A 67,506-nucleotide genomic window follows, 5' to 3' on the forward strand; every position below is an offset into this window, starting at 1 on the left:
GACGTAGTGCCCGCACCCTTATCGGATCACTCCATGGTTCAATGTTTCATAGGTGCAAAAAAGCGAAGCAGCTGTTTTCAGTGGGGTCTTTGGAAGTTAAACAACAAACTGCTCAATGATCAAGAATTCGGTAAGGGAGCGGAGGAAGAAATTAGTAAAGTCACTGGAGGGGGAATACATGAATTGGGCCAGGAATGGGAACTGTGCAAGCAACAGATCCAAATAAAAGGAATTTAAAGGGTGAGCTGCATACGGTACCAAGAAAAACTAAATGAAACGCAGCTAACGTCTATGCTAGAAAAATTATTAGCTCTGCAGTGCAAGGCACCGGGGTTATACATGGACGTCGTTAGGAAAATAAAAGAAAAACTAGAAATTAATGAAGAACGCTATCGTGGAGCGCTTGTGCGCGCGAGAGCTGAACATCTTGCCGTGGCGGAGACGCCCACAAGACGGGCGCTAGGCATGGAAAAAGCGCACGCAAGAAGGAACCATGTCCCTGAGGTACAACGGGCGGGTCGCACCGCAACAGATAATAGAGAAATCGGGCAAGCTTTCTTTGAGTATTACCAGGCATTGTTCGATTTGCGTTATGTCGACCTGGACCGGTTTAAAGAATCGTATCGGCGGGCTATGCCACGACTAGACGAGGAACAAAAAGCAAGACTGGACACGGCCATTAGCGAGCAGGAAGTAGAGCGTGCAATAGATAATTTAAACCCTGGTAAATCGCCTGGGCCTGATGGCTTAAGTGCAGCGTTCTACAAAGCTTTCAAGCAACAACTAGCTCCATTGCTGACTGCGGTATTCAATGAGGCATATGAAATAAATGTTTTACCTGTGTCGTTTGGAACGTCACATACTGCACTTAATCCGAAAACCGACAAAGTAGATAAATTTAAGCAGGTATCGTCATACAGACCTACCGCTCTAACAAACGTAAGCTACAAAATTTACATGAAGGTTCTTGCCAGCAGATTACAGAGTGTTTGTTATAGGCGAAATAGTTGGCCCTCATCAAACATGTGGAATCAAAGGCCGTTCCATCGTTTACGACATTCACAAGGCTAGGTGTGTACTTGAATGCTGTGACGCCACATATGCACGTGTCGCACTACTACAATTAGATTTGGAAAAGGCATTTGATTATGTGCCACATTTTATGTTGTTTTGTATCCTGGACTGCATCAATATAGGTTCGGTCATCCGGGAGGGAGTGAGCTTGGCGTACCGTAACTGCACTACGAGGCTACTTGTTAATAAGTTGCTGGGGCGCCCATAAACGTACGACGTTCGGTGCGCCAAGGTTGCTCCCTCAGCCCTCTGTTGTTTGATATATATATTGAGGCCCTCTGTCTGAACGTAATGCAAAGCGATGAAATTCATGGATTTAGACTACAAGCAACCGAAGTGAAATTGCTTGCGTATGCAGACAATGTTGCAGTTCTTTGCAGGGACAAGGAAAGTGTTAGTAAAACAGTTGAAAGGCTGCAGTGCTTCAGTGAGCTTACCGGAAGTCGGGTGAATTGGGATAAGTGCCTGGGAATTTGGCACGGAGAATGGCCTTCAACCCCAGAAACTTTTGCCAATGTGGCTTGGGTGACAACGCCTCCGAAGTACTTGGGGGTGCCGCTGCAATTTTATAGAGACACTGATCCGTACTGGCGAGCGCAGCTGCAAGAGACGCGAGAAAAAGCGGACAAATCAACAAGCGCTCATCTATCAGTGTTCGCAAGAGCTACGGTGTGCAATATTTTTTTTATTAGTAAGTTGTGGTATGCAATGCAAGTGCTACATTGTTCCCGAGTAAACGTGCAGAAGCTGCACCGTGTAGTTGCTGTCTTTGTTTGGGCGTCCACATGGGAGAGGTGCAGCCGCACGAACTTGTTTCGGCAGGTGAAGGCCGGTGGTTTAGAACTGGGACATTTGTTTGTGCGACAGATTGTAAACAGGTTTCTATTTTTCCGTGACGTTAGAGACCCATTCCTGCGCACCGTCTGTCAACAAACATTCGGGGCAGTTTTGCCTGAGTATGTTGATACAACGCAATGTATTTCAAGAAATGTTTGTGGTTTCTTTAGAGAAATTGTTCAAAGTGTCAAATTTCTAAGTGTGCGTTTTTCGATGCAGTATTTGAGTAGCGTTAAAAGAAAAACATTGTATAGGGGTGTTTGTGACGTGCTCTTTCCAGTGCCTTTGTACAGGATCATACACTCTGGAGGCCCAGATTGCAGTGTTCTAAAAAGAGTTAAAAAATGCAGGTGTCACCGGCAGCCAAATCTTTCTTTTTCAAGTTACACACTGGAACTTTAACTGTTAAGTCCTTTCTAGAGCAAAGGGGTTTACTTCTACCGTGGGGTTCCCACTGCCTTATATGCAAGCAGCTTGAGACAATAGACCACGTTTTTCTTCATTGCTGGCAAGCGGTATTTTTCTGGGACGTGCTCCAAAGAACCATTAAAAAAGAATTACCGCTAGACTCTCACGGGATCCGGTACCTGCCAACCAATAATGAGGATGGCGTTCCCTTTGACCAGATCATGCTGATGGGTCTCCACAGTATATGGCGCTCCCGAATGGCTGGCTATTTATGTGATCCGGACGCGCGACAAACACGTATGTATTTTCGCGAAGGCGTACACAGATTCCTGGAGACTTTGAAAGTGCAAACAGATGTTCCTGAGTCGCTGTCAAGGCTAGAGCCTTTGGTAGAGCTCCGGGAATTTTAAAGATGACAACGCCAGGCCTCAGTGGTCGTTAGGCCGCTTGTGCTTTCTGGCGCACTATATATTTTGTGCACTTCTGTCGTATACTGTGTCGTAGACCGGCAATAAAAAAAAGTGGCGCAATTGGTTAGCGCACGGTACTTATACGACAGTTCTCGTGAGCCATGCCGGAGTTGTGAGTTCAAGCCTCACCTGGTGAATGTTCTTTTATATTCGACATTCGAGAAAAAAAGTCCTCGTACGCACGCCAATTTATCATTCCATTGTTACCCGTTATACGCTCACTTAGGTTTTTGCTGCACTCAATCCACAGTGGCGCAATTGGTTAGCGCACGGTACTTATACGACAGTTCTCGGGACCCATGCCGGGGTTGTGAGTTCCAGCCTCACCTGGGAAATGTTCTTTTATATTCGACATTCGAGAAAAAAGTCCTCGTACGCACGCCAATTTATTATTCCATTGTTACCCAATATATGCTCACTTAGGTTTCTGCTGCACTCAATCCCCAGAGGCGCAATTGGTTAGCGCACGGTACTTATACGCCAGTTCTCGTGAGTCATGCCGGGGTTGTGAGTTCGAGCCTCGCCTGGGGAATGATCTTTTATATTCGACGTTCGAGAAAAAAGTCCGCGTACGCACGCCAATTTATCATTCCATTGTTACCCGATATATGCTCACTTAGGTTTCTGCAGCACTCAATCCCCTGTGCCGCAAATGGTTAGCGCACGCTACTTATACGACAGTTCTCGTGAGCCATACCGGGGTTGTTAGTTCGAGCCTCACCTGTGGAATGTTCTTTTATATTCCGCATTCGAGAAAAAAGTCCTCGTACGCACGCTAATTTACATGCCATTGTTACCCGATATATGCTCCCCCACTTAGGTTTCTGCAGCGCTCAATCCCCAGTGTCGCAATCCGTCTCATTCCACTTCCGGCCACCGTTGTGTTCGGACGTGGGTAACATGGGCTCCCAAGGAGCGGATTCAGCGTCCCTTTGAAGCCGCGGAAACAGGTCTTTTGCTTATGTCAACCAGGACTACCAAGTTGTATTGCCTCAACTGCAAACTGGTCAGGTTGTTACGGATACCATTTTTCTTCATGCGGATTTACGTGCGCGCCCATACCGAGTGGAAGATTTTCGCAATGCCTTGGAAAATCTTGGAGCACTTCCCGGCGTTATCGCTTTGGGGGCGTACAGGATGAATCACGTTTGGGCCGTGCCATTCAAGAGCGCTGAAGCAACGAAGAAAATGTTGTCAAAAGGGGAATTCCGAGTGAAGAGTCGCCTGTGCCTGGTAGTTAACCCCAACGACCAAGGCTTACGAATGAAACTGCACTGGCTTCTTTACGGGGTCAGCGATGATGATGTGCGTGCGGCATTGGCTCCGTATGGAAAGGTTACGGAAGTAACGAAGGAAAAATGGCGCGTACATGGTATCACGGAAAGAGCATCGACAACCCGCCTTGTGGCCATGTAACTGGGAGCCGGAGTCACTATCGACGACCTTGCGTGTAAAAAGCGAACTCGCCCTAGTTGTGGTGCCAAACCGAGCACCATTATGCCTCCGTTGCAACACCACTGGCCACATTCCACGTGACTGCCGTGTGCCTCGCTGTTCCCACTGTAGGCGCTTCGGCCACACCGACCTAGACTGCGTGACCACATATGCGAGCATCACCGGAAAAGCAACGAAGGACGCAGATACAGAGCTCATAATGGATGAAGCAGAGGGCGAAGAAACCGTTGGTGCGCGAAAGCAGGCCGACACAAAGAACGCAAATCAAAAAGTTGCTCTACCGACGCGTGGAAAGGCGTTTTTGTGGATACGACCCCACCCCAGACAAACGGAGTTTCTGTGGTGGGAGAAACACAAGAGGCGGACAAAGTCAAACCCGTTGAAGCAGCGTTGGTTGAGGCAGCCGAAGCCGACGCGCAGCCCATGGAACTTGAGCCTGGTGCTTCTACTGAGCGACGATGCAGGCAGCGAAATGGGAGTCCCAGTACAAGTAGCGGAGAAGAACCGCCCACCAAGACAGTCGTGAAGACTGGCCTTCAATTCGGCAGACGACCCAGCTTCAAACCGAAACCCAGCCTCCCTCCTGAGCGGAACACTGAGGCAAATAAGCCCTCGTAACAACGAGGGTCAACGCATAGAGCAGCGATTCCACCACTCACGAACACCGAGCACCTACCGTGGCGTCAAGTCACCTAGCAACAGAGCCACAGCGGCATCGACCCGAGAACTGCTAGCTGGACGCGACGTTGCCTCTCGCCAGAAAGAATCGACCGTGTGCCAACATAAAAGATCGAGGCAAACTCCATGCGGTCCACCAGTTTCGGATTAACCAAGACACTTAACCTTAAGAAGCGCCTTCGTCTAGGCATTTTAAATGGTCGCGGTTTGGCGAGCAGGAGACGCCAGTACCAATTAAGCCGGCTTTTTCAAGAAAATGATTTAGATATTGTCGCCCTGCAAGAGACAAAGGTGGAAGGCCAGGAACAGACGGACCGCATGGTGCAACCATTTAGAGCAATGTATAACCTCTGCGTGCGCCATGCCGTTGGAACTTCCGCAGGCTGCGCACTCTTTATTCGTAACAGTGCTGGTATTGTAGAGGAACAAGTTATTATATGTGGAACTGACCGATTTGTCATACTTGATTGTTCTTTTTCAGGCTTTAAGTAGCGCATTTTGTGCGTGTATGCTCCAAATGATAAATGTGCACGTAGAATCTTTTTTCAACAGCTAGAAGAATACCTGAAGTGCGAGCGATACCTTATATTGATGGGGGATTTCAACTGTGTGTGCAGAGCACAAGACCGAGCTAAACAAATGAAACGAAGGGATACGAGCGCACAGTTTTTAAACATACTTGTGAATGATTATGAATTGGAAGATGTCGGTATTCTGTTATCGACTGGCAAAGCTTCCGTTTATACGCACTATCAAGGTGAAAGTCATGCGCGATTATACCGAGCTTACATTGCAATGCAGCTCGTACCATTGTGTCAAACCTACGAGATTAAACATGTATCATTTTCTGATCATAGTCTAGTGACGTTTGATTTAGGGAAAAACGAAAAGAAACGAAATTTAATTGGGATCATTGGAAGTTTAATACCAAACTGCTCGATGATGAAAGCTTTATCAGAGATATAAGTGAAATGATTATTTCCTCTATGACAGCGCAAACTAATCACTGTTTTGAAACATGGGAAACTCTCAAAACTGATGTTAAGGTAAAAGCTATAGAAAAAGCAACTGCGCTGCTCCGCAAGGAAAAACAAGAAGAAAAAGAATTAACTAGGGAAGTAGAATTTCTCATGTCTACAGAATGTCAGAACGCTGGATCTTGCATGAAGCAGATAAAGGAAACAAAAAGTAGGCTCGAACTTATCGACCAAGAACGATACAAGGGAGCCATGGTACGAGCGCGAGCGGAACGATTGTGGAATGGGGAAACGCCTACTAAACGGGCGCTAAGTGACGAAAAGAGATACGCGACAAAAAATGAAATACAAGCAATAATATATCGAAACGAGGAAACGTCCGAACCCACAATGATAGAGCGAGCATTCGTAGATTATTATCGTGAACTGCTTGGTAGCAAGAAAAAATAATAGAAGGGTATGAGCGAGATTTTCTTCATCTTATGCCACGTCTAGAAGATGACATTAAAGCAAGCCTGGAATTTCCAATCACATTGCGAGAAATTGAAGACGCTATAGATGGACTAGGTGTAGGAAAGGCTCCCGGGCCAGATGGTTTAGATGCGCCCTTTTACAATCCTTTCAAATGTCAGCACAGCCAATTATTGCATAATGTGTTCAAGGAAATGTTTGCAACACAGCGAATGCCGCCATCGTTCCGAACCGCTCATACAGTGCTAATCCCTAAGTGCGAGGATCCGGTTAAACTGTTGTCAGTAAAGTCTTATCGACCAATAAGTCTCCCGAACTGCGATTACAAGATATTCACGAAAGTGTTAGCAAAGAGACTTCAAAGAGTTGTAACGCGACTAGTGGGACCGCATCAAACATGTGGAATCACGGGCAGAACAATTTCCACCAATACACATGTACCTCGCTGTGTTCTTGAGTGCTGTGATACTCTCTCATGTCGGGTTGCAGTGTTGCAACTAGATTTGGAGAAAGCGTTTGACAATGTGTCACATGAAGTACTATTTTCAATATTAGAATATGTTAATGTCGGCGGACTGATATTAGAAGAAGTAAAAATAGCCTACTCAGAGTGCAGCACACGCATCATTATAAACAAGAAGTTAAGTGAACCAGTCCAGCTTCTCTCCAGTGTGAGGCAGGGATGTGATATTTCATCATTACTTTTTGATATTTACTTAGAACCTTTCTGCTTGAGTTTAATTTTAGTCAAAGTGTACGTGGTTTTATGCCTGAAACAACGGAGGTCAAGGTCCTCGCATACGCTGATAGCATTGCGGTCTTTTGCAAAGATGCCGCAAGCATCAGACAGGTGGTTAGGTTGACTGGCAAGTTTTGCAAGGAATCTGGCTGCAAGATCAATTGGGAGAAGACCGTAGATTTCCGGCATGGAGAGTGGAGCGAGAAGCCTGAATTATTTGCTGGCATTCAATGGACAGCAATGTCAACAACGTACTTAGGTGTTCCATTACAATGTTACGAAGACACCGAACTGTATTGCAACGAGGAAACAGAACGCTTGAAAGAGAAGACGCAGGGATGGCAAGGTCGAAATTTGTCAATGTTTGCCGGTGCAACTACTTGCAATCTATTCTCAGTTGCGAAGTTATAGTATGTTATGCAATTATTGTTTATGTCGCGTACTAACCTACAAAAATTAATAGAGTCTTTGCAGTGTATATTTGCGGAGGAAGTTGGGAACGAACCAGTCGAACTAATCTGTTTTTGTCCGTCAGAAAAGGTGGTCTTGGTCTGTCGCACCTGTTTATCAGACAGATTGTGTCGCGTTTTATATTTTTAAGAGATCAGTGTGACCCATTTCTGCGCACAGTTATGCAAGTTTGTTTACACAATGCACTACCTGAATTCATCGTCTCTACAAAAAAGACTGCGATGCACCGTCTAAAAGGTCATCGGCGCGAGGTTGTTGTAGCCTTTCGCTTGCTTAAAGTAAGGTTTTCCATAGAATACTTGAGCACGGTAAAAAAGAAAAAGCTCTACAAGGATTTGCTGGATGTTATGTTACCTCTGCCAGTGTACAGAAGCATATACACTGGAGGCTGTGGACAAGACGTCTTAAAACGGGTTAAAGGAATACCGATACGGCCGCATGTAAAATCCTTTTTCTTCAAGCTCCATACAAACACTGTACCTGTAAAAACGTGGCTACAAGATAAAGGAATGATTGTAATGTGGACAGTCAACTGCATACTATGCCAAAAACCAGAGACAATAGAACATGTATTTATTGAATGCTGGGATCCCATATTGCACTGGGACATCCTTCCCCGAATTATCAAAAAGGACTTACCTATTACACCACATGGAATCCGATATTTACCAGTTGAGAATCACGGCGACATTCCCTACGACATGATAATGATACTCAGCCTCCATAGTATATGGAAAACCCAATGTCGGTAAGACATGCCCACACTAACGCTCGGCCTGTAAGGGAAAATTTTATTGAACATGTAGCGTATACGCGAGAGCTTTACCGAGCCCAGCCAGAAACACCTGATTGGGTTACACTATTTGATCTGTTGATCAAATCTCAAAAGTTTTTGAGATCCTTGTGTTGTTTTCTGTATTATGTAAACAATGTCGCAATGTCGCAATCGGTTAGCGCACGGTACTTATACGACAGTTCTCTTGAGCCATGCCGGGGTTGTGAGTTCGAGCCTCACCTGGGGAATGTTCTTTTATTTTCGACATTCGAGAAAAAAGTCCTCATACGCACGCCAATTTATCATTCCATTGTTACCCGATATATGCTCACTTAGGTTTCTGCTGCACTCAATCCCCAGTTGCGCAATTGGTTAGCGCACGGTACTTATACGACAGTTCTCGTGAGCCATGCCGGGGTTTTGAGTTCGAGCCTCACCTGGGTAATGTTCTTTTATATTCGAGAAAAAAGTCCTCATACGCACGCAAATTTATCATTCCATTGTTACCCGATATATGCTCACTTTCGTTTCTGCTGCACTCAATCCCCAGTGGCGCAATTGGTTAGCGCACGGTACTTATACAACAGTTCTCGTGAGCCAAGCCGGGGTTGTGAGTTCGAGCCTCACCTGGGGAATGTTCTTTTATATTCGAAATTCGAGAAATAGTCCTCATACGCACGCCAATTTATCATTCCATTGTTACCCGATATATGCTCACTTAGGTTTCTGCTGCACTCCATCCCCAGTGCCGCAATTGGTTAGCGCACGGTACTTATACGACAGTTCTCGTGAGCCATGCCGCGGTTGTGAGTTCGAGCCTCACCTGGGGAATGTTCTTTTATATTTGACATTCGAGAAAAAAGTCCTCATACGCACGCCAATTTATCATTCCATTGTTAACCGATATATGCTCCCCCACTTAGCTTTCTGCAGCACTCAATCCCCAGTGACACAAGATTCCACTTCCGGACACCGCAGCGAACGAACGCGGGATGCCTTGCTCCGTAGGGGCGGTTACAGCAGCCCTCGGCCGTGGCACCAGGTGTACGGATAAACCTTACCCGGATTATCAAGTTGTTTTGCCTCATCTGCCTTGAGGTACATCAGTTTTGTACACAGTATTTTTGCACGCGGATGTTAAAACCAGGCCGTATCGGGTCGAGCACTTTCGAGATGCGCTCGCGGGTCTTGCACTGCTGCCGGAAGTGGTGGCCCTTGGCGCCTTCCAAATGAACCATGTATGGGCGGTGACCTTCCGCGATGAAGCTTCGAAGAAAAAGATGCTTGCGGCAGACACATTTAACGTGAAAGACCAGCCCTGCGTCGTTTATGATGCCTGCAACCAAGGAATCAGACTGAAGCTTTATTGGCTGTTGCATTTCGTTCACGACGACGAAGTTCGAGCAGCGTTAACCCCTTAAGGAAAGGTTACAGATATCACCCGAGAGAAGTGGCGAGTACAGGGATGTAATAACAAAGGGTCCTCCACCCGTTTGGGGACACTCTTGCCAAAGCCTGGAATTACAGTTGGAGACTTGCCTCATCAGGTGCGTGTCGCGGAAAACTTAGCGTGAGGCTCCCGTGATGCCTCCGGTGCAATGGAACTGGACATATCAGGCGCGAGTGTCGCATACCACGCTGTGCACTCTGCCGACGATTCGGCCACAAAGAACAAGACTGCGTGCGATACTATGCAGCGGTAACAAGCCCAGTTAAAGGCGACGATATGGCTGAACACATAATGGACCATGCTGATGCCGATGCAGCATCGCGAACAACGACCGAAGAACCGGCGGCCTAGAGCACACCCTCTGAGGCGTCTTCACTTCCGGAAAACTCCACTGGGCCCGGCGGCAGCCAATCTGGCGAGGCAAAGAGCGTGCTGGTTGGGAAGCCGACTAACGACCAAAACGTCAATGAGAGAAAGGACGCGATTTTAGTAAGCACATTAGCGACGACTGCGAAAGACGAGACCGAAGGCATTGAGGATTTTGAAATGACAGCAGCCGCTAAAGCAGCTGCAAAGAGGCTTCGTGAGGCCACCGACGAATCTCAAGGTTCACCCGAACCATCGAGCAGCAGCGAGCCGTCGCCGAAGACGGCTACAACGAGGCGACTGGGCCTCAAACCGAAGCCGAAGATACCGCCTGATAGGCGGACGACTTCAACATCGTCCCAGCCTTAGCGGGGCGAGAAGTGTGTTCAGCCAGCCTGTCCTCAGTATGAGACGTTACCTAACTGTCAAGTAGAATGCGACCTGCGCTGGTTTTTGCTATTACTGCCTGTCCAGATGTGAGTATCATTCCGGCTGTTTGCTAATCCGAAAATGGCTGTTAATCTGACAGTTACCCTTTGGGTAGCGACTTTGAATGTGAGAGGTTTGGCATCCCGTAGGAGGCAGTGCCAGTTAAGCCGTCTCTTGTTGGAAAATCACATTTACATAATGGCAGTGCAGGAAACTGAGGTAGAAAGTGAAGAGCAAACGGACAGAATGCTCGAACCTTTCAGGGATAGGTATAATGTATGTGTGTCTCATGCTAGAGGCACTTCAGCGGGTTGCATGATACTTGTTCGAAAATGCACCGATATTGTAGCGCAATCTGTAAATTCCAGTGATGATGGCACGCTACACCCGCCGTGGTTGCTCAGTGGCTATGGTGTTAGGCTGCTCAGCACGAGGTCGCGGGATCGAATCCTGTCCACGGCGGCCGCATTTCGATGGGGGCGAAATGCGACAACACCCGTGTACTTTGATTTAGGTGCACGTTAAAGAACCCCAGGTGGTCGAAATTTCCGGAGTCCTCCACTACGGCGTGCCTCATAATCAGAAAGTGGTTTTGGCACGTAAAACCCCATAATTAAATTAATTATGGCAGGCTACTATTCATTGACTTTGGCTTTTGTGGCCTCCTTTGGTGTGCAATATCTGTGTATGCTCCGAATAACATTAACGAACGTGTAGAATACTTAGAGAACATGCATGACGTACGAAAGAAACATAATTTTATTTGGAGACCTTGTGTGTGCAGGCCGCAAGACAGAGTAAACAGATTGACTTACCGCGATAGAATTGCGACGCTGTTAAACGCGCTTGTAAACGAACTTGAAATAGACGGCGTAGGTTGCATTTTTGACGGCGATGAGCACGTACAGTATACGCACTACCAAGGTGTAAGTCATGCTAGACTATATCGCGCATATGTTCCGGCAATTGTAAAACCACACATTACTACATACAAAGTAAAGAACGTCACAGTTAGTGATCACTGCTTGGTGATAGCGACACTAGGAACCAAGACAAAAGTGTCCAAGTTCAGTTGCAACTTGTGGAAATAAACCATACACTGTTGTATGATGAAATTTTTGTTAACAAGGTAAAGGAAAAGATAGATGAAATATGTTTGGTTGAATCTTCCAATTTCACAGCGCTTTGGGAGCAATTTAAGAATGAAAGTAAGATTGCAGCGAATAAACGAGCTTGCGTGAGGCGCAGAATTGAAAAACAGCAAGAGAAAGAACTTAGGAGCACGTTAGATTATATGATTGCGGTTGAGAGTGCTAACCCTGGACACTTTAGCAAGGAACTACGTCACCTTAAAAGTAAGCTTGAAGTGATAGATGAAAAGAAATATCGTGGAGCGATCGTCAGAGCACGAGCTGAAAGACTATGGCTAGGGCAAACGCCTACTAAGCGGGCACTCGGTGAAGAAAAAAGGCAAGCAGTAAAAAAGATATTAAAAAATAAGATATAGAAACTAAGTGACACGTGACAAGGAATCGATAGAGAAAGCGTTTGTTGAATGCTATCAAAAACTGCTACGCCCAAAAATAAAAGATACAGAAGCCTTTCGAAACGAATTTCTGTCGCTCATGCCAAAGCCAGGCGATGAAGTAAGACAAACGCTTGAACTGCCAATTAGTGTACATGAAATAAAACAGGCCATTGATGAACTAAGCACCGGCAAAGCACCTGGGCCTGATGGACTAGGGGCTGCCATTTACAAATGCTTCAAGGAAGAACTGGCACAAGCGTTACATCGCGTGATAAATGAGTGCTACGATCAAAAAAAGAGCACCTTCATCGTTTAGAAAAAGCCATGTAGCACTTATTCCAAAATTGAATGATCCCAGGAAATTGTTGGCTGTTGAGGCCTATCGACCTATAGGTCTCACGAATGTAGTCTATAAAATATTTACGAAGGTGCTAGCCAGGAGATTGCAGACCGTTATCACACACCTCGTATTACCTCACCAGACATGTGGTATCAAAGGAAGGACAATTTACACAAACATACACACCGCTAGAACTATTCTGGAATGCGCTGACATGACTCACGACAACATAGCTATGATAGAACTGGATCTTCAGAAACCATTTGATAGAGTTAATCATGACATATTACAGTTATTATTAGAACATTGTAATGTAGGTAGTGTTATCACTGAAGGCATCAAGATGGTGTATGAAGGGTGTGCAGTAAACCTTATAATCAACAACACCTTAAGTGAAAACATTCCAGTACTGTCAGGTATAAAACAAGGGTGTGCGTGTTCGTCTCTTCTTTTTGCACTTTATTTGGAACCCTTATGTTTAAAAACTCGCATAAATACAAGCGTGCATGGTTATTCCTTTTATGCCACTGAAGTAAAGATACTGGCATATGCGGATGACATAGCCACATTCTGCAAAGACAAGGACAGTATTAAAGAAGCTGTTAAGGAAGCTACATCATTCTGCAGTGCTACCGGAAGTGCCATCAGCTGGGATAAATCTCTCGGCATTTGGCATGGAAATTGGGGGCAAGCGCCGGAAGCGTATGCAAACATGCGATGGACAAGTATTCCTGCTAGATACTTGGGGGTTCCTCTTCAGCATTATCGAAGTACTGCATAATACTGGGCAGGAGAGACAGAAAGGCTCAAGGATCAGTCTGAAAAATGGGGAGGGCATAACTTTTCTATGTTTTCCCGCGCCACAGTCTGTAACGTGTTTTTTGTTGTAAAAGTGTTTTATGTACTTCAAGTGTTCAGTATGAGCAGAGCTTGTGTCCAAAAATTACACACAGTGTTTGCCACCTATATGTGGAATTCTACCTGAGAACGCACCAGTCGGTGAAACTTGTTCCTTTCGGTGCAAAACGGAGGGCTTCGTCTGTGTCATTTATTTAGGAACAAATAGTTTCAGGCTTTTCTTTCTGAGAGACCAAAGTGATGTTTTCTTGCGTACTGTTATACACATGAGGCTGTGTAATCATATCCCGGATTATATTGTGTCATCAAACGCAGATACGCGTGGAACACTGAGCAGTTTTTGGCGCGAAATAGTGTCCGCATATCAAGTACTGAAGCCACGGTTTTCCTTAGAATACTTGAGCGCAGTGGCGCGTAAACGTTTGTACAAAGATCTAATTGATGTTTTTTTACCAATACCGTTGTACCATTCCAACTATCAACTAAGACCAGAACGAGACGTATTAACATGAGTTCGAAAAATGCCAGTACGAGCGTCAGCAAAATCATTCTTTTTCCAACTGCACACGGGTATGCTCGCTGGAAAACCGTGGCTTCAAAGCAAAGGTATCTTTGTCCCATGGGGATTACACTGCCTGATATGTCGGAAGGAGGAAACCATAGAACACATCTTTTTGGATTGTCACGATGCTATTTTCCTGTGGGACATCCTTAAGCGGACACTTCAGAAAGATTTGCCAGTAACACCCTTTGGTATCCGATTCTTCCCATGTGAAGACCCAGAAGAAATCCCATGCGACATGTTCATGTTACTGTGTTTGCATAGTGTGTGGAAAATGAGGATGGCGGTCAGAAATGCGGATGTGAACGCAAGATCGGCCATGCAAAACTTCAGCGACAACTGTGTGTACATACGAAAATGTTCTCAAAATCCAGAGGGACCCACCGGATTGGATACCTGTTCTGGATAAGCTGGCTTCTCTGAAGCCATTTTAGCCTCACCCTCCAGCCATGAAAAGGCTCACGCGTCTTTTATTGTACTTGTAAAAGTGTATTTATGTGTTCTGTGTTTGGAAGTGCCAAACCGGTAATAAAGAAAAAAAATGCCCAGTGTCGCAATCGGTTAGCGCATGGTACTTACACGACAGTTCTCGTGAGCCATGCCGGGGTTGTGAGTTCGGGCCTCACCTGAGGAATGTTCTTTTATATTCGACATTCGAGAAAAAAGTGCTCGTACGCACGCCAATTTATCATTCCATTGTTACCCGATATATGCTCACTTAGGTTTCTGCTGCACTCAATCCCCAGTGGCGCAATTGGTTAGCGCACGGTACTTATACGACAGTTCTTGTGAGCCATGCCGGGGTTGTGAGTTCGAGCCTCACCTGGGGAATGTTCTTTTATATTCGAGAAAAAAGTCCTCGTACGCATGCCAATTTATCATTCTATTGTTACCGGATATATGCTCCACCACTTAGGTTTCTGCAGCACTCAATCCCCAGTGGCGCATTCCACTTCCGGCCACCACAGCGATCAGACGTGCAATCATGGACTCCTATGGCTCAGGCGGGCGTGTCCTGCGGTAACAGGCTCAACGAGAACGACGATACTGACTATCAGATGGTTTTGCCGCAGCCGCCTACGGGTGGTGTCGCGTTGAACACCGTGTTTTTACACGGCGACATCCGGGCGAGGCCTTTTAAGGTTGAAGATTTTCGTGATGGGGGGGGGGGGGCTGCGCCCTACCGGATTGCTGCCTGAAGTCGTTGCGCTGGGAGCGTACCAGATAAACCATGTCTGGGCGATCACCATGTGTGGCGCTGCTGACGCAACAAAGCGTCTGCAGACCGTCAAGGAGCTTCAGGTGAAGGAGCGGCGCTGCCTCATCATCGATCCGCAGGACCGGACGGTGAAGTTGCGGCTGCACTGGCTACTCCACGGTGTCGACGACGAGGATGTGAAGACGGCATTTGCGGCCTTCGGCAAGGTGCTGGAGGTCAGCCGGGAGCGCTGGCGCGTTGAAGGCGTCAGTGACAAAGGCTCGACGACGAGGAACGTGCTGTTGAACTTCAAGAGCGGTGTCACCGTGGATGACCTGCCCCATCAGATCCGGGTCGCCGGTGAGCTGGCCCTCGTCGCCGCCCCTGGAAGGCCGATGCAGTGTTTGCGCTGCAAAGAAAACGGTCACGTACGCCGCGACTGTAAAGTACCCCGATGTTCTCTGTGCCGACGTTTCGGACATGTTGACGCCAAATGTGAGCGTTTTTACGCCGCAGCGGTGACAAGGTGACAAGACAGCAGAGGAAGCCATGGACGTGGCTGAAGCTGAGGAAGCTGCCAGAGGTACAGGAGACGTGACCAAACTGCAGGAGACCACCACTACAGCGGCACCTGCTGCAGAGGAGACACACCGGCTCCCTAAACTCGCGAATAAATCTCCGAGGACACCGACAACGGCAGAGAAAGACGTTGAGAAAGGGAAGTATCTTCCGCAAGTTGTGGTCGGCGCGCTGACCGACTGCAAGGACCAGGCAGCTGACGGGACCACCAATACATCGGTTGCTAGCGCGGCCGTCAAGCGACCGCTGGAAAAAGAAGACCTCAAAGGTAGCCATGAGGCAAACAAGACATGTGGACCGCCTGCAAAGACGCCCCTGGGGAGACGCTCCAGCTACAAGGCAGTGCCGAACGTCGTGGCAGGGAGGCGTGTCGGGGACAAGCCGGCGCCACAACAAAGCGACACCGGGCAACCGGACAAGCGCGGTGGCGTCTAGCGTTGTGCTAGACGTTAAACGTAAGCACCATGCTTCGGGTTTCCCTTTAAAAATATTAGTGAATGATGGTTTCCAACCTGTCTTTTAGTTTCACCACACTTAATGTGCGAGGACTGGCTGCTAAGAAAAAGCAGAGTCAGGTCTATCGACTCTTGGTGGACCAGCACATTGACGTGTTGGCAGTACAAGAAAGAAAAGTTGAAGGGGAGGAAGAAACCGGAGGCATGGTGCTTCGTTTCACGTCTAAGTATTTTGTGTTTGTTAGCCATGCCGTGGGAACATCTGCTGGCTGCATCATTTTTGTTAAAAAAATGCAAAGCCTTCTGATACAAAATTATTTTTCATGTGTGTCGGATAGGATTGTGTGGTGCGATTTTTCGTTTGGCGAGCATGACTGGCGGGTCATTTGTATTTATGCACCAAACGCGGATAAAGTCCGAACCATTTTCTTTTCGGAGATTAAGAAGCATCTCAATGTCACGAAACAACTGGCTTTGCTAGGGGATTTCAATTGCGTATTGAGTGGGAGGGATAGAGCGACAAGAAAGAGACCGAACGACAACAGCACCGTCTCGTTAAAAGAACGGATAGACGAGCATGATATTGCCGATGTTGCCGAATGTCTAGAAGGGGAACGCGAGGTGCAGTACACGCATTTTCAGGGCTCTAGCCATGCTCGGCTAGACAGGATTTACGTGTCCCTTCAGATCATACCTGCATGTAACACTTACACTGTACTACCCGTCTTTTTCTCAGACCATTGCTTAGTGAAATGCAATGTGGGTGAAAAAAAAAGATGTAATAGTATTACCTGGGATCTGTGGAAATTTAACGCAACGCTACAACGTGACGAGCACTTTATCTGTTTTGTGTCAGAAGAAATAAACGAGGTTAAACTGGACGGTAATAAGCAGATAGGTGTTGATTGGGAATTACTAAAACAAAGTTTTAAAATAAATGCAATCGCAAGAAGCAGCGTCTTGAAATACCGTGAAAAAATGAGAGAGAACGGGCTGAAGGAAACATTGCGGAAACTAATTGTGCTGGAAAGTAAAGCGCCAGGTCTTTTTAAAGAAGACCTACTTAGGATAAAACAACAGCTGGAAGAATTCGAGGAGAACCGCTGTCGCGGGGTGCTCGTTCGAGCCAGAGCACAATCATGGGCCGTGGGTGAAGCGCCCACGAAACGGGCGCTAGGTATCGAGAAGACGCATGCGCGGCGAAACGAAATAGAAGTGATTGAAGAGAATGGCCAAGAACTGAATGACCGGGAGAGCATCGCAGGTGCTTTTCACCGGCATTAAGAGCGACTCTTTGCATACCAGCCAGTCGATATCGAGGCATACAGAGCAAACTATCTTTCTCGTATGCCTCAACTATCAGTGGAAACGAAGTCACTTCTAGAAGCACCCATTACGCATGCTGAAATAGAAAGTGCTATAGATAACCTGAGCCCTAATAAGTCGCCAGGTCCAGATGGTCTTGGCGCGGCTTTTTATAAAGCGTTCAAGAACGAGTTGGTGCCTTTGTTGAAAGCGTTGTTTGACGAAGTTTTTGCTTCGAAAACATTACCACCGTCTTTCTCTGAAGCCCATACCGTCCTTATTCCTAAGACGAAGCAAAAAGCAATGCTGAGCCTAGTCACAGCATACAGACCCATTTCATTGACCAACACGGATTACAAAGTTTTAATGAAACTTCTTGCAAGCCGATTACAGTCAATAATTAAGGATCTTGTAGGACCACACCAGACTTGTGGTATAAAGGGACGCACTATTGCGACAAATGTACACACGATGAGAGGCGTCTTGGAATGCTGTGACCATTTTCAATATGCCGTTGCCATCCTGCAAATAGATTTAGAAAAAGCCTTTGATTTTGTCCCGCACGAAAATTTGTTATTAGTTCTTGAGCACGTGAATGTAGGATCAATCATTGCTGATAGGGTAGCTCTGGCGTACCGGAACTGCTCAACACGGCTGATTATTAACAAGACACTGGGGGCCCCCATTAATATAGAGCGTTCCGTGCGCCAGGGGTGTTCTCTCAGCCCGCTTTTGTTTGCCATCTATCTAGAAAGCTTTTGTTTGGCAATTATTGAAAACAGTAGCATAAAGGGCTTCAAACTCATGGAAGCCGAAGTGAAACTCCTGGCATATGCAGACGATGTAGCGGTGTGCTGTACAACACACCGCTACATCGCATTACAGAGGTAACATCCATTGTTAAACATTTCGGAAACACAACAGAGAGCTTTGCAAATTGGAATAAATGTCTCGGTTCTTGGCATGGTGAATGGCAGTCAACACCGGAAATGTTCGCCAACATTAGATGGATTAAAGCGCCAGCTAAATATTTGGGCGTTCCGCCCGAACATTACCGGCGGACTGAGGGCTATTGGCTAGAGGAGGCCAAACGACTCAAGGAAAAAACAACAAATTGGAAAGGTGCTCATCTCTCGATGTTTGCGAGAGCTGCTGTATGTAACTTGTTTTTAATAAGCAAAATATGGTACGTTATGCAAGTTTTCTGTTGCTCTCGCTTAAGTGTGAAAGGTTCCATAGAGTTTTTGCTGTGTTCATTTGGGCATCAGAACGGGAGAGGTGCAGCTGCACAAATTTATTTAGGAGAGTCAAGGACGGGGGCATGGGCCTGTCGCATCTTTTTGTGAAGCAGCTAGTAAACCGGTTTTCTTCCTTTCGAGACGTGCATGACCCCTTTCTGCGCACGATGTGCCAGTTACGACTGAGCAAGCATCTGCCGATGTACGTGGTCTGCACTTTAAGTATGCCTGGTGCTCTTCGAGGGTACCTAAGGGAAGTCGTTGACAGTCTCCGTTTTCTGTCCGTACGTTTTTCTAATGATTATCTCTTTTCCGTGTCGCGGAAGAAATCGTACAGGAATGTAGTTGACATGATTATGCCGGTTCCGATGTACAGAGCCATAAACAGTGGAGGACAGGGAACTGACGTGTTAAAGCGTGTTAAGAAAATGCAGGTGCAGCCAAGCACTAAATCCTTTTTCTTTAAGTTGCATACCGGAACTTTGCCGGTACGGGCCTTTGTACAAGAGAACGGTTCTTATTTACCATGGGGAGCAAACTGTCTTATATGTAAACAATTAGAAACAATTAACCATGTTTTTTTGCATTGTTGGGCAGGGGTTTTCTTTTAGGACGTTCCTCAAAGAGCACTACAGAAAGAATTGCCTTTAAGTCCATTAGGTATTAGACTTTTGATGGTTGAAAATGAGGACGGCATGCCTTTGGACTTAATTATGCTAATGGACCTCCACTGTTTATGGCGGGCTCGAATGGCCGGTTTCTTTTGTGAGCCTGACAGCCTGCCTGCGCGGCTGCTCTTCCGGGAAGCTATTTCCAAGTTCATTGATGTAATTAAAGAACAAGAATGTCCTCCGGATTGGCTGGCGAGGTTTGAGCCCCTCGCCACATTAAAGGAATTTTAAACTTGACATGGCCAGCCACAATGTGACTGACCGCACAATATCCATGCGCACAAAGTTGAATGTGTGTTTGTGTATATTTATGCATCGCTTACCTTACTTCAAGAAATGATGCCCTTTGTGTTAGCTTGGAGAAACTTCCGTCAATAACAAAATCCCCAGTGGCGCAATTGGTTAGCGCACGGCACTTATACGACAGTTCTCGTGAGCCTTGCCGGGGTTCGAAGTTCCAGCCTCGCCTGTGGAATGTTCTTTAATATTCTACATTCGAGAAAAAAGTCCTCATACGCACGCCAATTTATCATTCCATTGTTACCCGATATATGCTCCCCCACTTAGGTTTCTGCAGCACTCAATCCCCTGTGTCGAAATCGGTTAGCGCACGGTACTTATACGACAGTTCTCGTGAGCCATGCCGGGGTTGTGAGTTCGAGCCCCACCAGGGGTATGTTCTTTTATATTAGACATTCGAGAAAAAAGTCCTCATACGTACGCCAATTTATGATTCCATTGTTACCCGATATATGCTCACTTAGGTTTCTGCTGCACTCAATCCCCAGTGGCGCAATTGGTTAGCGCACGGTACTTATATGACAGTTCTCGTGAGCCATGGCGGGGTTGTGAGTTCGAGCCTCACCTGGTGAATGTTCTTTTATATTCTACATTCGAGAAAAAAGTCCTCGTACGCACGCCAATTTATCGTTCCATTGTTACCCGATATATGCTGACTTAGGTTTCTGCTGCACTCAATCCCCAGTGGGATTCCACTTCCGGCTACCATAGCGTGCGGACGCGGAATGTCGGCTCCCGCATGGGCGGTGTTTGCGTCCCAAAGGGCCGGGGTATCAGGTTTATGGATACTGCTACACAGGAGCACCAGATTATTTTGCCGCAATTGCCGAAAGGTGCGACCGTCTCTAGTACCGTCTTTTTGCACGGGGATGTCAAGGCGAGGCCCTATCGCGTGGAACATTTTCGAGACGCGCTAGCTCGTCTGCAGTTGATGCAGGAAGTGTTGGCTTTAGGAGCCTATCAAATGAATCACGCATGGGCTACCTTCAAAGATGAAAAAGGAAAGCAGAAGTTGCTGTCTACGGAAGCATTACCTGTGAATGGTGAGCGATGTTTGGTGATTGACCCACGCAACCAAGACGTACGCATGAAGCTCTACTGGCTGCTGCACACCACACCAGATGAGGACGTGCGAGCGGCGTTGGCACCCTTCGGAACAGTGACCGAGATGTGAAAGGAAAAGTGCCGTGTAGCCGGATGCAGTGACAAACGATCGCACACAAGACTCGTGTCCTTATACTTGAAACCTGGCCTCACCACAGAAGATTTTGCGCATCAGCTACGTGTCGACGAGGACCATGCACTCGTGTTGGTGCCTGGCAGAGCTCTGCCTCCGGTGTCACGGCACCGGTAACATACGACGCGAGTCCCATGTTTTACGTTGCGGGATCTGTCGTCGCTTCGGCCACGAAGTTACCCAGTGCGTGCGAAGTTACGCGACTGTGACAGGGTTTGGCAAGAGCGACGTGATCAACGAACACCTAATGGACCAAGCTGATGCAGAGGACACAGCTGGGGAGGGCGAGGTCCAGCCTAACTCTGACGAGACGCCAGCCGCTACGAGCCATGACAAAGAGCAGCAGGAGGAAGCCAGCAAAGAAGAAAATATGGCACAGAAGCAGGCGACAGAAAGCAGCAAAGAAGGCGAAGCTGTGCTCGGAACCGCCGAGGAGACCATGGACGACAGCCCTGGAATCGTTGGGGGCAGCGCAGAGGCGCTGAATAGCGGCCACTCTACAGCTCTCTCAAAAAAAAACCGAGATGAAAGCGTTGGAAATGCTGGAAAAGGAGAAGACCTGAGTGCAGCTGAAGGACCGCCTGCCAAGACTACCACCTCTCGGCGGCTTTCGCTGAAGCCCAAACCGAACGTCCCACCGCACAAGAGGACACCGCCTGCAGTGCCCCTCCCTTGGGTGGCCCGCTGGTTGGTAGTAAATAACGAATGAACTGAGGGTGGACGTGTACATTGCAGTTTCCATGATGTGTGCCGACAAGGAGGACGCGAGGGCTTCGACCAGTGTGGCGGAGCCATTTAACGATGTCGTCCAGTCCAGGGCTGTAAGTCCGTTAGCAGTAAAATTGCATCAGGTGCCAAGTAGTCCATCTGTCCCTCAGCTTTCTAAACATGGCTTCAAAATAGGGACACTCAGTGTGCGTGGCCTGTCGACGAGAAAGCGGCAAGCTCAGCTTAAAAGGCTGTTAATGGACCACGACATTGATATTCTTGCAGTTCAGGAAACAACAATTGAAGGTGAGGAACAGACGGATAGAACGGTTGAAGTGTTTAAATCAAATTACAATGTTTGTGTTAGTCATGCTAATGGGAAGTCTGGAGGAAGTGTTATTTTTCTGCGTAACACTGTCGGTATTATTGAGGAGACTGTAGTAGCACTCGATAATGGCCGATTAGTTATGTGTGGCCTGTCTTGCAGTGAAGTAGACTGGAGAATTATCTGTATTTACGCCCCGAACAAATCAAGCGAGCGAAAGGTATTCTTTGAATATATGGCCACCTTCATAAGTTGTGATAGGAGAATTCTTTTATTACTTGATTTTAATTGTGTATATTTGCCCAAGGACACCTCTAAAGTTGCGTTCATGAATGACAAGAGTGCAGAAATGCTCAGATCCACCATTCAAGAGTATGACCTTGTTGGTGTGGGTGGTGTACTACGTGAAAACCAAGTAATGTTCACTCATTTTCAAGGGCGGAGTCACGCAAGGCTCGATAGGGCGTGTGTGCCCGCGGAACTGGTACCCACTTGTAATCAGTACACGGTTAAACATGTTAGCTTTAGTGACCACAGTTTAGTGATGTTCACAATCGGTTCTAAAGTGAAGGAGTATCGTTTTAATTGGCAGCTGTGGAAGCTCAATGAAAAGTTGCTACAGGACGAAAGATTCGTCGACGAAGTAACGGAAAGAATTAAAGAATTGCGCGCAAGAGAACCTAAACGTTGGTTCTATGCGTGGGATCAATTTAAAAGCGAGGTTAAAAATATAGCAATTCAAAGGGCGTGTGTATTGAGCCGCCAGGCTAAACAGCGAGAAAAAGAACTAAACAGTACGCTGAAGTATCTTGTAGATGTTGAAAGCGCAGTCCCTGGGCATGTTACAACTTAAACAAAAACAAAAACAAAAGAGCAGCTGGAACCCATTCAGACTGAAAGATACGAGGCAGCGGTAGTAAGATAACGCGCCGAGCGAATTTGGTTAGATGAAGCCCCGACGAAACGGGCACTCGCAGACGAGAAGAGATATGCGACAAAGAAACAAATTAAGGAAATTTGCTATCGCGGCGTTCTTTCACGTGATCAAGAAACCATTCGAAGCGCTTTCGACGAAAGGTATTCTAATTTGTTTAACAGTAAAGTAGAAATAATTGAGGAGTTCAAGACACATCTTTTGCCACTCGTGCCAGCACTGCAGGACGAAGTAAAGACGGAACTCGAGAAACCTATAAGTATTGAAGAGTTAGAACGAGCAATCGATGAGCTTAGTTAGACAAAGGCTCCGGGGCCCGACGGCCTAGGGCCTAGCTTCTACAAGTTTTTCAAGCGTCAAATGGCGGAAATACTCTACACCATCATAACTGAAGCGTACGAAGTTAAACGACTGCCTCCATCTTTCAGTTCCAGCCATATCGTATTGATACCAAAGACTGATGAGCCTGCCAAGTTGCAGTCGATGGAAGCATATCGACCAATTAGTTTCACGAACGTTGATTGTAAGATGCACATGAAGGTCCTGGCCAAAAGGCTTCAGTCAGTTATTACATCTGTTGTTGGCCCACATCAGACATGTGGTGTTAAGGGGAGAAAGATATTAACAAACATCCACACAGCGAGAAGTGTTCTCGAGTGCTGTGACGTAACCCTCGGACACGAGGCAATGGTACAGTTAGGCCTCGAGAAAGCCTTCGATAACGTTGCCCACAGTATATTGTTTCCGCTGCTCGAACATATCAACATCGGAAAAGTTCTTCAAGAAGGGGTGCGAATGGCATACGCAGACTACAGTGCAAGGCTGATAATTAACAACAAGCTGAGTTCTAGTATACCGGTTCGGTCGAGTGTGCGTCAGGGATGCCCGGCCTCGCCCTTGCTATTCGCCATATTTCTAGAGCCATTCTGTTTAAAGGTGTTGCACAACAAGAAGGTCAATGGATTCCGACTTCATATGCACGAAGTTAAAATCCGGTCATATGCTGATGGCATAGCGATATTTTGTGGCGATCATGACAGCATTGTTGAGGCAGTGAAAGACGCAAAAATGTTCTGTAAACTTACTGGTAGTGCCATAAGCTGGTAGACAAGCATTGGTTTTTGGCACGGAGAATGGGAAAGTACGCCTGCTTATGTGGAAAACATCAAATTCATTCAGAGGCCCTCTCGATATCTAGGAGTCCCATCGGAACACTACCGCGATGGAAAAACGCATTGGGTAGGTGAAATAGAACGAGTCAAACCACAGACGGTGAAGTGGGGAGGTCACAACCTGTCTGTTCGCACGAGCAACTGTGTGTAATTTGTTTCTGGTAGCAAAGGTGTTCTACCTACTGCAAGTTTTATGTATATCCAGAGTATGCGTGCAGAAGTAGCACCGAATTTTGCTGTTTGTATATGGGGATCATCATGGAAGCGCACAACTCGTTTAAATTTGTTCATCCCATGCTCAAAGGAGGCTTGGGCCTATCTCATTTATTCCTAAAGCAGGTAGTTTCAAGTTTTTGTTTTTTACGAGACCAATGAGATGGTTCTTTGCGGTCCGTAATTCAATGGCGATTGTGTGATGCGTTGCCCGATATCATTGTGACATCACATGCTGGACCTAAGGAAGCGATCAAAGGCTTTTGGTCAGAGGTGGTGTATGCTTCTCTCCTCCTCAGTGCCCATTTTTACGCAGATTACTTGCATACTGCAAAACGAAAACGATTGTATAAAGACTTATTAGATATTATGTGCCCAGTGCCTGTGTACCGAGCTCTGTATAACTTAGGACACGAAAAGTACGTAATGAACCGGGTGAGAAAGATTCCTGTGCAGGCGACCACTAAATCATTTTTCTTTTGTTTGCACACTGGTCGCTCCCTGTCAAGCCGTGGCTCCAAGAGGAAGGATTCTTCCTTCCTTGCAGCGTTAACTGCAACATTTGCCAAAAGCCTGAAACAATAGAGCACATATTCCTAGACTGCTGGGATTCAGTATTTCTGTGGGACATTCTCCAGCGAGCAATTAAGAAGGATTTACCGTTGACCACATTTGGTATTAAGTTCTTGCTGTTGACTGACTTAGAGGGAGTGCCGTGTGATATGGTGATGCTCCTCTGCATGCACAGCGTGTGGAAAACTAGGATGGCTGCAAGAAATGAGGAGGTGAATCCAAGACCAGCCAGGGACTATTTCATTGACAATATTATTTATGTGCGCGAAGTCTTAAAAACCCAAACAGAGCCACCAGACTAGCTACCTTTCCTTGATCAGCTAGTGATGATCAAGCAATATTAACTAAGCTCCACATTCGAATGCGCAGCGGTTCCTTTTTTGACATCACTCCATATGTTCAATTCAGAGATTGAATTCGTGCTTTGTATATCCGCATATGTACAGTTCTCAAAACAGGAAATAAAGAAAAAAAGACTCAATCCCCAGTGGCGCAATTGGTTAGCCCACGGTATTTATACTTCAGTCCTCGTGAGCCATGCCGCGGTTGTGAGTTCGAGCCTCACCTGCGCAATGTTCCTTTATATTCGACATTCGACAAAAAAGTCCTCATACGCACGCCGATTTATTATTCCATTGTTACCGGATATATGCGCACTTAGGTTCCGGCTGCACTCAATCCCCAGTGGCGCAATTGGTTAGCGCACGGTACTTATACGACAGTTCTCGTGAGCCATGCCGGGGTTGTGAGTTCGAGCCTCACCTGGGGAATGTTCTTTTATATTCGGCATTCGAGAAAAAAGTTCTCATAAGCGCGCCAATTTATCATTCCACTGTTACCCGATATATGCTCCCTTTGGTTTCTGCTGCACTCAATCCCCAGTGGCGCAATTGGTTAGCGCACGGTACTTATGCGACAGTTCTCGAGAGCCATGCCGCGGTTGCGAATTCGAGCCTCACCTGGGGTAATGTTCTTTTGTATTCGACATTCGGCAACTGATGAACCGGTTCTTCTTTTTTCGAGACACAAATGACCCATTTCTGCGCACCGTGATTCAAATGAGGCTGTCAAGAGCACTTCCCGAATTTGTAGTAGGTACGGGAATAATGCCAGGATCTGTCCGCGGTTTCTTTCGGGCAATAGTTGACAGTGTTTCTTTTTTTGCGTGTTCGTTTTTCAAGTGAATATTTGTGGACTGCAAAATGGAAAATGTTATACCGTGATTTGTGTGATAGTGTTTTGCTTGTACCCATGTACAGAGCCGTGTACAGTGGAGGCCCAGGCCTAGACGTACTGAAAAGGGTGAAGATGATGCCAGTTCAACCAGCCACGAAATCTTTCTTCTTTAAATTACATACCGGTACCTTATCTGTTAAAATCTTCCTGGAAAAACGTGGGTTCTACGTGCCATGGGGAACCCACTGCCTTATTTGTAAAAAACCGGAAAGCATAGATTATGTCTTCATCCACTGTTGAGAAGGGGTTTTTTCTGGGACATGTTGCAAAGGACATTAAAGAAGGAGTTACCGATAGATCCACACGCACTCAGGTTTCTGGCAGTAAATGATGACGAAGGATTCCCGTACGACCTTATCATGCTTACGGGCCTCCACTGTTTATGGCGTGCAAGAATGGCGGGCTACCATTGTGACCCGGATGCCCGACCGGCGCGTGTATACTTCGAGAATGCATGAAGCGATATGTAGAAGTGCAGAAGTTGCAACAGCCTGTTCCTGAGTGGCTGTCGAGGGTTGAACCCCTGACAGCGCTCAAGGAATTTTAATACGACAATGTCATGCCACAGTAGTGGACGGCAACGAATGTGTTCATTACTGTTTCTCGTTCGGTTTTTGTATTCATTATTCTTTCTTTCGTTTTTGTGTATATCATTTAAGGAATGTGTGTTGTGGTGACATGTCGAGGACTGGCAATAAAGAAAAAGTGGCGCAATTGGTTAGCGCACGGTACTTATACGACAGTTCTCGTGAGCTATGCCGGGGCTGTGAGTTCGAGCCTCACCTGGGGAATGTTCTTTTATATTCGACATTCGAGAAAAAAGTCCTCATACGTACGCCAATTTATCATTCTATTGTTACCCGATATATACTCACTTAGGTTTCTGCTGCACTCAATCCCCAGTGGCGCAATTGGTTAGCGCACGGTACTTATATGACAGTTCTCGTGAGCCATGCTGGGGTTGGGAGTTTGAGCCTCACCTGGGGAACGTTCTTTCATATTCTACATTCGAGAAAAAGGTCCTCATACGCACGCCAATTTATCATTCCATTGTTACCCGATATATGCTCACTTAGGTTTCTGCTGCACTCAATCCCCAGTGGCACCATTCTGCTTCCGGCTCACGAGCTGAACGGATCGCGGGATCACGAGCTCCAGTGGAGCGGCTTATGCGGCTGTTAGCCGCGGCAACAGGCTTTCGACATCGGACGATAAGGATTACCAGATTATTTTGCCTCGGCTACCTACAGTACGCATCGTGTTAAACACAGTTTTTTTGCACGGCGACACTCGTGTTCGCCCGTTTCGTGTAGAGGATTTTCGGGACGCGCTTCAAGCTCTTGGTATGCTCTTTGGCGTCGTCGCCCTTGGAGCGTACGAAATCAGCCACGTATGGGCGGTGACGACGAAGACAGCCGAGGCGGCCCGAAAGCTGGCTGCACTGAAGGAGCTTCAGGTCAAGGGGCGTCGCTGCCTGGTCATCGACCCTAAAGAACAGCAGGTGAAGCTTCGTCTTCACTGGCTTCTTCATGGTGTGGATGATGAAGAGGTAAAGACTGCGCTGGCTTCCTTTGGCAAAGTCACGGAAGTAACCCGGGAGCGCTGGCGAGTGGATGGCGTTTCCGACAAGGGCTCGACAACCCGAGCTGTGCTGCTGCAGCTGAAGGCTGGACTGAAAGTCGACGACCTGCCCCACCAGATCCGCGTCGCCGGCGAGCTTGCGCTGGTCGAAGCCCCAGGTCATCCTGTGCAGTGCCTGCGCTGCCGGGGACCTGGTCACGTTCGTCGAGAATGTAAGGTTCCCCGTTGCTCCCGGTGCAGGCTTTTCGGACACAGCGACACGGACTGTGTACGTTGATACGCAGTAGCCGCGGGGTCGGCGGAGAGCGAGCCGTTGACATCAGACCACATGATGGACGTGACCGAGGCCGAGGAAGCGGCCAAGGGAGCTGGAAGCGGCAATGCGGTGGCAGAAGCGAGCGGGACGACGACGCCGAATAAAGGAGGACCGAATAATGTCCCTCCTCCCGACGAGCCAGAAACCGCACTAATCAGCGTCAGGGTGGCCCAGAAAGAAAATGAGAGCCGCCAGCCGGCTACTGATTCTACGGATGCAGCGGAAAACGACAACGCGACCCCTGCTAGCGCCCGCGTCGAAAGCGTCTCGGCTACGGTGAAGAGGTCCCTGCAGCAGGAGGAGAAAGTCGACGGAAAGGCCAGCGGTGACTCCGAGGCGCCGCCGGCTAGGACGCTACCCGGAAGGCGCTCCACCCTCAAGCCTAAGCCTAACCTGGAGGCTGACCGTAGGCTCACCCCGAAGCCGACCAAAGACGAACTCGGACGACGGCCACCGGCCACCGGATGGCCACAGAGGTGTCTAGAGGTCAGCTAGACGTTAAGGTGAGCACCATGCTCCGGGCCTTCTCCCCTCCCGTCTAAATCAGTAATGGCTATCAACCCGTCGCTTAGCCTCGGCACGCTAAACGTTCGAGGTCTGGCCGCCAAAAGGAAACAGAGTCAGGTGTATAGACTGCTAGTGGACCACGACCTCGACATTTTAGCAGTGCAAGAAACCAAGATGGACGGCGAGGAGGAGACCGGGAGCATGGTGCAAAGCTTCACGTACAACTACTATACGGTAGTGAGCCACGCCTTAGGGACTTCGGCGGGATGTGTCTTCTTCGTGAGGAAGCTTCCAGGCCTGGTTATAGACGGTTACTTCTCGTGCTCTTCCGGTCGACATGTCGTTTGTGATTTCAGCTATTGCGATGTCCAATGGCGCGTGCTGTGCATTTATGCGCCTAATACAGTGCAAGAAAGGGTAAATTTCTTTTTGAACTTGAAGCACCACTTCTCTGTGCACAAAACGATAGCCTGTGTTGGAGACTTCAATTGTGTATTGAACATCGAGGATAGGTCTACGCGACGCGTAATTTACGACAAAAGCAGCGATATCATGGCGCAGATCATACACGAGTTTGAATTAGAGGATATCGCTCAGTGTTTCGGTGCTGACCGAGAAGTGAGGTACACCCACTTCCAGGGAATAAGTCATGCACGATTAGACCGTATCTATCTATCATATCAATCAGTAGAAAAATGCCAGTGCTATACAGTTACTGCCGTATCCTTTTCTGACTACTGCCTGGTAAAATGCAGGGTGGGCCGCAAAAAAGAACGAAAAGAATTCGTCTGGGAACTGTGGAAAATGAATGCTGAGCTTCTACGGGATGATACTTTTAACGAAACGGTAGTGAATGCTCTGAATTCTTTTGGAAAAGACAGTTCTATGAAGTTGGGCGAGGAATGGGAGCTGTTGAAACAAACTATTAAAATCAAGGCGATTAAAAGAAGCAGCGTACTACGACATGAAGACAAGGCAAGAGAAAGGAATTTAAAAACATACTGGAAAAATTTGTGACGCTCGAATGCATGCAACCCGGCGCTTATCAAGAAGATATACGTGCTATTAAGAAAAAGCTCAAGGTTTTCGATGAAGAGCGTTATCGAGGCGCGCTCGTTCGTGCGAGAGCAGGAAGACTAGCATGCGGGGAAATGCCTTCGAAAAGAGCACTGGGATTAGAAAAAAAGCACTCCAGACGCAAACAGATTGAGGCCATCGAATATAACGGGGTGGTAGTAACTGATATGAAGAATATAGGGCGCGCCTTCATTGAACATTTCCAAAAGCTTTTCGCATTCAGGCACGTCAACATGCAATGTTTCAAGCACTTATTTTCGCAGCGAATGCCACAGCTGTCGAGTGACGTTAAAGAAACGTTGGAAGGCCGAATAACTGAACAGGAAGTGATAAAGGCCATCGAAGACCTGAACCTTGGCAAGTCACCAGGTCCAGACGGTCTTTGTGCCGCTTGGTACAAATCGTTCAAAAGCCACTTAGCTCCTATCTTGACCGCAGTTTTCAATGAATATTACGAAATGAAAATATTTCCACCATCCTTCGGCCAGTCCCATACAGTACTAATACCTAAAACAGAAGAGACCGAGAAGCTCAAGCAACTTTCCTCCTATAGACCCAAAGCGCTTACTAACTGCGACTACAAAATACTGATGAAGGTGCTGGCACGGCGTATGCAGTCAGTCATTAAGGAAGCAGTCGGCCCACACCAGACGTGTGGCATTCGCGGAAGAACCATCTTCACTAACATTCATAAGTTGAAGTGTGTGCTGGAGTGTTGTGATGCCATGTGTGATGCAGTTGCGATCCTCCAGCTTGACTTGGAGAAAGCGTTTGATTGCGTTTCTCACGAGATATTGCTCACCATCCTTGAACATGTTAATTTTGGCCACATAATCACTGAGGGGGTGCCCATGGCGTACCGGAGTTGCTATAGGAGACTTACAATTAATCAAACGCGGGGGCCCCCATTAACATGAAGCGCTCCGTTCGCCAGAGTTGTCCACTCAGCCCACTCCTGTTTTGTGTTTACATAGAAACGCTATGTCAGGCCATCATTGAAAATGAATACATTAAGGGATTTTTCCCCCAAGCAGCAGAGGTGAAGTTATTGGCATATGCTGACGATGTGGCTGTATGTTGTAAAGATACGCAAAGTGTATTGAACGCCGAGAGTATCGTCAGGCAGTTCGGTAATGCCACTAATAGCTTCGTGAACTGGCAGAAATGTTTGGGGTTTTGGCACAGGGGATGGGCGTCCACACCAGACCACTTTTTGAACGTCACCTGGGTCACGACGCCAGTTAAGTACCTTGGCGCACCCCTTGATGCCTACAAGGACAGTAGCGAGTACTGGAAGGAGCAGACCAAAGAAATAAAAGAAAAAGCCGACCGATGGAACGCCGGCCACCTTTCAATGTTCGCGAAAGCAACAGCGTGCAACAGTTTTCTCGTAACAAAGATCTGGTACGTAATGCAGGTCCTACAGTGCTCTCGGATTAATGTGCAGAAACTGCATCGCGTGTTCGCTGTTTTCGTGTGGGCATCGAGCTGGGAGCGATGTAGCCAAGATAATCTCTTCCGGCGCGTGAAGGATGGTGGTCTGGGGTTGGCGCACCTCTTCTTGCGTCAACTAGTAAACAGGTTCTTCTTTTTTCAAGACACAAATGACCCATTTCTATGCACCGTTATCCAAATGAGGTTGTCAAGATCACTTCCCGAATTCGTTGTAGGCACCGAAACAATGCCAGGACCAGTTCGTGGTTTCTTTCGGGAAATAATTCAGAGTGTTTCCTTTTTGCGTGTTCGTTTTTCCAGTGCATATTTGTGGAGTGTAAAACGGAAAAAGTTATATCGTGATTTATGTGACAGTGTTTTGCTGGTACCCATGTACAGAGCCCCGTACAGTGGAGGCCCAGGCCTAGATGTATTGAAAAGGGTGATGAATATGCCAGTTCAACCAGCCACTAAATCGTTCTCCTTTAAATTACACACCGGTACTCTACCTGTTAAAATCTTTCTTGGACAACGTGGGTTCTACATGCCATGGGGAACCCACTGCCTTGTATGTGAAAAAACAGAAAGCATAGATCATGTCTTAATCCACTGTTGGGAAGAGGTCTTTTTCTCGGACGTGTTACAAAGGACTCTAAAAAAGGAGCTACCTATAGATCCCCACGGAATCAGGTTTCAGCCGGTATATGACGACGAAGGTTTCCCGTACGACCTGATCATGCTTACGGGCCTCCACTGTTTATGGCGTGCAAGAATGGCGGGTTGCCATTGTGACCCGAATGCCCGACCGGCTCGTCTATACACTTGTGAATGCATGCAACGGTATGTCGAAGTGCAGAAGTTGCAACAGCCTGTTCCTGAGTGGCTGTCGAGGGTTGAACCCCTGACAGCACTAAAGGAATTGTAATCCGACAACGTCGAGCCACAGTTGCGGATTCATTCCTTTTTGCTTCTTTGGTCTTTGTTTATATCATTTAGGAATTTGAGTGGTGATATGTCGAGGACTGGCAATAAAGGAAAAATAAATCCCCAGTGGCACAATTGGTTAGCCCACGGTACCTATACGACAGTTCTCGTGAGCCATGCCGGGGTTGTGAGTTTGAGCCTCACCTGGAGAATGTTCTTTTATATTCGAGAAAAAAGTCCTCATACGCACGCCAATTTATCGTTCCATTGTTACCCGATATATGCTCACTTAGGTTTCTGCTGCACTCAATCCCCAGTGGCACCGCAGTTCACGAGAGGACTGTCTTTTTTGAATTTATTAAGCAACACCTGAACACGGAAAGGCAGCTCATTCTGTTGGGTGACTTCAATTGTGTTCTGAGCGCCGATGACAAAACTAGTGCGCGTACTTTCAGGGATAGTAGTAAGGTCGTTCTTATTCGATTAATTGATGAATTTGCTTTAGAGGACGTGGGAGAATGCCTGGTGCGCAGGTGCCCAGTAAAGTACACTCATTTCCAAGGTACCAGCCACGCCCGAGTCGACAGGATTTACGTGTCTGCATGTTTGGTCCCAAAGTGTCATGGCTTTGACGTAGTGCCCGCGCCCTTCTCGGATCACTGCATGGTTGAATGTTTCATAGGCGCAAAAAAGTGAAGCAGCTGTTTTCAGTGGGGTCTTTTGAAGTTAAACAACAAACTGCTCTATGATCAAGAATTCGCTAAGGGAGCGGAGGAAGAAATTAGTAAAGTCACTGGAGGGGGAATACATGAATTGGGCCAGGAATGGGAACTGTGCAAGCAACAGATAAAAATAAAAGGAATTGAAAGGGCGAGCTGCATACAGTACCAAGAAAAATTAAATGAAACGCAGTTAAAGTCTATGCTAGAAAAATTATTAGTTCTGGGGTGCAAGGCACCGGGGTTATACATGAAAGACGTTAGGAAAATAAAACAAAAATTATAAATTCATGATGAAGAACGCTATCGTGGAGCGCTTGTGCGCGCGAGAGCTGAACATCTTGCCGTGGCGGAGACGCCCACAAAACGGGCGCTAGGGATGGAAAAAGCGCACACAAGAAGGAACCATGTCCCTGAGGTACAATGGGCGAGCCGCACCGCAACAGATAATAGAGAAATCGGGCAAGCTTTCTTTGAGTATTACCAGGCATTGTTCGATTTGCGTTATGTCGACCTGGACCGGTTTAAAGAATCGTATCTGCGGGCTATGCCACGACTAGACGAGGAACAAAAAGCAAGACTGGACACGGCCATTAGCGAGCAGGAAGTAGAGCGTGCAATAGATAATTTAAACCCTGGAAAATCGCCTGGGCCTGATGGCTTGAGTGCAGCCTTCTACAAAGCTTTCAAGCAACAACTAGCTCCATTGCTGACTGCGGTATTCAATGAGGCATATGAAATAAATGTTTTAGCTGTGTCGTTTGGAACGTCACATACTGTACTTATTCCGAAAACCGACAAAGTAGATAAACTTAAGCAGGTATCGTCATACAGACCTATCGCTCTGACAAACGTAGACTACAAAATCTACATGAAGGTTCTTGCCAGGAGATTACAGACTGTTATAGGCGAAATAGTTGGCCCTCATCAAACGTGTGGGATCAAAGGCCGTTCCATCGTTCACAACATTCACAAGGCGAGGTGTGTACTTGAATGCTGTGACGCCACATATGCACGTGTCGCACTACTACAATTAGATTTGGAAAAGGCATTTGATTGTGTGCCACATTATATTCTGTTTTGCATCCTGGACTACATCAATATAGGTTCGGTCATCCGAGAGGGAGTGAGCTTGGCGTACCGTAACTGCACTACGAGGCTACTTGTTAATAAGTTGCTGGGGGCCCCCATAAACGTACGACGTTCGGTGCGCCAGGGTCGCTCCCTCAGCCCTCTGTTGTTTGATATATATATTGAGGCACTGTGTCTGAACATAATGCAAAGCGATGAAATTCATGGATTTAGACTACAAGCAATCGAAGTGAAATTGCTTCCGTATGCAGACGATGTTGCAGTTCTTTGCAGGGACAAGGAAAATGTTAGTAAAACAGTTGAAAGGGTGCAGTGCTTCAGTGAGCTAACCGGAAGCCGGGTCAATTGGGATAACTGCCTGGGATTTTGGCACGGAGAATGGCCTTCAACCCCAGAAACTTTTGCCAACGTGGCTTGGGTGACAACGCCTCCGAAGTACTTGGTGGTGCCGCTGCAATTTTATAGAGACACTGATCCGTACTGGTGAGCGCAGCTGCATGAGACGCGAGAAAAAGCGGACACATGGACAAGCGCTCATCTATCAGTGTTCGCAAGAGCTACGGTGTGCAATATTTTTTTATTAGTAAGTTGTGGTATGCAATGCAAGTGCTACACTGTTCCCGAGTAAACGTGCAGAAGCTGCACCGTGTATTTGCTGTCCTTGTTTGGGCGTCCACATGGGAGAGGTGCAGCCGCACGAACTTGTTTCGACAGGTGAAGACCGGTGGTTTAGGACTGGGATATTTGTTTGTGCGACAGATTGTAAACAGGTTTTTATTTTTCCTTGATGTTAGAGACCCATTCCTGCGCACCGTGTGTCCTCAAAGTCCTCATACGCACGCCAATTTATAATTCCATTGTTACCCGATATATACTCACTTAGGTTTCAGCTACACTCAATCCCCAGTGGCGCAATTGGTTAGCGCACGGTACTTATATGACGGTTCTCGTGAGCCATGCCGGGGTTGTGAGTTCGAGCCTCACCTGGGGAATGTTGTTTTATAATTGACATGCGAGAAAAAGGTCCTCATACGCACGCCAATTCATCATTCCATTGTTACCCGATATATACTCACTTAGGTGTCTGCTACACTCAATCCCCAGTGGCGCAGGATTCTGCTTCCGGCAGCCGAGCTGAGCGTTCAGCGGAATCATGGGCTCCAGTGGAGCAGCGACAGCGGCCACTTTTGGCCGTGGAAACAGGTTTAGCAGCGACGAAGAAACCGACTACCGGTTTATTTTGCCTCAGCTGCCAAAAGGACGAATTGTTAATAACACCGTGTTTCTACATGGTGATGTACGAGCGAGGCCGTATAAGGTCGAGGACTTTAGGGATGCTCTTACGCCCACGGGCCTGCTACCGGAAGTTGTGTGCCTTGGCGCGTACCAAGTGAATCATGTCTGGGCAGTGACCCTCGGTGATGCTGCTGCAACAAAGCGACTGTTGGCCTTGAAAGAGATTCAGGTTAAGGGGCGGCGATGTGTTATCGTCGACACTCAGGACCAGCAGGTGAAGCTCCGGCTTCACTGGCTGCTACACGGCGTGGAAGATGAAGATGTGCGGACTGCGTTGGCGGCCTTCGGCAAGGTGGTTGAGGTGAGCCGGGAGAAGTGGCGTGTTCAAGCTGTTGCAGAGAAATGTTCGACCACGAGGACCGTTCTTCTCAAGCTGAAGGGCGGACTGAAAGTCGAAGATATTCCTCACCAGATACGCGTTGCCGGGGAGTTGGCCTTGGTGGTGGTACCCGGTCTTCCGATGCAATGCCTACGCTGCCAAGGCACGGGACACGTCAGGCGGGACTGTAAGGTGGCGCGCGTCTCGCGTTGCAGACGCTTCAGGCACGTCGACGCCGACTGCGTCAAGACTTACGCTACTGCGACTAGCCCAGTCACGGGTGAAGAGGCGGCAGTACACGTCATGGATGCAGTTGAGACCGAAGATGCTGCTAAGGGAGCCGGAGAACAAGTGCCCCCAGGGAAGACAAGTACCACGACGGGGCCGGAGGTCGCTGACGCCAAGGTCGTCCAAGTCGCTGAGCAGGTTACTGGGCCTGCAAGGGTCGACAAGGCCAAAGATCCTGCGAAGGCAAGCGCTAGTGAAGCTGAACGGGACGACGACGAGTCAGCGATGCAACAGGGCGAGTACGCTCACGATGGGGACCGTGCCGCTGGTCTCGGTGCCGCATCCAAGCGCCCCCGTGACGAGGCCGGGGACAAGAACAACGCGGCATCCAGCACTAGTGACGGCCCGCCGGCGAAGACGCCTCAAGGGAGGCGGTCGGTCTTCAAGCCTAAGCCAAATGTACCGCTCGAGAGAAGGCCTGGTGACAAAGTGCAGCAGACGAACACCACCGGGAAGACCGCCGGTCCCGGAGGCGGCTAGCCGAGGGCTGGTCGTGAAGGGTAAGCACCATGCTCCGGGCCTACCTTATACTTTAGTTCAGCATGGCTTCTAATCCGTCACCCGCTATTGCCACACTAAACGTAAGAGGGTTGGCGGCTAGGCGTAGGCAAAGTCAAGTCCTACGGCTGGCCACTGACCACGACCTAGACGTTCTAGCTGTCCAGGAGACAAAAGTTGACGGAGAGGACAAGACCGGGGGCATGGTGCGGCGTTTCACGACTAGATATTATGCGGTCGTGAGCCACGCTGTAGGGACGTCCACCGGTTGTGTTCTGTTTGTTAAAAAGTTGCTTGGCCTTCTTGTTAAAAATGTATTTTCATGTCAATCCGGAAGGATTGTTTTTTGTGATTTTGGTTTTCGTGACCTTGAATTCAGAGTCATGTGCATATATGCGCCGAATGTTGTGGAAGAGCGCGCCTTATTTTTTGCGAACCTTTTCCAGTATGTTACCACTGATAAATGCATGGTTTTGTTGGGGGATTTCAATTGTGTTTTGAGGGCTCGAGATAGAGTCAATAATGCTGGTATTCGCAAGAAAAGCAGTAGTGTGTTGACAAAGCTAATTAGGGATAATGAACTGGACGATGTCTGTGAGTGCCTGGAAGGGGAGCGGGAAGTCATGTACACGCGATTTCAAGGTCGTAGCCATGCTCGGTTAGAATGCATATACGTATCGCAAGGCATGATTCCAAAGTTCCATAGTTATTCTGTGACACCAGTATCGTTTACAGATCACTGCTTGGTGAAATGTCATATAGGCACGGAGAGGAAGAAAGAAGATTTTAATTGGGACCTATGGAAAATGAATGCCTTATTACTAAAAGACAAGCCATTTGTAGAGGCAGTGCATGAGGCCGTCAGGAAAGTAAATGAGGAATATAGTGAAACAATAGCAGAAAAATGGGAATGCTTCAAACAAAACGTAAAAATGAAAGCTTTAGAAAGATCGAGCTGCTTAAAGTATGAGAAGGAAATGAAAGAAAGGCGCTTACGAAAGACACTTAAGCAGCTGATAGCGCTTGAGTGCGAAGAGCCTGGGGCGTATAAAGAAGACGTGCGAACCATTAGACAGTTTTAGTTACACGTACGTAGAGGCTTCACGTACGCAAACGTGAAAAGCCTACGTTCCTTACGTGCATGCCATCTGAAACGCTTTTAGCTACACGCACGCGACGCACGCCAAGAGGGACCCCGTAGCTCCATCTATCGGGAAATGTGAACACGGCGGTAGCCAATCCAACTCTGTCGCCGTGTTTCGATGCGAGCCGTCTGCGCGCGAGCGGCTCGCAATGGCTTGTTCGTGATCTCGCGGAACTCCCGCGCGAAGCTGACTACGTGCGCAAGAAACGAACGCAAAGAATTGAATCTCACGTACGTCCGTGAGAAGCGCGCGCGTCCGCTACGTTCTACGCATGCGCACTGCTCACACGTAGAAGCTCTACGTACGCAAAGCCGCTACGTACGTGTAACTAAAACTGTCTATTAAAGAAAAAATCGAGCAGCTTGACAAGGAACGGTATGAAGGAGCGATTGTGCGCGCAAGAGCAAATGCCATAGTAGCGGGGGAGACGCCCACGAAAAGGGCGCTTGGACTTGAAAAAGCGCATGTTCGAAGGAATCACGTCGATAAAATTCTATGGAACGGCACAATTCCTGAAGACACTAAGAGCATAGGCCAAGCGTTTCTAGAGTATTATCAGTCGCTCTATGCGTTTCAAGAAGCGAATGTAGACGAGTTTAAAAAGGTTTTTCTCGGTCGCATGCCGCGATTGAGTGACGACACGAAAGAACGAATAGAAGGGAAAATAACAGAAAGCGAAGATCAAAAGGCGATTGATGGCTTGAACCAAGGCAAATCGCCTGGACCTGATGGCCTGGGCGCTTGTTTATATAAAGCTTTCAAGAAAGAACTGTCGCCGCTGCCAACAAACCTGTTTAATGATGCGTATGTTAACAAAGCTTTGCCGCCTTCCTTTGGCAAAGCGCATACCATACTCATCCCTAAGAGTGATCAAGTGGATAAACTTAGGCTGGTGACATCTTACAGGCCGATATCGTTAACCAATATTGATTATACGATTTCTATGAAGGTTTTGGCAGCCAGACTTCAAAGCGTCATAAAGGAAATAGTTGCTGGTCATCAAACGTGCGGTCTCAAGGGAAGGTCGATTTTTTCAAATATTCACACGATGCGGTGCGTGCTCGAGTACTGTGACGTCACCGCGGGCGGAGTCGCAGTGCTCCAGCTCGACCTTGAGAAAGCCTTTGATTGTGTCTCTCGTAATATTTTGTTTGCCATTTTCGACCAAGTTAATGTTGGTTCCATAATCACTGAGGGAGTGGCGTTGGCGTACCAGAACTGCACTACACGCTTAATTGTGAATAAATCATTGGGGGCCCCCATTAACGTCATGCGTTCTGTGCGTCAGGGCTGCCCCCTCAGTCCTCTTTTGTTTGGGATGTACATAGAAACTATGTGTTTGGCCATAATTGAAAATGATCAAATACGCGGTTACAGCTTGGCAAACACAGAAGTCAAACTCTTGGCATATGCAGATGACATCGCAGTGTGTTGTACAAGCAAACAAAGTGTGACGGAAACGATAAGCGTAGTGAAAAATTTTTGCGATGTGACGGGCAGTAGAGTAAACTGGCGCAAGTCGCTTGGTTTGTGGCACGGAGAGTGGTCTTCGGCCCTGGACAATTTTGCAAATGTGAGATGGATAAGAACCCCGACCAGATATCTAGGTGTTCCCATGGACAGTTACAAAAATAGCGATGAATACTGGACGAATCAAGCAAAAGAAACTATAGAAAAAGCAGAAAGGTGGAACGGCATCAACCTGTCAATTTTTGCAAAGTCAACAGTGTCTAACATGTTTTTTATTACGAAGTTGTGGTACGTCATGCAAACGATCTACTGTTTAAGAGTAAACGTGCAAAATTTGCACAGAGTGTTCGCGGTTTTTATCTGGGGCTCTACCTGGGAAAGGTGTAGCCGAACCAATCTGTTCAGGCACCAGAAGGAAGGGGGGCTGGGCTTGGCGCATCTTTTTGTACAACAGCTCGTCAACAGATTTTTGTTTTTTCGGGATGTGAGTGATCCATTCCTGCGTACGGTATGCCAGCTAAGGTTGAGAGACGCTTTGCCGGCACTTATCGTTAGTACTGATAGTCTGCCGGGAACGCTTCGGGGCTACCTTAAAGAAGTTGTGGATAGTGTGCGCTTTCTTTCTGTTCGTTTTTCGTTTGATTATTTATGTGAAGTTAAAAGGAAAGCATTATATAAAGATGTTTGCGGCATTGTATTTCCAGTGCCATTGTACAGAGCGCTATACAGTGGAAGATCAGGACTGGATGTCCTTAAGCGAGTGAAAAATATGGAGGTGCCTACTGGGGTAAAGACATTCTTTTTTAAATTACACACAGGAACGCTCTCAGTGAAGACATTCATGGAAGAACGTGGCTTGCTTGTACCCTGGGGCTCGCACTGCTTGATTTGCAAGCAACCCGAAACAATAGACCATGTCTTTTTGCATTGCTGGGCCGGAGTGTTCTTCTGGGATGTCCTACAAAGAACAATGAAGAAGGAGTTACCGTTAAATCCGCATGGCATCAGGTACTCAGCGGTAAGAAATGACGACGAGGTTCCCTTCGACCTAATAATGCTCAAAGGCCTTCATAGTTTATGGCGTGCAATGATGTCTGGGTACTACTGCGACCCGGACGCTAGGCCTGCGCGTATTTATTTCAGAGAAAGCATGTCTAGTTTCATTGAAATGAAGAAAATACAAGAATGTGTACCCGAATGGCTGTCGAGGATAGAACCTCTGACAGCTTTGAAAGAATTTTAATCCGACAACGCCAGTCCTTATAGGACTGATGGCATGTATATCCTTTCAAAATGTATTGTATTTGTTAAATGCGTATTGTAATTTTGTTCTCGATTATGTGCTTTGTACAATGTCGAAGATCGGCAATAAATTTTTAAAAAATCCCCAGTGGCGCAATTGGTTAGCGCACGGTACTTATATGACAGTTCTCGTGAGCCATGACGGAGTGGTGAGTTCGAGCATCACCTGGGGAATGTTCTTTTATATTCCACATTCAAGAAAAAAGTCCTCATACGCACGCCAATTTATCATTCCATTGTTACCCGATATATGCTCACTTAGGTTTCTGCAGCACTCAATCCCCAGTGTCGCAATCGGTTAGCGCACGGTACTTATACGACAGTTCTCGTGAGCCATGCCGGGGTTGTGAGTTCGAGCCTTACCTGGGGAATGTTCTTTTATATTCGACATTCGAGAAAAAAGTCCTCATACGCACGCCAGTTTATCATTCCATTGTTACCCGGTATATACTCACTTAGGTTTCTGCTACACTCAATCCCCAGTGGCGCAATTGGTTAGCGCACGGTACTTATATGACAGTTCTCGTGAGCCATGCCGGGGTTGTGAGTTCGAGCCTCAGCTGGGGAATGTTCTTTTATATTCGACATTCGAGAAAAAAGTCCTCATACGCACGCCAGTTTATCATTCCATTGTTACCCGGTATATACTCACTTAGGTTTCTGCTACACTCAATCCCCAGTGGCGCAATTGGTTAGCGCACGGTACTTATATGACAGTTCTCGTGAGCCATGCCGGGGTTGTGAGTTCGAGCCTCAGCTGGGGAATGTTCTTTTATATTCGACATTCGAGAAAAAAGTCCTCATACGCACGCCAATTTATCATTCCATTGTTACCCGATATATGCTCACTTAGGTTTCTGCAGCACTGCAGAATGAACAGCTTCATTCTGCAGAATGAAGCTGTTCTGGCTGCTTCACACGACTCCCGACGAGGACGTCAGAGCAGCCTTGGCGCCGTTCGGAACGGTGACCGAAATTTCCAGGGAGCGGTGGCGAGTACCAGGGTGCGGCGACAAAGGTTCTCACACGCGTCTGGTATCGTTACGGCTGATGGCTGGTATGACCATGGAAGACATCCCGCATCAGCTACGAGTATCAGAGGACCATGCGCTCGTGATCGTGCCAGGCAGAGCTCCGCTCTGCCTCCGATGCCGCGGCACCGGCCATATACGGCGCGAGTGCCGTGTGCCACGCTGTGGGCTCTGTCGTCGTTTCGGCCACGACGAGACCCAGTGCGTGAGAAGCTACGCTAACGTGACCGGGTCTGGCCCGAGCGACGCGTTAGACGAGCACTTGATGGATCAAGCGGACGCGGAAGAGACTGCTGGAGCGGGCGGAGACCCACGAGGCACGGAAGAGAAGCCAGTGGTCATGGCAAGCGTCAAGTGCCAACCCAGAATGGGCAGTAGCGAGGCAGTGGCCAAGAACGAAGTGCAAGGTGAACCGTCGGCAGAAAATTCTACGGTGCGTGAAAGTGGGGGCGACGCGGAGGCTGCCGAGGGCGTTCTGCGACAGGGCAACTCTGGCGCTGCCTTCATCGAAGAATCCGGCGAGCAAATGGACCACGCCAGCGCCGTTTCAAAGAGACCTCGCGAAATACCCGATCAAGATGGCAGGCTTGAGCAAGACGACGGTATCAGCAGCGAAGGGCCACCCACGAAGGCTTCCTCTTTCCGGCGGTCTACACTCAAGCCCAAGCCGAACGTTCCGCTCGAGAGGAGGCCGACGCGAGAACTTCCACCTGAGGGGCGTCAGACGCCGACCAATCTGACCAATCCGCCAGGTGGTAGGCAGACGCCGACCGTCCCACCAGACGGGCGACAGACGCCTGCTGTCCCACCAGATAAGCGGACGACGCCGACAGTTCCCCCGCGGTAGCGGGGTGCTGTTTGGTAGAAGGCTCAGTAAGGACTAGGTGCTGCGGAACCTTTAAGTGAATGATGAGTAGCGCATTTGGTAACGTCATGCCTTCGCCGTATGAGACGGAGCTTATGATGGTGCAGGGTTCTGTTTTTGTAAGTTTGGCGGTCTTTGATTTCCAAAATGAATTGTAGTTTGCGCTTGCTCTTCTCTTTCAATGGCAAATAATCATGGAATAGCAATGCGTATTGGCACGCTTAACGTACGAGGGTTAACGGCTAGACGGCGACAAGCACAATTAAGTCGCCTGATGCTGGAAAACGACATAGATATTCTTGCTGTTCAAGAAACTAAAATTGAAAGCGAAGAGCAAACGGACAAAATGGTTCAGGTTTTTAAATCGCGTTACAACACTTGTGTTTGTCATGGAGTAGGTAAGGCCGGTGGTTGTCTTTTATTTTTGCGTAATTCAATAGGTATTGTTGAGCAGAGTGTAATGTCGGCCCAAGATGGGCGATTGGTCCTATGTGATTTCTCTTTCAATAATATTGATTGGCGAATTGTCTGTGTGTACGCTCCAAACAAAATTAGTGATAGGAAAATTTTTTTTTAACTTTGTTGAGTCACACCTGACGTGTGAAAGAAATGTTGTTCTTCTTGGTGACTTCAATTGTGTTTGCTTGTCCGAAGATAGGGTGCCCAGTAAAATAATACGGGATACAAGTGCGCATCAACTCTGCGCAATCGTGGCAGACTATGATTTAGTAGACGTTGGAAGCATATTAAGCGGTAACAGCGTTGTTTTTACTCATTTCCAAGGGCAGAGTCACGCTCGACTAGATCGTTTGTACGTATCAGCAAACCTTGCGCGAACGGTCACTAGCTACGCAGTAAAGCACGTGAGCTTCAGTGATCACAGCCTAGTAACGTGTACATTAGGCACGAAACATAGAGGGTCTCACTTTAACTGGGAACTGTGGAAAATGAACGAAACGATCTTAAGTGATGAATGGTTTTTCAAAACGGTAAAAGGAAAAATTGACGTAATGCAAATAGATGCTACAACAAATTGGGCTGAGCTGTGGGAGCAGTTTAAAATTGAAGTGAAAATGAGTGCGATCGAGAGGGCATGTGTGATGCGTCATAAAGCTAAACAAAGAGAGAAAGAACTGCAAAGCATGCTCGATTATTTTCTAAACGCGGAGTGCACAATACCGGGATTGTTTTCGAAACAGATTAGAGAAATTAAACGCGAACTTGAAAGGGTGGACGCTCAAATTTACCAAGGAGCCGCGATAAGAGCACGATCCGAGAGGCTGTGGCTGGGAGAGGCGCCAACTAAGCGCGCGCTCAGTGACGAAAAGGGTTACGCATCCAAAAACATAATTAAAGAAATTTGTTTTAACAACACAATATCAAAAGACCCAGAAGTAATTGCAAAAGCTTTCGTTGAACACTACCGAGCGTTGCTCGGTAGGCAGGTGCCCGTAACAGAAGAGTTTGTAAACACCTTTCTAACACTTCTGCCAAAATTACAAGATGAAATAAAAGAGGGACTCGAGAGACCGATCTCTGCGAAAGAAATTACAGAAGCCATAGAAGACTTGGGTAAAGGAAAGGCGCCTGGACCAGACGGCCTAGGAGCAGCTTTCTATAAAACTTTCAAGGCAGAAATAAGCGAGATACTGCACAGTGTAATATCAGAAGCTCATGAAACTAAGCACTTGCCGCCATCATTCAGAAAAAGTCATGTTGTGCTTATACCGAAAACCACCGATACGGTAAAGCTGAAATCTGTCGCTGGATACAGGCCCATAAGTCTTACGAATTCGGATTATAAAATCTACATGAAGGTGCTCGGAAAAAGGACGCAGTCAGTTATTAAATCCATAGTAGGCCCACACCAAACATGTGGTACCAGGAATAGAACAATATTGTCGAATATTCACATCGCTAGGAGTATATTGGAATGCTGTGATGCGAACCTCGAATGTGTAGCAATGGTTCAGTTAGACCTAGAAAAAGCTTTTGACAGGGTTGCTCACAGCATACTTCTTGCCCTGCTAAAACACATTAATGTAGGCGAAGTGATTCAGGACGGAGTAGCCATGGCTTATGAGAACTGTTCCGCTCACCTTATAATCAATAAAAGACTCAGCGAAAATATACCAGTATTATCCAGTGTGCGCCAGGGGTGCCCTTTGTCGCCCTTACTTTTTGCGATTTTTCTTGAACCTCTCTGTTTGAAGGTACGAGAAAACGAAAACATTCGCGGCTACCGTCTTTTAACTCAGGAAGTAAAAATACTAGCTTACGCAGATGACATCGCACTTTTTTGCATTGACCAAGAGAGCATTCGGGAGGCAGTCAAGGATGCAAGAAAGTTTTGCAGTCTAACGGGGAGTGCCATAAGCTGGCCAAAAAGCTTAGGCTTCTGGCACGGTGAATGGGACAGCCGGCCTGCAGTGTTAGAAACAGTACCGTTCACAGATACGCCAACCAGTTATCTTGGTGTTCCTTTGGAATACTATCGCGATACCACGACGCAATGGACTGAACAAACTGAGCGGGCTAAAGCACAAACAACGAAGTGGGGAGGCAAGAATCTGTCAATATTCACGAGAGCCACTGTCTGCAATTTATTTCTTGTCAATAAAGTGTTTTATATGTTGCAAGTTTTATGTATATCCCGAGTGTGTGTACAAAAGTTGCACAGGGTTTTTGCTATGTTCGTGTGGGGATCAGGATGGGAGCGCACGAGTCGTCTGAATCTGTTTCACGCTGTGCAGAAAGGAGGGCTGGGTTTGTCGCATTTATTTTTGAAACAAGTAGTGTCGCGCTTCATGTTCTTGCGCGACGAAAGCGATTGTTTTTTGCGGTGCGTTATCCAGACGCGATTAGGTGACGCACTGCCAGAATATGTTGTGACGTCGTATGGCATACGTCAAGTTGTTGTCCGAGGTTTTTTGTTTGAAGTGATAAGCTCTTTCCGTTTTCTAAAAGTACACTTTTCTTTGGAATACCTGAACACGGTCGCAAGAAAGCGATTATACCGAGATTTAGTTAATATCATGTGTCCAGTACCAATATACCGTGCAGTATATGCACTGGGGCGTGAGCAGAATGTCTTAAAAAGAGTTAAGAAAATGCCTGTAAGAGCAACAACAAAAACATTTTTTTTCATGCTACACACTGGCACGCTTCCTGTCAAGCCATGGCTGCAGGAGAAGGGGATCTTTGGACCCTGGAGTGTGAATTGCCAAATATGTCAGAAACCGGAGACAATGGAGCACATATTTCTGGAGTGCAGGGACTCAGTCTTCCTTTGGGACATTCTGCAAAGGACACTAAAAAAAGAATTTCCTTTAACACCTTTTGGAATCCGTTTTTTACCGTTTGAAGAGACAGAAGGCATGCCATGTGATATGGTGATGTTACTCTGCATGCACAGCGTATGGAAAACACGAATGGCGGTGCGTAATGAGGATGTTGACGCTAAACCAGCCAAAGAATATTTTGTTGAAAATGTATTGTACATTCGCGAAGCGTTTAAAGCGCTCAGCAAACCACCTGAGTGGTTAACAGCATTTGAAAAGCTTGGAAACATTCAGCCTTTTTAAACCAAAATTAATCGACAAGGTACACCCGCACATTGAACTGTCTTTTTTGTTTTGTAATCGCAGCGGAGAATAGCTGTGAATCGTGTATTCGTTATAAAACAGGCAATAAAGAAAAAAAAATCCCCAGTGTCGCAATCGGTTAGCGCACGGTACTTATACGACAGTTCTCGTGAGCCATGCCGGGGTTGTGAGTTCGAGCCTCACCTGGGGAATGTTCTTTTATATTCGACGTCCGAGAAAAAAGTGCTCGCACGCACGCCAATTTATCATTCCATTGTTACCCGATATATGCTCACTTAGGTTTCTGCTGCACTCAATCCCCAGTGGCGCAATTGGTTAGCCCACTGTACTTATACGACAGTTCTCGTGAGCCATGCCGGGATTGTGAGTTCGAGCCTCACCTGGGGAATGTTCTTTTATATTCGACATTCGAGGAAAGGTCCTCATACGCACGCCAGTTTATCATTCCATTGTTACCCCGTATATACTCACTTAGGTTTCTGCTACACTCAATCCCCAGTGGCGCAATTGGTTAGCGCACGGTACTTATATGACAGTTCTCGTGAGCCATGCCGGGGTTGTGAGTTCGAGCCTCACCTGGGGAATGTTCTTTTATATTCGACATTCGAGAAAAAAGTCCTCATACGCACGCCAATTTATCATTCCATTGTTACCCGATATATGCTCACTTAGGTTTCTGCAGCACTCAATCCCCAGTGTCGCAATCGGTTAGCGCACGGGAATTATATGACAGTTCTCGTGAGCCATGCCGTGGTTGTGAGTTCGAGCCTCACCTGGGGAATGTTGTTTTACATTCGACATTCGAGAAAAAAGTCCTCATACGCACGCCAATTTATCATTCCATTGTTACCCGATATATGCTCACTTAGTTTTCTGCTGCACTCAATCCCCAGTGGAGCAATTGGTAGGAAACAGAGTCAGGTGTACAGACTGCTAAAAGAACCACGACCTCGACGTTTTAGCAGTGCAAGAAACCAAGGTAGACGGCGAGGAGGAGACCGGGAGCATGGTGGAAAGGTTCACGTACAACTACTATACGGTAGTGAGCCACGCCTTAGGGACTTCGGCGGGGTGTGTCTTGTTCGTGAGGAAGCTTCCAGGCCTGGTTATAGACGGTTACTTCTCGTGCTCTTCCGGTTGACTTGTCGTTTGTGATTTCAGCTATTGCGATGTCCAATGGCGCGTGTTGTGCATTTATGCGCCTAATACGGTGCAAGAAAGGGTAAATTTCTTTTTGAACTTGAAGCACCACTTCTCTGTGCACAAAATGATAGCCTGTGTTGGGGACTTCAATTGTGCATTGAACATCGAAGATAGGTCTACGTGACGCGTAATTTACGACAAAAGCAGCGATATCATGGCGCAGATCATACACTAATTTGAATTAGGGGATATCGCTCAGTGTTTCGGGGCTTACCAAGAAGTGAGGTACACCCACTTCCAGGGAATAAGTCATGCACGATTAGACCGTATCTATCTATCATATCATTTAGTAGAAAAATGCCAGTGCTATGCAGTTACTGCCGCATCCTTTTCTGACCACTGCCTGGTAAAATGCAGGGTGGGCCGCAAAAAAGAACGAAAAGAATCCGTCTGGGAACTGTGGAAAATGAATGCTGAGCTTCTACGGGATGCTACATTTAACGAAACGGTAGTGAATGCTCTGAACTCTTTTGGAAAAGACAGTTCTATGAAGTTGGGCGAGGAATGGGAGCTGTTGAAACAAACTATTAAAATCAAGGCAATTGAAAGAAGTAGCGTACTACGATATGAAGAGAAGGCAAGGGAAAGGGATTTAAAAGCATTACTGGAAAAATTTGTGATGCTCGAATGCATGCAACTCGGCGCTTATCATGAAGATATGCATGCTATTAAGAAAAAGCTCGAGGTTTTCGATGAAGAGCGTTATCGAGGCGCGCTCGTGCGTGCGAGAGCAGAAAGACTAGCATTGGGGGAAATGCCTTCGAAAAGAGCACTGGGATTAGAAAAAAAGCACTCCAGACGCAAACAGATTAAAGCCATCGAATATAACGGGGTGGTAGTAACTGATATGAACAATATAGGGCGTGCCTTCTTTGAACATTTCCAAAAGCTTTTCGCATTCAGGCCCGTCTACATGCAAAGTTTCAAGCACTTATTTTTGCAGCGAATGCCACAGCTGTCGAGTGACGTTAAACAAACGTTGGAAGGACGGATAACTGAACAGGAAGTGATAAAGGCCATCGAAGACCTGAACCCTGGCAAGTCACCAGGTCCAGACGGTCTTTGCGCCGCTTGGTACAAATCGTTCAAAAGCCACCTAGCTCCTATCTTGACCGCAGTTTTCAATGAAGCATACGAAATGAAAATATTTCCACCATCCTTCGGCCAGTCCCATACAGTACTAATACCTAAAACAGAAGAGACCGAGAAGCTCAAGCAACTTTCCTCCTATAGACCCATAGCGCTTACTAACTGCGACTACAAAATACTGATGAAGGTGCTGGCACGGCGTATGCAGTCAGTCATTAAGGAAGTAGTCGGCCCACACCAGACGTGTGGCATTCGCGGAAGAACCATCTTCACTAACATTCATAAGTTGAAGTGTGTGCTGGAGTGTTGTGATGCCATGTGTCATGCAGTTGCGATCCTCCAGCTTGACTTGGAGAAAGCGTTTGATTGCGTTTCTCACGAGATATTGCTCACCATCCTTGAACATGTTAATTTTGGCCACATATTCACTGAGGGGGTGACCATGGCGTACCGGAGTTGCTATACGAGACTTATAATTAATCAAATGCTGGGGACCCCCCATTAACGTGAAGCGCTCCGTTCGCCAGGGTTGTCCACTCAGCCCACTCCTGTTTTGTGTTTACATAGAAACGCTATGCCAGGCCATCATTGAAAATGAATACATTAAGAGATTTTGCCTCCAAGCAGCAGAGGTGAAGTTATTGGCATATGCTGACGATGTGGCTGTATGTTGTAAAGATACGCAAAGTGTATTGAACGCCGTGAGTCTCGTCAGACAGTTTGGTAATGCCACTAATAGCTTCGTGAACTGGCAGAAATGTTTGGGGTTTTGGCACGGGGGATGGGCGCCCACACCAGACCACTTTTCGAACGTCACCTGGGTCACGACGCCAGTTAAGTACCTTGGCGCTCCCCTTGATGCCTACAAGGACAGTAGCGAGTACTGGAAGGAGCTGACAAAAGAAATAAAAGAAAAAGCCGACCGATGGAACGCCGGCCACCTGTCAATGTTCGCGAAAGCAACAGCGTGCAACATGTTTCTCGTAACAAAGATCTGGTACGTAATGCAGGTCCTACAGTGCTCTCGGATTAATGTGCAGAAACTGCACCGCGTGTTCGCTGTTTTCGTGTGGGCATCGAGCTGGGAGCGATGTAGCCGAGATAATCTCTTCCGGCGCGTGAAGGATGGTGGTCTGGGGTTGGCGCACCTCTTCTTGCGTCAACTAGTAAACAGGTTCTTCTTTCTTCGAGACACAAATGACCCATTTCTACGCACCGTTATCCAAATGAGGTTGTCAAGATCACTTCCCGAATTCGTTGTAGGCACCGAAACAATGCCAGGACCAGTTCGTGGTTTCTTTAGGGAAATAATTCAGAGTGTTTCCTTTTTGCGTGTTCGTTTTTCCAGTCCATATTTGTTGAGTGTAAAACAGAAAAAATTATATCGTGATTTATGTGACAGTGTTTTTCTGGTACCCATGTACAGAGCCCCCTACAATGGAGGCCCTGGCCTAGATGTATTGAAAAGTATGAAGAAGATGCCAGTTCAACCAGCCACTAAACCATGCCGGGGTTGTGAGTTCGAGCCTCACCTGGGGAATGTTCTTTTATATTCGAGAAAAAAGTTCTCATAAGCGCGCCAATTTATCATTCCCCTGTTACCCGATATAAGCTCCCTTAGGTTTCTACTGCACTCAATCCCCAGTGGAGCAATTGGTTAGCGCACGGTACTTGTACGACAGTTCTCGTGAGCCATGCCGCGGTCGCGACTTCGAGCCTCACCTGGGGAATGTTCATTTGTATTCGACATTCCGCAACTGATGAACAGGTTCTTCTTTTTTCGAGACACAAATGACCCATTTCTGCGCACCGTGATTCAAATGACGCTGTCAAGAGCACTTCCCGAATTTGTAGTAGGTACTGGAATAATGCCAGGATCTGTCCGCGGTTTCTTTCGGGAAATAGTTGACAGTGTTTCTTTTTTGTGTGTTCGTTTTTCAAGTGAATATTTGTGGACTGCAAAACGGAAAAAGTTATACCGTGATTTGTGTGACACTGTTTTCCTTGTACCCATGTACAGAGCCGTGTACAGTGAAGGCCCAGGCCTAGACGCACTCAAAAGGGTGAAGATGATGCCAGTTCAACCAGCCACGAAATCTTTCTTCTTTAAATTACACACCGGTACCATATCTGTCAAAATCTTCCTGGAAAAACGTGGGTTCTACGTGCCTGGGGAACCTACTGCCTTATTTGTAAAAAAACCGGAAAGCATACATTATGTCTTCATCCACTGTTGAGAAGGGGTTTTTTCTGGGACATGTTGCAAAGGACATTAAAAAAGGAGTTACCGATAGATCCACACGCAATCAGGTTTCTGGCAGTAAATGATGACGAAGCATTCCCGTACGACCTTATCATGCTTACGGGCATCCACTGTTTATGGCGTGCAAGAATGGCGGGCTACCATTGTGACCTGGATGCCCGACCGGCGCGTGTATACTTCCGAGAATGTATGAAGCGATATGTAGAAGTGCAGAAGTTGCAACAGCCTGTTCCTGAGTGGCTGTCGAGGGTTGAACCCCTGACAGCGCTCAAGGAATTTTAATACGACAATATCATGCCACAGTAGCGGACGGCAACGAATGTGTTCATTACTGTTTCTCGTTCGGTTTTTGTATTCATTATTCTTTCTTTCATTTTTGTGTATATCACTTAAGGAATGTCTGTTGTGGTGACATGTCGAGGACTGGCAATAAAGAAAAAGTGGCGCAATCATTCTGCTTCCGGCAGCCGAGCTGAGCGGTCACCAGAATCATGGCTCCAGTGGAGCAGCGACAGCGGCCACTTTTGGCCGCGGAAACAGGCTCACCGATGATAAGGATTATGCGTTTATTTTGCCGCAACTGCCTAAAGGACAAGTGGTGATTAACACCGTGTTTTTGCACGGTGATGTACGTGCGAGACCGTACAAGGTGGAAGATTTCAGGGACGCCTTACTGCCGACGGGACTGCTTCCGGACGTGGTATGCATAGGGGCGTACCAAATCAACCACGTCTGGGCAGTGACCCTCTGCGATGCGAACGCAACGAAAAGGCTGCTTGCCCTCAAGGAACTGCAAGTAAAGGGACGACGGTGCCTCATCGTTGACCCGCAGGACCAGCAGGGGAAGATTAGACTTCACTGGTTGCTGTATGGCGTTGCCGACGAGGACGTCCGGACGGCGTTCGCGGCTTTCGGCAAGGTGGAGGAGGTGAGCCGGGAGCGGTGGCGCGTTGAAGGCATGGGAACCAAGACCTCAACGACCAGGACCGTCCTTCTCAAACTGAAGAGCAGCGTCAAGGTGGAGGACCTTCCTCACCAGATCCGCGTCGGCGGTGAGTTGGCCTTGGTCGTCGTTCCTGGTCGACCGATGCAGTGCCTGCGCTGTCACGGCACGGGACACGTCCGCCGAGAGTGCAGAGTCCCCCGCTGTTCCCGGTGCAGACGTTTCGGCCACGTCGACGCTGACTGCGTCAAGTCTTATGCCGCTGTGACAGGCCCACCAGCTATTGACGTGGCGGCAGAGCACGTCATGGACGTGGCCGAGGCGGAGGATGCGGCTAAAGGAACCGGTGACATGGTGTCGACAGCCACAACTAGTGGGACTACTCTGGAGGAAGACGGAAAGGCGGCTGAGGCTACCCAGAAACCGAGTAGGGCGGAACAGGTCGCTACGACTGAGGGGCAGGCGACGGGAAGCGTCAGTGAAGACGCACCTGACGACGCGACCGCAATGCAGCAGGATGAGGGCGTCGCCGACGACGACCGTACTGGGGCTCTTGCTGCTTCCGTCAAGCGCACCCACGACCAGACGAAGGACCGCGAGGATCAGGCAAACATTACTAGTGAGGGACCGCCGACCAAGACACCTCATGGGAGGCGGATGGCATTCAAGCCAAGGCCCAACATACCACCTGAAAAAGAGCCTGTCGACAAAGCGCTCACGCCTAAGGACCCCAACAAGCCGGGAGGTCCCGGAGGCGGCTAGGCGATGGCTAGTCGTGAGCGGTATGCACCATGCTCAGGGCCTACTTTTCTTTTAGATCAGGATGGCTCAAATACCGTCCCTTAGGATTGCCACATTAAACGTGAGAGGGCTGGCGGCTAGTCGTAGGCAAAGTCAGGTCCTACGGTTGGTCACTGACCACGACATAGACGTACTAGCCGTCCAGGAAACTAAGGTTGAAGGAGAGGAGGAGACCGGGAGCATGGTGCGACGTTTCACGGCTATAGTCGGATACAGTTTTAGAAAAAAGGGGAGGCCCCGCCCAGATGACCGAAGCGGCGGGGTCACCGGCCATCCGGCGCACGACGTCGGTCCAGAGTGCGCGCCCATTGGTGGATGCTCGGTGCATCCGCCTCGGAGAAGTAAACGCCCCCTTTTTTCTAAAGTTGTATCCGACTATAGGTATTTTGTGGTGGTTAGCCATGCGGTAGGCACGGCTGGAGGGTGCGTTCTTCTTGTGAAAAAGCTGCCTGGACTGCAGATTCAAAGTATTTTTTCGTGTCAGTCAGGAAGGATTGTGCTCTGTGATATTGTTATGGGTGATGCTGAGTTCCGCGTCATATGCGTATATGCGCCGAATTCAGTAGATGAGCGCGTCCGTTTTTTTTTTTCGAACCTTACACAATAGGGAGTTTTAGAATAGGGGCCCCAATAGTTTGGGGCCCCAAAGAGCTTTGCGGGTGTTAGCGTTGGGACACGTAGGAGTGAAGAGTTTTAGAATAGGGTTTCACGTTTGCGGATAGCGTCTTGCGCTGACAGCGCCACTACGGCGTCAAAGAAAAGCTATTAGAAATAATTAAATAAAATATACCATTTTATGATAGGAATAATAATTTTGACTTGCGTGTATTTGCGTTTAATTACAATTTAGAGGTTATTCTGTAAGCAGAAAACAGTTAGTTGCGCTTAGTTTTGAGCAAACCAACTTTACTAGCCTTCACCAGCCAAGCTTAGCCGTGTTAGGCCTACGAGCCATAAAATCCACAATCGAATTCAATATCAGCGGCGTCTAATGAGTCAATCTTCATAACACACGCTAGTTGAGAGAAAGCGATAACCGCAGTCACTTCTCCTAGCTTGCGAACTTCACGCGTTACCGCGAATCGAACCCAGTTTTGTGCTAGGGTGAGCCGTCGCTTCGATGGGTGCCGCCATGTTTGTCGACGCAAAACTTTTGGGGCCGCTATTTGGGCTCCCGCTAAATCAGTGAAATAACGTTCCCAACGCAAAACCCAAACGCAGTTTGCGTCTTGCGCATGCGCCGTGGCTTCGACGCTATTTCTTTGGGGCCCCAAAAGGTTTGGGGCCCCTATTCTAAAACTCTCTAATATGTATGTTGCAATATGCGCGTGATGCTGTTAGGTGACTTTAATTGTGTGATGAGCGCTGGAGACAGAGTCGGTAATGCTGGTGTGCGTGACCGAAGCAGCGAAGTGTTATCAAATTTAATTATTGAAAATGAACTCGATGATGTTTATGAATGTCTGGAAGGGGGGCGTCAAGTGACTTTTACACGTTTTCAGGGCCGCAGCCATGCGCGTTTGGACCGAATGTACATTTCATTGGATGCAATTCCAAGATACCACGGTTACTGTGTAGTACCAGTGTCGTTTTCAGATCACTGCCTGGTGAAATGTAACGTAGGTATAATAAAAAGGAGACATGTATTTAACTGGGATATGTGGAAAATGGATGCCTTGTTACTAAATGACCAGCCCTTTTTACAGGTAGTACGGGATGCGGTTAATGAAGTTCAATGTGATGCTGCGGGAACAATCGTCGAGAAGTGGGAAGGTTTTAAACAAAAGATTAAAATGAAAGCGATAGAAAGATCCAGTTGTAAAAAATTCGAGAAGGAAATGAAAGAAAAGGGTTTAAGAACACTGCTTGGGCAGCTGCTAACGCTTCAGTGCAAAGAGCCTGGTGCGTACAACGACGATGTGCGAAACGTCAAAGAAAAACTTGAACTGTTTGACAAGGAACGCTATCAAGGAGCCATCATGCGAGCACGAGCAGATGCACTAGCGGCAGGGGAGACGCCCACGAAAAGGGCGCTCGGTTTAGAGAAGGCGTATGGACGAAGAAACCATGTCGATCAGATTTTAGTGAATGGGAATGTCGTTGAAGACAGTGACAGCATTCGGTGCGCCTTCTTTGAGTACTATCAGTCGCTCTTCGCATTTCAAGAAGCGTATGTTGAGGGTTTTAAAGCAGGTTTTCTGCATCGCATGCCACCGTTCCGTTCCGTTCCAAAAACTTTTATTTCCATCAGAGAAGGAGACCCCCTACTCCCTGCCCCTGGCGCGCAGGCCTGGGGACAGGGGTGGGGGTCTCCGCGACTAGATGCAGGCAAAGAGTTGTTGGCTCTTCGCGGCCTCTGCCGCCAGATGGATGGCTCTCCTCTGCATGGCGGGGTCCGCGCTTTGCAGAAGGGTGTCCCAGGCTTCTCTACTATTTATTCCTTCCTTGACACCTGGGGAGTCTACGCATTGCCAGATTATATGGTCGAGGGTCCCCCTCTCCCCGCATCTCTTACATTTATCGTCTATATCTTCGTCTTTCAGTACGTGTGACGCCCATACTGGATTTATGTAGTTTCCTGCTTGCAGTCTGCGCCAGGCTCTCGCCTCTCTATTTCCGAGCTCCTTGTCCGGAGGGGGGACAGTTCTACGCTGAAGCTTATAGTTTTAGATTATTTCTGTGTAGGTCTGTAGTCTCTCGTCTAGTTCCTTGCAAGCGGGCGGCTCTGTTCCTGCCCGGAAGTAGAGATCTCGGGCTAGGAAGTGTGCCGCCTCGTTGCCTGGGACCGACGTGTGAGCTGGTGCCCATACGAGGCTGATTTTTCTGTCAATTTTCTTTCCTGTTAGTACTCGTATCGCTTCTGGTGCGATTCTGCCTTTTCCGTAATTGTGGATGGCTGTTTTGCTGTCGCTTATTATGTAGCTCGCCTTGGTCCCGACACAGGCAAGCGCGATCGCTACTTCTTCCGCTGCTTCCGGATTGCGGCTGCGTATTGTTGCTGCTGAGACTGCTTCGCCTTGGCCATCTACCACCGAGGCTACTGCCGCACCCAGTTTGCCGCTGGCCGCATCCGTGTACGCCACTATCTCCCTATCTATTTCGCTGAAGCGTCTGACCAGTGCTTCGGCTCTCTTTTCCCTCCTTTCTTTGTTGAAGGTGGGGTGCATGTTTTTGGGAATTGGGCCTATCCTTAGCTGTTCTCTGATTTCTCTTGGGATGTCACGTTTCTTTTGCATGCCTCTGTCTGTCTGCAGCCCCACCATGTTCAGGATAGCTCTGCCTGTATATGTTTGACTGAGTCTTTCCTGTTGGGCGGTTTTAACTGCTTCGGCTGTTTCTTGCCATGTATTGTGAATTCCCATTGCTAGGAGTCTCTCAGTGGAGGTGCTTATGGGTAATCCGAGTGCCCGTTTATAGCATCTTCTGATTATCGAGTCTAATTTGTCTCTTTCTGAAGCCCGGATGTTAAGGTATGGTGTGGCGTAGCTAAGTCTGCTGATGACGTACGCTTGTACTAGCTTAACTAGGCTTCTTTCGCTTAGCCCTCTCCCCTTAAGAGCTATTCTTCTGAATATCCCGGTGACTTGTGCTGCATAACCTTCCAGTTTCCGTATGGTTTCGTCGTTGTATCCATTGCTTTGGAGTAAAAGTCCTAATATTCTTATCTTATCTACTTTGGGTACTGGTTTGCCCCCAACCGTGATGTTGAAATCGCTGTCTCCTTTCAGCCTTAATGATTTGGGGTTGTACATTAAGAGTTCCGATTTTTCTGGTGAGCAAGTAAGCCCCCTAGTTGCTGCATACTCGATTACTGTGTCCGCGGCTATTTGCAGTTTGTTTTCTATTTCCGCGTCGTTACCTTTGTTTATCCAAACATTTATATCGTCTGCATACATGCTGAAGTTTAAATTTTCTATTTTCCTTAGTTTAGCCGGGAGGCCCCTCATAGCCAGATTGAAGAGGAGTGGGGAGAGTACAGATCCTTGCGGGGTACCTCTGTTTCCCAGTTCTGTTTCTTCCGATTCCAAATCATGGTATCTAATCTTTGCCGTCCTGTTTGTCAGGAAGTTCTTTATATAGTTGTAGGTTCTGCATCCTACCCCTATTTCTTGCATTTCTGTCAGGATTGCCTCGTGTTTGACATTGTCAAAGGCTTTCTTGAAGTCTAGAGCTAGGATTGCTTTTATATCTCTTGATCTTGAGTTTATGATGTCGTGCTGAAGCCGCAGCATCACGTCCTGGGTACTTAAGCCCGGTCGGAATCCAACCATCTCATTCGGCCATAGTTCATTTCCCTCCATGAATCGGGTTAACCTTGTCTGGATTACATGTTCCATTAATTTCCCTACGCATGATGTGAGGGAGATCGGCCTGAGATTCTCTAGCTTAGGGGGCTTGCCCGGTTTGGGGATTAGTATGATGCTAGCCTCTTTCCATTGTTTCGGGAGTTCCCCTTTCTCCCATACCTGTAGAATGTATTTGGTTATAGCTGTGATCGACTCATCGTCTAGGTTCCGCAGCATTTTGTTTGTTATCCCATCTGGGCCTGGGGCCGATTTCGTTTTAAGTCTGATTATTTCCGCTCTCACGTCTGCCTCTGTTATGGGTGCATCTAGCTCCTCATTTAGGGGTCCCCCATACTCTGGTAGGTTGGTGCGAGTCACGTTTCCTATGTATGTTTGTTTGATCTCTTCCATGAAGCTCTCGTCTGTTCCGTCGTATTTATGTCGTGTTTTGGCTAGCCTTATGTTTGTCTGCGATTTTGATTGGGTTGGGTCTAGCAGGTGTCTTAGGATGTTCCATGTTTTAGCTAAACTCATACCTTTTTCCATGGCATCACATGTGCTACACCAGTTTTGCTCGCATAGCTGTAGTGCGTATTTTTCAATCTCTTGATTTAGTCTGGCTATTCTTCTTTTTAGATTCCGGTTCCATCTCTGTTTTTTGAGCCGGCTTTCTAGACTACCCTTTGCTTCCCACATGTGCAATAGCTTGTTGTCTGCTATAAGTGGAGCGTCTTGGCCTTCTAAAGTAACCGTTGCTTCGGTGACGTGTTTTTTAAGTGTGTCTGTCCATTCTCTTAGGTCTGTAATGATTGTGGTTGGAGATTCCTCTCGCCGCTTCCTAAATCTATCCCATTCTGTAACTTTTGGCTGTTTTAGTCGTTTTTCCTTTACTCCCTTCATTAATGTGGTGGCAATTATATAGTGATCGCTGCCTAAGTCTTGTCCTGTATTTTCCCACGTTACTGTTCTGGTGTTTTTGGAGAGTGTTAGGTCGGGTGTGGTATCTGCGGTGACGCTGTTACCTTTTCTAGTTGGGTTTCCTGGGTCGGTGTGTAGTGAGAGGTTCAGTTCCTGTATGTCCTCCCACAGCTGCCTTCCCTTGCCATCCCTTCTTTTGTATCCCCATTCCTCATGCATCGCGTTTAGGTCTCCTACTATGAATAGGGGGTTCTTTCCAGCTGCTTTCAGGGCTTTTCGGAAGATGGCCCTAAACCTGACTTTTTTCTGTCTAGGACTTGAGTAGATGTTTAGTAGAAATAGGCTGGGCTCTTCTTTTCTACCCGTAAGCATCTCCACTAAGACTCCTTCTGTGTCCCTGGATTGAATCTCGTGTTCGATTGTTGCTACGTTTCTTTTCACTAGGGTTGTTACCCTCGATTTTTCCCCCTTATCGCTGTGAAACGCCTGATATCCTGGGAGGGATGCTAATTTCCCGGTTTCTTGCAACGCTATTGCTAGCGGCTTTTCTTCTAGTGTGTCTATGTAGTTTTGCAGTAGCGCTCGCTTGCGTTGGAACCCTCGGCAGTTCCATTGCCAAATGATAGACTTAATTCGTGCGTTTCTGGCCATATTGGATTTGGGTAAAGGAGTCCTCTAAGTTTTTCTGTCGCTCCGCAAGGGCAACCAGCTCGGTTCTTTGTGTTTGTAGTTCAGTTCTCTGTGCCCGTAGTTCTGCTGTTATACTTTCAAATCTTTGGTTTATATTTTTTTGTATCTGGCTGAGTGCGGTCATGACCTGTGCCATGAAGTCTCTTTTTTCTGTCTGTATCGTTTTCATTGCGTTCCTATTCGCCTCGCATTCCTTCTTTAGTTCTGCCCACATGTCTGTTTCGTTATCTCCTTTCCGTTTAAGTGGGGGTATCCTGACTGTTTCTGATTGATCCATTTTCTCTCCTTCCATTTCCCGCTGCCTGGGTGTAGGGGGAGTGGTTTGCTGGGCTACCTGCTTGGGTTGTGCGGGTTGTGTGCGGGGAGGAGGGGATGTTGCCTTCTCTTTTGCTTTTTGCGCTTTCATAAGGTTATTTATGAGCCCTTGTAGCTCCTCTACTTTTTTCTTTAACTGTTCTATTTCTCTGTCCTTATCATCTTTGGCCTGGGAGGACCCTTCTACAAAGCTTACTTGTTTGGGCTCTCTGCTTGGATCCCTGCTTCCGCTTCGTCCCTTGCCCCATGGGTCCTTTGGGTCCCTGGATCTCGATCTCCTGCGTCCCCTGGTCTCCTGACTACCGGGGGTCAGCAAGTTTCCTTGGTGGTTTTCTCCCAGCTTGGGGAAGTCCTCCTTGAGGAGTTTCGCAGCTCCGTCCGCAGGGGGTTGCCGTTGTTGGGTCTTCAGTTCCTCCTGCTTGTCGTTCTTCTTCTCCCAGATTTTTTTCTTGATTTCGTACGGTGTTCTGTACAGCTCTTTGCATCTCTTGTCGCCGAGTGGGTGCTCTTTCCCGCAGAGCTGGCATTTGGCTTCGCATTGGTGGTCCTCCTGCGGGTTTTCTGCCCCACATCTCCGGCATTTTTTGTTGTCCGGGTTTGGGCACACGTCCGATCTGTGTCCAAAGCGACCACACGCATAGCATACCTCGTACTTTTTCTTGTACAGGACGCATCTCGTTGGCGTGGGCGACAGGTACACTTGCCTCGGAACTGTGCTTTCTTCGAAGAGGATAAGTACGGCCTTCGTTCCCTTGCCCAGCCTTCGCACTCCTAGGATTGGAGGGTTCTTCGCATTGAAGTACTCCAGTCTTTCTTTGATTTCGTCTTCAGTCCAAAATAGAGGTACGTCGTATATGACGCCTTTTCCGCTGTTCTCTGGCGCCGCCACGTATGCGTTGACGTTCACCTTTTCTTTGCCTATCGTCAGTTCTCTGAGCGCTGCATACTTATTTCTCGTCGTTTTGTCCTTTGTAGCAATGAGGATCGATTGTTGCTTCGTGTTGAACGTGATGATGTCGTTCACTCCTCTGTCACTTGTCCCGGCCGTCGCGCTGATTGCGTCAGCCACGAAAGCTCCGCCGAGTTGGAGTAATTTCTCTAGTCCCCCTTGAGGTCTCATAATTATCTTCTCGTAGTCGGGCGGAATTCTCGTATGTTGCCTTTCCACCGACTTCTCTGCCTTTCTTCTTCCCTCGCGTCGCTCCGCAGCACGCTCCCGTAGGCCTCGGTTCCCGGCGACGTGGCCGCCTTCTGCCAACTCCGCTGGTGCTATTTTTCCGCTCCTCTTCGCTTTAAACCACTGTCCCGGAATCTGCAGCTCGTCGGGATCAATTTCCGTACCTTCAACAACCTCCATGTTGCACGAGGTCTGGGCCCAGGTAGCGCGTCTGGGCCTCGTTAGGCCAAGCGGCCCTCGCGGCACGGTGCGGCTTCGTGAGCTCACCAAGCTGGAGAATTCGGTCCCACCTTGTTAATTCCGGTGAATCCGCCTTCGGACCTCTCTTCTCCTTGATTCCAGCCAGATGTTCACGCATTCGGTGGTCCGAGTACGCTTCGGTCCCCCGGTGTCGACGGAGCTCGTCGAACGCGCGTCCGTTCGCTTCGGCAGCCGGCGGAGGAATCCATCGCATGCCACGTTTGAGCGATGACGTAAAAAAGCGATTAGAGGAAAAAATAATGGAAGGAGAAGTCGAAAAGGCAATCGACGATTTGAACATGGGTAAATCACCGGACCTGATGGACTCAGCGCGGGTCTATATAAAGCTTTTAAAAGATATAATAATAATATTTGGAGTTTTACGTGCCAAAACCACTTTCTGATTATGAGGCACGCCGTAGTGGAGGACTCCGGAAATTTTGACCACCTGGGGTTCTTTAACGTGCACCTAAATCTAAGCACACGGGTGTTTTCGCATTTCGCCCCCATCGAAATGCGGCCGCCGTGGCCGGGATTCGATCCCGCGACCTCGTGCTCAGCAGCCCAACACCATAGCCACTGAGCAACCACGGCGGGTAGCTTTTAAAAGAGAGCTGGCGCCTTTGCTTGCACATGTATTTAATGACGCATACGAAAAGAAATCATTACCACCTTCCTTTGGAAAAACGCACACCATTCTAATACCGAAGAGCGATCAAATAGACAAACTCAGATTCGTGTCATCCTACAGACCGATTTCACTAACAAACGTGGATTATAAAATGTTTATGGAGGTTTTAGCTAGCAGGCTTCAAGGAGTCATCAAGGAAATAGTCGCAGACCATCAAACTTGTGGCATCAAAGGGCGATCTATTTTTTCAAACATCCATAAGATGCGATGTGTGCTCGAGTGCTGTGACGTCACCGGTGGCGGTGTTGCAGTTCTTCAGCTCGACCTAGAGAAAGCATTCGATTGTGTCGCTCACGTTATTTTGTTTGCCATCTTAGATCATGTTAATGTCGGTTCCATCAACCCTGAGGGCGTGGCCTTGGCGTACCAGAACTGCACAACAAGATTACTTGTTAACAAGTCTCTGGGGGCCCCCATTAACATCATGCGTTCCATGCGCCAAGGCTGCCCCCTCAGTCCGCTATTGTTTGCTATCTACGTAGAAGAAATGTGTGTAGCAATTAATGAAAATGACGGAATACGTGGTTTGAGATTGGCAGCGACAGAAGTGAAGTTGCTTGCATATGCAGATGACATTGCAGTGTGTTGCACTGACAAACCGAGTGTAACGGAAACAATATCTGTAGTAAAGCATTTCTGCGCCGTAACGGGTAGCAGAGCAAACTGGGGCAAATCGCTAGGGCTGTGGCACGGGGACTGGTTTTCTGCACCCGACTATTTCGCGAACGTAAACTGGGTGAAGACTCCTACCAGGTATCTGGGTGTTCCCCTCGACAGGTATAATAGCAGCGACGAATACTGGAGGAACCAAACCAAGGAACTGAAAGAAAAAGTAGACAAATGGAAAGGTACTAAGCTGTCCATTTTTGCACGAGCGACAGTTTGTAACGTGTTTTTTACTTATAAGTTATATTACGTCTTGCAAACGCTGTATTGTTCTAAGGTAAATGTGCAAAGGCTGCACAGAGTGTTCGCAGTTTTCATCTGGGGATCAACATGGGAAAGGTGCAGCCGAACAAATTTGTTCAGAAGAGTGAAGGATGGGGGTGTGGGCCTGGCGCATATTTTTGTTCGTCAAGTTGTAAACCGATTTTTGTTTTTTCGCGATGTTCGCGATCCATTTCTGCGCGCCGTATGTCAGCTAAGGTTGAGGAACGCTGCGTGGTTATTTCAAGGAAGTGGTTGACAGTGTACACTTCCTTTCTGTTCGTTTTACAATTGATTACCTGTGTGAAGTGCAAAGGAAGACATTGTATAGAGATGTATGCTACATTGTTTTCCCAGTGCCCTTATACAGAGCGATATACAGTGGAGGGCCAGGACAGGATGTACTTAAAAGAGTAAAACACATGCAGGTGCCACCAGGGGTAAAGACCGTCTTCTTTAAGCTACACACAGGAACGCACTCCGTGAAGACGTTTCTGGAGGAACGGGGTTGTCTCGTACCTTGGGGGTCGCACTGCTTGATATGCAAGAAGCCCGAAAATATAGATCACGTTTTCCTACATTTCTGGGAGGCAGTTTTCTCCTGGGACGTCTTAAAACGAACCCTGAAGAAAGAGCTACCGGTGGACCCCCAAGGTATCAGGTATCTGGCCATTAAAGATGACGACGGGGTTCCCTATGACTTTGTTATGTTGAATGCTCTACACTGTATATGGCGGGCTCGTATGGCAGGGTACCATTGCGATCCTGACGCTAGGCCAGCTCGTGCTTACTTCAAAGAATGTATGTCACGATTTATTGAAATGCAGAAAATTGAAGAATGTGTACCGGATTGGCTGTCGAGGCTGAAACCCCTGACAGCCATGAAGGAATTTTAGTTTGACAAAGCCAGTCCAATATGGACAGACGACTCTATTGTGCGGTTTCTTTCCTTACGCAATTTCCGTTGTTCTTTTTTTCTCTCCAATGGTTGGAATTTGTGATACATAAGTGTGTGCTAACTCTATCGTCTGAGTGATGTCGAAGACCGGCAATAAATAAAAAAAAGTGGCGCAATTGGTTAGCGCACGGTACTTATACGACAGTTCTCGTGAGCCATGCCGGGGTTGTGAGTTCGAGCCTCACCTGAGGAATGTTCTTTTACATTCGACATTCGAGAAAAAAGTTCTCATATGCACGCCAATTTATCATTCCTTTGTTACCCGATATATGCTCACTTAGGTTTCTGCTGCACTCAATCCCCAGTGGCACCATTCTGCTTCCGGCTCCCGAGCTGAACGGATCGCGGGATCATGAGCTCCAGTGGAGCGGCTTATGCGGCTGTTAGCCGCGGCAACAGGCTTTCGACATCGGACGATCAGGATTACCAGATTATTTTGCCTCGGCTACCTACAGGACGCATCGTGTTAAACACAGTTTTTTTTTTGCACGGCGACACTCGTGTTCGCCCGTTTCGCGTAGAGGATTTTCGGGAGGCGCTTCAAGCTCTTGGTATGCTCTCTGGCGTCGTCTCCCTTGTAGCGTACGAAATCAACCACGTATGGGCGGTGACGATGAAGACAACCGAGGCGGCCCAAAAGCTGGCTGCACTGAAGGAGCTTCACGTCAAGGGGCGTCGCTGCCTGGTCACCGACCCTAAAGAACAGCAGGTGAAGCTTCGTCTTCACTGGCTTCTTCATGGTGTGGATGATGAAGACGTAAAGACTGCGCTGGCTTCCTTAGGCAAAGTCACGGAAGTAACCCGGGAGCGCTGGCGAGTGGATGGCGTTTCCGACAAGGGCTCGACAACCCGAGCTGTGCTGCTGCAGCTGAAGGCTGGACTGAAAGTAGACGACCTGCCCCACCAGATCCGCGTCGCCGGCAAGCTTGTGCTGGTCGTAGCCCCAGGTCGCCCCATGCAGTGCCTGCGCTGCCGGGGCTCTGGTCACGTTCGTCGAGAATGTAAGGTTCCCCGTTGCTCCCGGTGCAGGCTTTTCGGACACAGCGGCACGGACTGTGTACGTTCATACGCAGTAGCCGCGGGGTCGGCGGAGAGCGAGCCGTTGACATCAGACCACATGATGGACGTGACCGAGGTCGAGGAAGCGGTCAAGGGAGCTGGAAGCGGCAATGCGGTGGCAGAAGCGAGCGGGACGACGACGCCGACTAAAGGAGGACCTAATAACGTCCCTCCTCCCGACGAGCCAGAAACCGCACTAATCAGCGTCAGGGTGGCCCAGAAAGAAAATGAGAGCGGCCAGCCGGCTACTGATACTACGGAGGCAGCGGAAAACGACAACGCGACCCCTGCTAGCGCCCGCGTCGGAAGCGTCTCGGCACCGGTGAAGAGGTCCCTGCAGCAGGAGGAGAAAGTCGACGGAAAGGCCAGCGGTGACTCCGAGGCGCCGCCGGCTAAGACGCTACCCGGAAGGCGCTCCACCCTCAAGCCTAAGCCTAACCTGGAGGCTGACCGTAGGCTCACCCCGAAGCCGACCAAAGACGAACTCGGACGACGGCCACCGGATGGCCACGGAGGTGTCTAGCGGTCAGCTAGACATTAAGGTGAGCACCATGCTCCGGGCCTTCTCCCCTCCCGTTTAAATCAGTAATGGCTACCAACCCGTCGCTTAGCCTCGGCACGCTAAACGATCGAGGTCTGGCCGCCAAAAGGAAACAGAGTCAGGTGTCCCCGCAGGGGCGTCTGCGTCAGCAGGCGTTTGGTGTGTTGCGACACCACGTACCCGAGCACACGAGGGTTGGACCCTCCCGCGTGTAGCCGTGCGCGGCTTAGCCGTGTCTGGGGAAAGGGGGATCCTGGGGGTTGAGCCGATGCTGGGTGTCTGGACCTTTAAGGCCCCCCGGCGGAGGCAACACACCTCTTTGGCCTCTGCTTCATATAGACGGCACCCCCGGACTGACCCATCCGGGGGAAATCGGTAGCTGCCTTTTCCTGTCTCTCTCTCCCTCCAGCCTTCGTCTTTCTCTCACTTTTCATCTTTCCTGTCTTATCCTTCCTTCCGTTTACTTCCAAATTTTCCAGGCAAGGGGGTAACCTTGTGTGATTAGCCAACCTAGGTTATTTCATATTTGGTTATAGTGATGACGTACAGCTGGCGTTTACAGGACCTGTTCTTACAGTCCCTGTAGCGTCCCCTTGTAGGACTCCATGGTGGGTGGCTGGCGTTATTGCCGAAAATTCAATTCCTTTATGGCAACATCCTTCCCTCCGCTTCCTGATCGCCCTCAGAAAAGAGGGTGCACCGATGAAGTTTTCCAGTTCCTTGGACGTCAAAGACCAAACTTCCCACGTTACCATGTCATCCACTCAGAAAAATTCGATAAACAAGTACGAAACATTTCCCCTTTTCTAGTTTCCAGGCCCTTAACTGATGTCCTTGGCCCAGGCTACCAGGTATCAAGGCTGGCAAGTGGTGATCTCCTGTTAGAGCTCCATGATCAGAAACAGTACGAAAAGTTGCCCAGTCTAGTATCATTTGGAGATGTTCCAGTAACAGTAACTCCACACCGCACTCTCAACACCACCCGCGGCGTTGTCTCGGATGACGATTTGCTCCAGCTGACAGAGGCTGAGCTCCTGGAAGGCTTCAGTGATCAGAATGTTGTCAATGTGAGAAGAGATGGAAAAGAAATTAAAACAAAGCATCTAATACTCACATTTGGTTCAAGTATTCTGCCCGAGTCTGTAGAGGCGGGGTACACCAAGCTCCGTGTCAGACCATATGTGCCGAATCCCCTAAGATGTTTCAATGCCAGCATTTCGGCCACAGTTCGCAGAGCTGCCGGGGCCGCCAAACATGTGCGAAATGTAGTGCCCTTGAACACGCCACTGAAGCTTGCAATAACTCTTTTCACTGTGTAAACTGTGACGGGGGTCACGCCGCGTACTCGCGGTCGTGCCCCTCCTGGAAGAAGGAAAAAGAAATTGTAACGATAAAAGTAAAAGAGAATATATCGTTCAAAGAGGCACGAAGGCGGGTAGCATACCTGCCAAAGAAAAGCTATGCCGAAGTGGCGCATCAGGGGGCAGCGCCACAACGGCCTCCGGCAACTGTCCGACCCACAAATAGTGAGTCGGCAGTCACGCCATCTGCTACCACGGTGGTCGCAGCTAGCGCTGCTCCACCAACCGAGCAGAAGGGACTACCAACCCCGAAGGTGGGCGCAGCCGGGACTGCCCCAACCTCCCCGGCCCCTTCCAGCGCTGGCAACAGCCGGCGCAGCCAAATCCCTCAGGGAGCCCCATCGACCTCCGGGCTGGTGGGCGCAGGGGTTCTGCCCTCCAAGGCGGGACTCTCTCGGGAAACATCTCGCTCGCAAGAGCACGTGTCCAGCGCCTCACAAGAGGCAATGAACACTACACCTATTCTCAAGGCGCACCAAGCGCCTAAGGAGCGGCGAGGCGCCCTCGAACGCTCCAGAAAGGGTAGAACCCCCGTTACAGGGCTTCGAAAGAGCTTTGTAACATAAGGCATCACCTCCGTTTCCGTAAACACAGCACCAATTTTTTCTTTAATATGGATACACAAATCATTCAATGGAATGTCAGAGGTCTTCTTAGGAATCTCGATGATCTACAAGAACTCATCCACCAAGACAATCCAAAAGTGCTGTGTTTACAGGAAACCCACTTGAAACCAAAACACACAAATTTTCTTAGACAACACGTTACTTTTCGCAAAGAACGCGATGATGCTGTCGCATCATCGGGTGGTGTTGCCATTGTAATTCAAAAAAGCATAGCGTGTCAACGTTTGCAGCTACGAACGGCCCTCGAAGCAGTGGCGGTTCGAGTTGTCCTGCTAAACAAACTCATCACTATTTGTTCACTTTACATACCCCCACATTACAAACTAAGCAAACCTGAATTTCAGTCCTTCATAGATGAATCGCCAGAGCCTTATGTTGTTCTTGGCGATTTCAATGCACACAACACCTTGTGGGGAGACTCTCGTATCGATGCGCGAGGTCGTCTCGTTGAACAGTTCCTTTTTTCTTCTGGAGCGTGCCTTCTAAATAAGAAAGAACCCACATATTACTCTCTTGCAAACAGAACCTTTTCGTCAATAGATCTCAGTATAGTTTCCGCGTGTATACTGCCCGAACTCGAATGGGAAGTTACGAGCAATCCTTACGGGAGCGATCACTTCCCCGTACTGCTAAGAGCATCCAAAGAAAATGAATTTCCTCCACAAGCCCCTAGGTGGAAAATAGATACAGCTGACTGGGAGTAATTTAGAACACTACCTAGCATCTCATGGGCTGATATGTCTTCTTTAGAAATTGAAGCCGCTGTGGAGTATTTTACAGCGTTCATAATAGATGCCGCATCTAAATGCATATCTGAAGGAAGCGGGTTGGCATGCAGACGGCGTGTCCCATGGTGGAACGAGGAATGTAGGATTGCTCGTAAAAAACAGAACAAAGCGTGGGGGTTGCTACGCGCTTCCTCCACTGCAGAGAATCTTATCAACTTTAAGAAAGTAAAATCTCAAGGCAGGAGAACCCGCAGGCAGGCCAGAAAAGAAAGTTGGCAGAACTTTTTATAGAGTATTAACTCGTTTACAGATGAGGCCAAAGTCTGGAACAGGGTAAATAGAATTAGAGGTCGACCAACGTACTCACTCCCTCTGGTAAATACACAGGGCGATATGAATGAATGAATGAATGAATTTATTTCCATAAATATGCAAGTTTATGGAGGATATAAGGAAAAAAGTTACAAAAGAGCAACTTGACTAGTCCTTAATCCTTCTCGTGACAGCAGCAGCAGTAAACAAACACATGGCAAAAAAAACAAAAAAAACTGTAAACGTTCTCATACAAGTGTACATACAGCAGATAGCAATAGAAAAACTACATAACTCAATAAAAAGAAGCCTACTTATACAGACATTAAAGGCTAATAGGCACCAAAGTAATTTATTAACTTGTTTTTACTGCAAGAAAAGACATCAATACCATCGTTCATTAACTTATTTAATAAATGCGGTAAAGTATATGAGAGCTTTTGTTTCGCATAGTTGGTACGTGGGTATGGCACAAACCAATATTCCGGAAATCTTGTAGCATAATAGCTTCTATTTCGTGTCAAGTTGGCTATAGACCTGACGTGGTTAATGTTTTTCTGGCATTCCTTACCATATGTTAACGCTAAGCGAAAATTCAAGAGATCAGGAGCTTTAAGTATCTTTAAGTCTTTAAATAATGAATTAGTTGGAAAGTCAAATGGCACTTTGCACACAACACGAATGGCTCTTTTTTGTTGACGAAAGATACGATTAATGTTAGTGGCAGATGTTGTGCCCCAAACCAGGCAGCCGTAATTTAGGTGACAAACAAATAAAGAGTTATAGAGCAGAAGTTTTACCTTCTGTGGAATCTGTTTAATAGTAAAAAGAAGGCCTGAAACTTGAGAAAGCTTGTTTGTTAAAAAATTAGTATGAC

At 47.8% G+C, this 67,506-nt stretch overlaps 10 non-coding genes across 10 annotated transcripts; all 10 read left to right on the top strand.

Moving 5' to 3' along the window:
• The first annotated feature begins 3,229 nt into the window (after window positions 1–3,229).
• On the top strand, window positions 3,230–3,321 carry TRNAI-UAU (transfer RNA isoleucine (anticodon UAU)). The gene is given in 2 exon segments: window positions 3,230–3,267; window positions 3,286–3,321. It is a non-coding gene; the product is annotated as a tRNA-Ile (tRNA).
• A 5,577-nt stretch (window positions 3,322–8,898) lies between these two features.
• TRNAI-UAU (transfer RNA isoleucine (anticodon UAU)) lies at window positions 8,899–8,990 on the top strand. Its single transcript is given in 2 exon segments — window positions 8,899–8,936; window positions 8,955–8,990. It is a non-coding gene; the product is annotated as a tRNA-Ile (tRNA).
• A 104-nt stretch (window positions 8,991–9,094) lies between these two features.
• On the top strand, window positions 9,095–9,186 carry TRNAI-UAU (transfer RNA isoleucine (anticodon UAU)). Its single transcript is given in 2 exon segments — window positions 9,095–9,132; window positions 9,151–9,186. It is a non-coding gene; the product is annotated as a tRNA-Ile (tRNA).
• Window positions 9,187–14,627: 5,441 nt separating this feature from the next.
• TRNAI-UAU (transfer RNA isoleucine (anticodon UAU)) lies at window positions 14,628–14,719 on the top strand. The gene is given in 2 exon segments: window positions 14,628–14,665; window positions 14,684–14,719. It is a non-coding gene; the product is annotated as a tRNA-Ile (tRNA).
• A 10,755-nt stretch (window positions 14,720–25,474) lies between these two features.
• TRNAI-UAU (transfer RNA isoleucine (anticodon UAU)) lies at window positions 25,475–25,566 on the top strand. The gene is given in 2 exon segments: window positions 25,475–25,512; window positions 25,531–25,566. It is a non-coding gene; the product is annotated as a tRNA-Ile (tRNA).
• A 9,016-nt stretch (window positions 25,567–34,582) lies between these two features.
• TRNAI-UAU (transfer RNA isoleucine (anticodon UAU)) lies at window positions 34,583–34,674 on the top strand. Its single transcript is given in 2 exon segments — window positions 34,583–34,620; window positions 34,639–34,674. It is a non-coding gene; the product is annotated as a tRNA-Ile (tRNA).
• Window positions 34,675–40,476: 5,802 nt separating this feature from the next.
• Window positions 40,477–40,568, top strand: TRNAI-UAU (transfer RNA isoleucine (anticodon UAU)). Its single transcript is given in 2 exon segments — window positions 40,477–40,514; window positions 40,533–40,568. It is a non-coding gene; the product is annotated as a tRNA-Ile (tRNA).
• Window positions 40,569–40,673: 105 nt separating this feature from the next.
• TRNAI-UAU (transfer RNA isoleucine (anticodon UAU)) lies at window positions 40,674–40,765 on the top strand. Its single transcript is given in 2 exon segments — window positions 40,674–40,711; window positions 40,730–40,765. It is a non-coding gene; the product is annotated as a tRNA-Ile (tRNA).
• A 4,835-nt stretch (window positions 40,766–45,600) lies between these two features.
• Window positions 45,601–45,692, top strand: TRNAI-UAU (transfer RNA isoleucine (anticodon UAU)). The gene is given in 2 exon segments: window positions 45,601–45,638; window positions 45,657–45,692. It is a non-coding gene; the product is annotated as a tRNA-Ile (tRNA).
• A 301-nt stretch (window positions 45,693–45,993) lies between these two features.
• On the top strand, window positions 45,994–46,085 carry TRNAI-UAU (transfer RNA isoleucine (anticodon UAU)). Its single transcript is given in 2 exon segments — window positions 45,994–46,031; window positions 46,050–46,085. It is a non-coding gene; the product is annotated as a tRNA-Ile (tRNA).
• The last annotated feature ends 21,421 nt before the right edge of the window (window positions 46,086–67,506 follow it).

Source organism: Dermacentor variabilis, unplaced genomic scaffold (genome assembly GCF_050947875.1).
Source record: "Dermacentor variabilis isolate Ectoservices unplaced genomic scaffold, ASM5094787v1 scaffold_17, whole genome shotgun sequence".
NCBI classification, from domain to species: domain Eukaryota; kingdom Metazoa; phylum Arthropoda; class Arachnida; order Ixodida; family Ixodidae; genus Dermacentor; species Dermacentor variabilis.